The 55,832-nt window shown below is 35.9% G+C and overlaps 1 protein-coding gene across 1 annotated transcript; it reads right to left on the reverse strand.

Moving 5' to 3' along the window:
* Positions 1 to 1,419: 1,419 nt before the first annotated feature.
* HSPA4L (heat shock protein family A (Hsp70) member 4 like) lies at positions 1,420 to 51,747 on the reverse strand. Its single transcript, XM_082838499.1, has 19 exons — positions 51,417 to 51,747; positions 40,650 to 40,707; positions 38,543 to 38,683; positions 34,877 to 34,999; positions 31,988 to 32,087; positions 31,492 to 31,625; positions 29,471 to 29,715; positions 29,252 to 29,328; positions 28,464 to 28,615; positions 27,884 to 27,990; positions 26,534 to 26,667; positions 24,696 to 24,895; positions 18,837 to 18,935; positions 16,780 to 16,917; positions 12,940 to 13,065; positions 12,534 to 12,641; positions 10,012 to 10,131; positions 5,454 to 5,615; positions 1,420 to 3,272 (listed from the first exon to the last, which is right to left on the reverse strand). Exons 1-19 carry the CDS (start codon positions 51,521 to 51,523, stop codon positions 3,081 to 3,083), a joined length of 2,523 nt encoding a protein of 840 aa, XP_082694625.1. The 5' UTR covers positions 51,524 to 51,747; the 3' UTR covers positions 1,420 to 3,080.
* Positions 51,748 to 55,832: the final 4,085 nt, after the last annotated feature.

A 55,832-nucleotide genomic window follows, 5' to 3' on the forward strand; every position in this document is an offset into this window, starting at 1 on the left:
AAGATGAAGTTATATTTGTCTATCACTTCTAAATCTATGATATGTAAAGTTAATGCCAAGACTTTAATTGTTGTGGACTACCAAATACCAACTATTAAAAACAAAACAAAATCCTAATGGGAATGTTTGTAGGCTTAGTATTACAATTCAAATTTATGAAAACAGAGGGATGGTTAAATCTGTTTTGGGTCAATTGATCACTGTATTCAAATGTCTATTATCTTTAAATATAGTCTTTCAAAACAGTTGCATCTGTGCTAATTTGGATAAACTGTTTTAACATATCACTTTATTATATTGATAATTGATCCCCAAAATTCACTTTAAAGACTTCTAGCTAGGAAATATAATCATAAGTATACTAAAAATTGACCCCCCAAAGTCTAAGAAATCTTTATTTCTTCTTAAAGTCTAATTTTTACCTTTTTAAAATTGAGATTATCTGTTATTCCAATAGCCTCATTCTTTGGTGTGCTGTTTGTATTGATAGTTGTTTTAAAACTTAAGTATTCTGTATATTGCTAAGGAATTAAAACATCACAGACTTTCTTTTGTTACATTATTTAGCAATCTGTTTTTAAAATCACCATGCGATTGGCTATCAGGAGTTGATTTCTAAAACCAAATAATTTATACTTTTCCAGAGTCGTAGTGTATTAGATTAATACATTAAATTAATCATTTCCTATTAATCCTATTAATCATTTCCTACATACTTAGTTCTTATTTGTTTACTACAGGAATACATCCTATTTTGCAATGTATTTTTAAAAATAACTTCTAAAATAGTGGCTTTTTATTTTGAAAAAAGATCTTTAATTTTTCATCTAAGCACTGCATATTTCATACAGATTAAAATTAAACTGAACCCATGCCTTCTACCCAAAACTATATTGAGAACATTTTCTCTTTTATTACTGTATTCAATAAATAATTATAAGGTTAAAGGCTTTTGAAAATCATTTAAGTTGAATAAATGGGTAGGAAAAGTATACATATTATCTTTGGATATATTTAACTTATTAAATGAAGTGTTACATAACTGCAGGAATTGGAATGTTATAATTCTGACTAAAACACAGAACTATATAAACTGACTTATGGAACTGGAAAATGTCAGGATGTACTACACAATTCAGATGCAGAAAGCTTTGTTCCCATATATTCCCAATTAGTTTTGGAGGTACAGCTCCTAACAAAGTGGGTGGAGATTTTCTTCTTAAAAAGCTGTGAATGCCCTATGTGTACTGTTATATATTCCCTTTCATAACTTTTATGCTCTTACTGAAGTGAACCTATATATTCAACATACAAATGAAAAGTAACAAACATGCTTTTAAAAAAATGTATTATTTCATCATTACTAATGTATATAATTACTTCATTAGTTTGAAAACATGAAAAAATACATTGGGTCTATATGATTTTTTAATGCAAAAAAGGGACATCTCCCTCAAAAATGATGAATAAAAATCCCTGCAAAATGCACTGCTCCATACTTTCCTTTCAGTGCAGACTACACTGTAGAAACAGAATCTCTCTTAGAGAACTAGTTGTGAGAAGTAACGACTATCCCTAAAGATATTAAACTCTCAATTTTTATTACTTAAGAAAAGTCCATATTAATTTTTTTTTAATCCTTAATATAAAGATGATGTAGCTTTGGGGAAAACTGAGCCTTTCAAAATTTTAACCTATGTCAATCTAGTTGATTGGCATTAAGAACACAAGTGCCCATGCATTGTCTATGCTTCTTTTTCTTGTAGGTTGAAAAGTCATTTCATTCTGCTCCCATATCAAGCTTCTGCACAGAACTGAACAGTGTGAACAAGTCTGGTGATGAAGCACAGATTAAGTCTTTAAAATATCTTAATTTCACAGCCCTTCAACACATATAATTTATATATGAAGCACCAAAACTGGAGCCAAGGTCTGAACAGGTATTGTAACAGCAGGAACTATAATTTAATCACATCATATCATATTACACTATGTAACATTCTATATTTTGCCTGTTGATGTGTAACACAGTTAAGTTTATTACAAGCAGTATTTCCTAAGACCTATGGTATAAGTGCTTCTTTTCAAGTATTACTGCTTATTTAGTGTTTATATGTTAACATTAAGTAAATCAGTGATTAAATGTATACAATGCAATACACATTGTGCCGTTTCTCCCTGCCCTCTGTTAACATATTAACAAAATCAACTAAGAAGACCAAAACAACTATTAAAACTAAAACAAGGTTATCAACATCACAGATGCATGTCTGAGTAGGTCAACAGCATTTCCCCCTTAACATGAAGGTATTTTCATCAAAAATGCTTCATCATTTTTGGGCCAGCATCACTTTAGCAGCAACTGGTCTTCAGGACAAGTAGATCAGAAGTTTCAAGTGCTAAAGACACTGAATTACTCTAAGAAACATCAATCCACATGACTAATGAAAAGAAGCTAACTGCTGGTGTCACCTTAACATAAAATTGTGCATTTTCCTTTTCAATGTGTGATTTAGTTCATTTATATGATGAAAACAAAGTTTTGAAGTTCTCATGGCACACCAACTAGATGGACTAATTTGTCAAGGAACCTCTTATTTGTTTTAATATTTAAATTATAAGAATACCATAACTAGAAAAAGGTCAGTGACTTGGTGGCTTTAAACCACATCAGTTTCAATATTTGTTTTTCAAAATAATGATGCAATTAAATCTATGCTTCTGCAACAGTAGCACAATACAGTATCCTTTCCTGAATAAAGGAGCTGAGGTTTATCCAAGTAGAAGCTTTAAATAAGGTTGCCAGCTACTTATCAATCTTGCATGTTTGACATAAAATATATTAGGAAAGCTTAAACTGACTTGTTAATGTATATTCAGCTAAATCTTCACATTAAGCAGCAATGGAAATGAACAAGAGGTGCACTCAATATAAAACACTTTTCAAAACTACTCCAAAAAACAAATGACAAAAAGTGGTTAAGAACAACTAAATGTCTGTTGTGTGTACCAGATGTAAAAGAAGAATGGACCCTGTGGTTACTTGCACTGTTTGAATTACGTGAAGGTGAAATTAAGACTTAGTCCACTTCCATCTCTCCAGAAGATTTAGTATGCTGTGTGCTGTCTTTTGTTGTATCTGGTTTAGTTTCAGTCCCACTCTGTCCATCCACTGGTCCGTTGTGTTCACTATTAGCTTTTGCCTTGTCTTCAGCAACCTCTACTTTTGGTTTGGGCTTATAAATGATGGGGTTACAGAAATGATCCAGTTCCTAAAGACATGAAGAAAATTGATTATATTAAAAATATTATGTAACAAGTTACCATTAACATTCTAAAGTCCACATTAACTTTCTAAATTTCCACATAATTCCACATTCCTGAATAGCTGTTGGCTCAGCTAGATAACCAACTAATTCTTAAACTACCGATTTACCTTCTCAGCTAGTGTTTGTCGGGGGTGATAAGAAACTATTCAGTCTTTAATAATATATTCTGTATTTACTGTTCCTAAAATTTTTTCCTCATAATTTGAATACAGTGTATTTTGGCAGGAATCGTTTTTATTTTATTTACTTTTTTGGCTGCACTGTGCAGCATGCGACATCTTAGCTTCCCGACCAGGGATTGAAACTGGGCTCTTGGCAGTGAGAGCGCGGAGTCCTCACCACTGGTCCGCCAGGGAATTCCCAGGAATAAATTTTAATTCATTCCTTTAAATTATGCCAAGAGCTCTGTTATGAAAATTACATCATGTAATACCTATTGCATAAATTAAAATTTCTCAACATTTACAAAAAACAGTTTTAATAAATGGAATTATATAAATATACACACTGACTTCATTTACTTTCTGAAAACAGCTCAGTAGCCTTTTCTGTTGAAGGAAAAATAAGCCATGAAAGTAAATTCAACTTAATAATTTAAAAGAGATATATTTTCCATATCCTTGCTTTTTCTACACAGAAATAAAAGACCATTTCAGATAAAGCTACTGAAACACTTTAAGTTCTTTCAAGACCAGTGTCACAGATATTGGGATAGGGACGGAAACATAGAAAGTAACATCCTTGGGGAGTGTTTTAGTGCAAACTGTTCTTATCACACTCTGCATCTCATCTGATTAGGAGTAAATTACTATAGATTCTTTGCCAAACTTTCTCAGAAGGAAAATACTCTTATTTTATGATTTTAAAAAATACCCATTTTGGTACAGGAAAAGTTGCTCAACATCACTAATCATCAGAAAAATGCAAATCAAAATCACAATGACATATCTCACACATGTCAGAATGGCTATCATCAAAAAGAATACAAATAACAAATTTTGGCAAGGATATAGGGAAAAGGGAACTCTAGGTACACGTCTGGTGGAAATGTAAATTGGTACAGCCATTATAGAAAACAGTATGGGGGTTCCTCAAAAAGCTAAAAATAGAATTACCATATGATCCAGCAATTCTACTTCTGGGTAAATAGCCAGAAAAAATGAAAATACTAATTTGAAAAGATACATGCACCCTAATGTTCCTAAGCAGCATTATTTACAATAGCCAAGATAAGAAGCAACCTAAGTGTCCATCAACAGATGAATGGACAAAGAAGATGTGGCACGTATATACAATGGAATATTACTACTCAGCCATAAAAAAAGAATGACAATTTGCCGCTTGCAACAACATGGAGGGTATTATGCTTATAGAAAAAGACAAATACTGTATGTTATTACTTACATGTGGAATTTTAAAAATAAAGCAAATGAGTGAATATAACCAAGTTGCTCAGGAAGAGCGTCCATTTCTTCACACCCTTGGCAATTATGGCAAAGATTGTGAATGTAAACACACAACCAAATCAGAGAAGAGATTCGCATTTCTTAGATTAGTAATGAAGATGAACACCTTTTCATGTTTATTGGATATGTATTTCTTTCTTTGTCAGATGTTTTACCAATGTCTTTACTCATTTTTCTACTTAGATGCTGATCTTTATTATCATGTTTGTCCCCGTGTTTTTCATAGTGTTTTCTATAACCTTTGACATTTTCAGTAGTAATGTTTTTTAAACTGGAAAGTTTATCTCATAAGTAAGATTTTACCATGGAATTTTACACGTTTCAAACTACGTCAAAGACAAACATATATTGCAGTTTTACAATGGAGGCTCAGTATTATACAGCCTAGAAAAATCGGACATATTTGGAGTTGTCACATTGCTTTACTTCATTCTGTATTACACTTAAAATCTAAAAAACAGCTTTGTGTATATGACTAATTAAATCAAGGAACAGAGATGTCCCACCTAGAATGTTTTTTTCCCCCAAATTAAAGATTAGCCTCAAATTCCTGTTTTTCTATATTCTTCTGCCAAGCTGATTATTTCTCAAAGTATGGCTCCTACTAACAATGTTTAGTGACTGAACCCATGAAAAAGCGAAGTTTATAGTTTCTTACCTTTGACTTTGCGACTATTTCTGAAACTTTGACCACAGGATCTTGAGTGAGACTTAGTTTGTTCTGTGCATTCATCTTACTGTTCAGCCAACTCATGGCTTCACTGATATATTTTTCAACTTTTTCCATTTCAGCAGGATCCAAATGATCGTATCTTTCATCCTATTAGGAAAAAAAAAAACTTTACTTAATGTAACAGGTTTTTCAATAAGCACCAATTTATTGATAATTTCTGCTTAAAAGAGTTAAGACTCTTATTGAGTGTACACCTCACACATACGCATGTGAAGAAGCCATTTACAGACTACACAGAACTGAAGAAACTGGGAGAAAGAAAAATCAGTATGGGGTTTTAAAAGGAAAGGCCTTCTGAAGAAGTCAGGTTTGGAAAAGAATGGTGAAGAGTATTAGAGGAAAAAGTAGTATTTAGCCAAGAAAGAAGCTGCATGGACTTAAATTTGTCAGGGAGTAAAGAAAAATAAGTTAAGCAGGCACATAGCAAGCTAGACAGAAAATTCTGACTGTACAACAGAATATGTTTAAGTTGTTGACAAGAATAACTGGGTTGGCCAAAAAGTGCCTTTGGTTTTTAAGTAAAAATAAAAGACACATTTTCCATGTTCACCAAGAACTTCACTGAACAACGCATTCACCCTTTTGTTCCACTACCTTCTGCCATTTTTCAGGCAACGTCATAATTCCATCTTCCCAAAACTTTTTCTTTATGAGCAAAGAACCGTTCCAGGCCTTTTACAGTCTTCCAGGGAACTGAAATTTTTTCCATTAAGAGAATTTCGTAAAGACCAAAATAAGTGGAAATCCGAAGGTGCAATATCTGGTGAATATGGCAGATCAATTAGAACCTCCCAGCCAAGCTGTAACAATTTTTGCCTGGTCATCAAAGAAACACGTGGTTATCCTGATGGAAGATTATGCGTTTTCTGTAGACTAATTCCGGACGCTTTCCATCGAGTGCTGCTTTCAGTTGGTCTAACTGGGGGCAGTACTTCTTGGAATTAATCTTTTCGTTTTCCAGAAGGAGCTCATAATAGAGGACTCCCTCCCAATCCCACCATATATGCAACATCACTTTCTTTGGATGAAGCCCAGCCTTTCGTGGTGGTGGTGGTGGTTCATTTCGCTTGCCCCATGATCTCTTCCGTTCCAAATTATTGTACAGTATCCACTTTTCTTTGCCCCTCACAATTTGTTTTAAAAACGAAACGTTTTCATTACATTTAAGTAGAGAATCACGTTCGGAAATATGATCAAGGTTTTTCTCGCTTAACCTATGTGGAACCCAAACATCAAAGTGATTAACATAACCAAGCTGGTGCAAATGATTTTCAACACTTGATTTGTATATTTTGAGTATGTCGGCTATCTCCCGCGTGGTATAACATTGATTGTTCTCAATGTCTCGATTTGATCGCTATCAACTTTAACTGGTCTACCTGATTGTGGAGCATCATCCAGCGAGAAATGTCCACCATTAAACTTCACAAACCACTTTTGACACGTCTGTTCGGTCACAGCACCTTCTCCATACACTGCACAAATCTTGTTTTTCAGTTGCATTTTTACTTTGCTTGAAATAATAAAGCATAATATGCCGAAAATGTTGCTTTTTTCTTCCATCTTCATTATTAAAACGGCTACGCAAAAATTCACCAATTTTGATGTTGTTTTTAAAATGCATGCTGATATGACAGCTGTCAAAATACAATCTAATAAAATTGTTTTGAATGAAGTTTAAGACAACTAAGTGCTAGTAGAGCCATCTTACAAAAAAACCGAATGAACCTTTTGGCCAACCCAATACATAATAAAATTTTGTCTGAAAGAGACAACTGCAGCTGTCACATGTAGGCAGCGATCTAAGATGTGATGATTTAGACTGGCAGTTTCAAAACCAGAAAGAAATGACAATGCAACATATAGAAAGAGGATCTCCTCCCCATTCATCCCTCTATCTGCATGCTTTTTTAATTTATTTTTTATTTTATTTTTTTTATTTTTTGCGGTACGCAGGCCTCTCACTGTTGTGGCCTCTCCCGTTGCGGAGCACAGGCTCCGGATGCGCAGGCTCAGCGCAGGCTCACGGGCCCAGCCGCTCCGCGGCATGTGGGATCTTCCCGGACCGGAGCACGAACCCGTGTCCCCTGCATCGGCAGGCGGACTCTCAACCACTGCGCCACCAGGGAAGCCCCCTGCATGCTTTAAAAAAAATCTCTAGCCTGAACCTCTTCCCTGAACTCCCTACTCTATAGCCAACTTCCAACTTGAATTCTTATTTGTAATGTTTGAAACGACTTACCTATGTTTCAAACTCATGATTACCTCCCCACCTACTCTTCCAAGTTCTCCCCGTCTCAGTAAATGGCAACTTCACCCTTGCAGGCCAAAAATCCTTGGAGTCATTTGACTCCTCTTTCTGTTATATTTACATAAAATCTATCAGTGAATCTTATTGGCTCTGCCTTCAAAATATATGCAGCAGAAATCCAACCACTTCTTCCCCCTCCACTCTCCGGGTTCAGGGCTCCGTCACTGCTTGCTTGTGTTATTCTAATGTTTTAACTAGTCTCTCTGCTTCCGTAGCCTTTAAAAGAAAAGTCAAAATTTTAAATTCTATGCTCAAAAGCCTCCAGTGGATTCCTATCTTAGTGTAAAATCCAAACTTTTATAATGGCCCACTAGGCCCTTCATGATCTGGCAGCTGATAATCCCACCCCGCAATGTTCTGAGCCACACTGGCTTCCTTACTGTTACTCCAAAACATTCTCCCCTTTGCAACTGCTATTCCCCCTTTGTTAAGGACATTCTTTTTATAGTTATCATACATCTTGAACCCTCACGTCCTTTAATTCTCCCCTCACATGATGTCATCTTATTAGTCTACATTTCTGACAAATCTCCTCCACCTATGGCAGTCCCTTACTTTTCCCATAGCCCTTATCACCATCTGACTACTTCATAGTAACTCATTTATTGTCTATCTCTTCCCACTGAAGCATATTAGAAACAAGTTCAGTGTTTTGTTTGATGCTGTAGTTCCAGCACCTTGAAGAGAGCCTGGAACGCAGTAACTCAAAATTCTTGAGCGTATGTGAAATCTTGCCTTGCTTTGAATAATATTTTAAACCTGCATCCTCAAGAAGACTGCTACAGCCTGGCGAACACTAGGTTATAGTACTTGTATACAGATCTTCCAATACCAGATGTGAAATACTCTTGGTGTTTTTATTTGTCTGCTTGTTCCTTCTTACTTTTCCATTATCCTTACATTCTATTTGTACTTATATGGACACTGATATTGGCAGGCACATTCACAATCAGTACCTGGATTATTCTTTTAGGTAGGCTGGATTGCACTCTTTATTTTACAGAATTTACAAATCTTTATTTCTAAAATAAGTAATCACCCTCCACATTGTGTAGTGAAAAGCAGTACAGTTGTTAAGGGTCTGCATGTTTCGGATTGCTTAGGTTTTATCCTGACTGCTTCTCTTAACCTACCTGTGTAATCCTTGACAAGTTTGCTTAAGCACTGCAATTCTCTTACATAATACATTCTTGTGAGAATAAAGTGAGATAATTCATGCAAAGTGCCTAAAATTTAGTAAGTGCTTGATAAATGTAAGCTATGATAATACCTTGCCTAAATCTTTCTGGTGCTGGCCTCTGCAGCCCACTGATGCAATTTTAACATCAGTGGTAAAACCTGGGGGAATTATAGTAGATATCTGTTTAAAACAGGAGTCAGCAGACTTGTCCTGCAGGCCAAATCCAACTTGCTGAATTTTTAAATAAAGTTATTCTGGAACACAGCCATGCCCATTCATTTACACATTGTGTGCCTGCTCTTGCGCTACAATGGCAAAGTTGGGTAGTTGTATAGAGATGGTAGGCCTACAGAGCCTAAAATATTTATTGTTTGTTCATTTAAAGAAAAAGCCTACTAACCTCTGATTTAGAGGGCAAAAATCATCAGCTTAATTTTGTCAAATCTTACTGTTACATCCAAATGGAGATATTATCTATACAACTAAATATTTCAGGCTGAAAAACAGTGGAAAGGTTAAGGGTAGTAAGATAGATTCGGGCACATATATAAAACAATAAATGATACGGGAGTTACAGATGACTGAAAGACCGGAAGACAAAGTGCAACCAAAAGAAAAAGAGGCCAAGGGACAAAATGAATGCTAGCAGAGTCCAGTTTCAAAGAGGCCTGTAAATTAAAAAAGGTCCAAAAAAACCTTCTGCACTCTAATGAAACACCTAAGAAGAAAACAATGCATTTGGTCACTGGATTAAATTTATAATATAGTTTTGGGGAATTTTAAAAGATTAAAGCCACATATCTGCACTGTATTTGAAATTATCAGTATCCTTTACTGATAATTTTACAATAAAGAAAAAAAAGTTTAAGTTTGGTGCACAATGTCTCTGGAATTTGGTAGCAACAACTGCTATAGCTTTGTAGTTGAGAATTTTTAGATTTACCCCACCCTCTCTGCGTAATACACACCAGTTTACTTTATGAATTCAATACCTTGTTTCTGTATGCTTCTATAACTTTCATGACAAGTTGGATCTTTTTTCCCAAGTCGTTTAAAGCTTTTGGTCTCTCTTCATGTTCCACGTACCTCATTTGAATTGGCTGGCCATATTTCTGTTAACACAAGTTTTTAAAAAAGAAAAAGTTATTAACAGAAAACAACTTCTATTGGGCCCTTACAGAATGATGAATAGGAAAGAAAGCTGGTCAGATTAAAATATGTCCCCTCTTGTTTTCCTACGTGGAGATGAGTTCCAGTTGTTATTTGCTTACTGAATCCTACACAGGAATGCCTATCTTCTCTCATTCATTAAGATTACCTCTTGATTCCTCTCAAATCCAAAGAAAAACTTTAATTACTTTAAAGTTACGTGTTAAAAGTCTATAAAACCATTAAGAAAACCATAAGGACTATATACTGTGTGCAGGACTCACGTATTTGAAACTTGGTTTCAAATATTTATAATGCATATAACTCTCTAAAAGCAACATGATTACTGGGATTTCCTGATATTTAATACCTATTGAATATTATTTGTTATATTTATTCATTAGATTAAGATATGTATTTTAAGTATAGTGCTTAAAAACAAAAAACCCATTCAGCCCCTTGCCCCAGGTGCCTGGTAGGAGGGAGTTTCTAAATTTTAAAACAGCCTCTTAAAACTTTGAGGAGGGGAATGCATTAGAAAGACAAATATTTTCTTTCAAATCCTTTACATATTTAAATAAAAATCAGCTTATTTTAGAGCAATTTTAGGTTTTCAGAAAAGTTACAAAGGAAACAATAAAGAGCCAAGCACCTTTTCTCTAATGTTAACATCTTATACCTCGTGGTACATTTGTCAAAAATAAGAAACCAACACTGGTGTATTACTATTAACTGAACTCCAGATTATGTGGATTTCATCTTTTTCTGTTCCAGGATACCATATTGCATTTAGTCTCTTTACACATCATACTCTTTATTGTTAATGTTTTTGAAAGCATTTTAATTCCTAAAAGCCATCTCAAAAAAAACAGTAAAGCCTGTGAAAACATCTATAACATTCATTTCTATGGTTACTTATATATTTGAAGCGAAATACTCCATTCTGGGAGCTGCTGGGCTTTTCAGTTATTTCTATTAGCCTCAGCTGCCTGGTTTGCGCCTCCAGCCCCAAGTATATATATTTTAGAGAGATAGGGAGTAAAAACCACCAAGATAAAATACAGTAAAGCTAGTTTTGCATTCATAAGCTTAGGTTTTCAAGTTGCTTTTTAATTATTCCCTTTGAAAGTAATTTATTGGCATGAAGGTAATTTTTGCAAGGTATTAACTTCTTTTGCTTTTAAGTTAAGTAACTTCTTTTGCACACACCACCCCCGCCAATCCCTAAAGGGCTTCCTTTTCCCATACGCTAGAAGTCCTTATTAATGTCATCACCTAGCATCTGTGTATTCACTTGCTACTCGAAGAATGGTTCAGGGACCAGCAGCATCAGAATCTCCCAGAAGCTTATTAAAAAGTGCAGAATCGGGCTTCCCTGGTGGCGCAGTGGTTGAGAGTCTGCCTGCCGATGCAGAGGACACGGGTTCGTGCCCTGGTCCGGGAAGATCCCACATGCCGCGGAGCGGCTGGGCCCATGAGCCATGGCCACTGAGCCTGCGCGTCCGGAGCCTGTGCTCCGCAACGGGACAGGCCACAACAGCGTGAGGCCCGTGTACCGCAAAAAAAAAAAAAAAAAAAAGAGTGCAGAATCATGGGCCCAACTCGGATATACTGAACCATAATTTGCTTTTCAGTAAGGGCCCCTGGTAATTCATGTGCACATTAAAGGACTGCTATGATTCACACTAAGAAGGAAAATTTCCTGTCATCCTTCCAATCTGAACTTCTAATCTTTTAAAGCATTTTTTTTTCTGTGTGGGGGGAGCGCTGGGTAGCAAGCAGGAGGAAAAGAGTAATAGTGGTCTTTTCTTGAAGTCAGACCACTGACCTAGTAGAAGAAGGGCAGCTGGTGGACACATCTCCTTATTTCTTTGTAAAAGGACACTGAAGAGCAGGGGTACTATTTCTGAAGTTCTTTGCTGGCCTGGTGTCCCACTAATTTCACATTAGTTATAATGTGAAAATAGGAAAGGGCAGTGTATTACTCCTCAAACTCAGAGCAGTCAAGGGGGAAAGAAGCAGAGCAAGGGTAACTCCTTTAATGGATAAGGGGTCAGGCTGACAAATCACTTATTAATGACATCTCAGAAACATATGGCTTGTATGAGAGTAATATTAACACTCTGGTCATCTGCTAAATTTTTATATCTGAGTATCATGATAGACAAATATGATTATACATTATTTAATTTCAGTTATCATGTAGCATTACTCACCTCAAATTCAGAGAACACTTCCTCTTACACATACCTGCCTTAGTAATTTCTTATATATTTATTAAACACATACACTGTGCTCTTACACCATAATTTTTAGGACAACTTAATGTTCTGTTCAACACTAACATGGACTTTAAAAAGTTTACCTTTAGTTCTTGAAGCTTATCCACATAAATCTGTTTAGCTTGGTCCTCTCCTTCTTCATAAAGCCAATTTTCTGTGTCTTCCAATATTGCAGACAGTTTTCTCAAGTCCTAGTTATACATTTAAGAGATACTGATTGAAAATGCTCTCCTTAGAAATAAAAGTCATCAAGGAAGCACAAAATGTTTTTCAAGTGTAAAAAATTATTTTTTTCTGACTTTTTATTTATAAACATCTTTCTCACCAGCCTTCTGTAATTTGGAAAAATAACTAAGAACCATTCCTAAATGTGCTCAAAAAGATTGACAACAATAACACATTTGGTACATTTATTTACATAATTCGTATTAGCATTCTCAAGCAAACATTTAAATAGTTCTCATAAAAAACTACAAAATTTAGACTTACTTCTAGAGTGATGAATTTTTCATAGACAGTGCCAAGCTTGTCCCTAAAATCATATACATATTCTTCAACAGCATTCTTCGCATCATTTCTTTCTTTCTCTAATTTGTCCTGCATTATCATCTTCCCCTATTCAAAAAGTTTCAGATTAGCTGCCATGAAAACACTAGGGAAATACAAACCAAAACTGCAATGAAATACTACTTCACACCTACTAGGATGACTATAATCGAAGAAATGGAACATAATAAGTGTTGGTGATGATTTGGAGAATTTGAAACCCTTGTACATTGCTGTTGGGAATGTAAATACTGCAGCTTAGGAAAAAACAGTATGGTGGCTCCTAAAGAAGCTAAACAAAGAATTACAATATGGGGCTTCCCTGGTGGCATAGTGGTTGCAAGTCTGCCTGCCAATGCAGGGGACACGGGTTCAAGCCCTGGTCTGGGAAGATCCCACATGCCGTGGAGCAGCTGGGCCTGTGTGCCACAACTACTGGGCCTGTGCTCTAGAGCCCCCAAGCCACAACTACTGAGTCCATGTGCCACAACTGCTGAAGCCTGTGCACCTGGAGCCCGTGCTTCGCAGCAGGAGAAGACACTGCAGTGAGGGGCCCCCGCACCGTGGCAAGGAGTGGTTCCCCACTCACCGCAACTGGAGAAGGCCTGCGTGCAGCAACAAAGACCCAACACAGCCAAAAATAAATAATAAATAAATAAATTCTAAAAAAAAAAAAAAGAATGACACTATGACCCAGCAATTTCACTCCTAGGTATATAACCAAAAAATTGAAAGCAGGAACTCAAACAATTATTCGTATGCCAATGTTCACTGCAGCATTATTCACAATAGCCAAAAGGTGGAAATAACTCACTTGATCCGTAACAGATGAATGGATAAGTAAAATGTATATATACAAAATGGAATATTACTCTACTATAAAAAGAAATAAAGTTCTGATACATGTTACAAAGTGGATAAACCTTGAAAACATTATGCTAAGTGAAATAAGCCAGACACAAAAAGACAAATATTCTATGATTACATTTATATGAGTTATCTACCAAATTCATAGAGACAAAGTATCGATAGATTGGTTTACTGGGGATTGGGGGAAGGGAGGAATGAGAGTTATTACTTAATGGTTACAGTTTCGGTTTGGGGTGATGAAAAGGTTTTGGAAAAGATAGTGGCAATGGTGGGACTCCCCTGGTGGTCCAGTGGTAAAGAATCTGCCTTAGAATGCAGGGGACACGGGTTCGATCCCTGGTCAGGGAACTAAGATCCCATATGCCACCGCTATTGAGCTCACGTGCCTCACCTACAGCCTGCGTGCCGCAAACTACAGAGCCCATGCACCACAACTAGAGAAGAGAAAACCCACACACCACAACGAGAAAGAAGCCCATGCGCTGCAACGAAAGATCCTGCATGCCTCAACTAAGATCCTGTGTGCCGCAACTAAGACTCAATGCAGCCAAAAATAAATGAATAATAAATAAATCTTTAAAAAAGATAGTGGCAATGGTTATATAACTGTGAATATAATTAATGTCACTGAATTGTACGCTTAAAATGGTCAAAATGGCAAATTTCACGTTATATATATTTTACAATTTAAAAAATTAATAATACCAAAAGCCACTGAACTGTACACTTTAAATTAGTGAATTGTATGGTATGTGAATTATACCTCAATAAAAGCTTTTTTAAAAAAAAACCATAGGGCTTCCCTGGTGGCGCAGTGTTTGAGCGTCCACCTGCCGAAGCAGGGTACACGGGTTCGTGCCCTGGTCCAGGAAGATCCCACATGCCGCGAAGCCTGCGCCTCCGGAGCCTGTGCTCCGCAACGGTAGAGGCCACAACAGTGAGAGGCCCGCGTACCGCAAAAAAAACCAAAAAAAGCAAAAAAAACCCCCATAGACTATGTCATTGTACATATTGGTGTTCAAATCCCAGCTTTCCCACTTACTACCTTTGAAATTGCAGCAAAGTCACCTAACCTAAGCCTCAGTTTTCTTATTCTAGAGCGCTAACTTCTATCTGTCTCGTATGGCTGTTAATAAGATTGACGTAATTCACATAAAATATTTAGTACAGTGCCTGACACATAACTGGTACTGAATAAATGTTGGTTTTGGTAAGTGACACAGTACAGTGGCTGTGATCTTGAGCTTTGGAGACAAGACTACCTGGCTCCAAAACAAAAGGTTACTCTTTGAACTTCAGTGATTCAGTCTACCTCTGCCTGTTTCCTCATCTATTAAATGTAGATCTCTAACAGTACTTACACTTCGTAGGTTTGAGGATTAAATAAGATATCAGAGTATTTAAAGATGTTAGCAAAAATCATTATTGTCAAATCAAAAGCAAAGAAAGAATCTGAAGACTAATAAAAAACAAAATTTGTACTTTAACAAAAACATAGTATTTTAAACGTAATACTACATTATACTGATATTTGTGAATTTAAAATAGTGAGACAGGAAATCTAAGAAAGAGTGGATATATGTATAGGTATAACTGATTCACTTTGCTGTGCAGCAGAAACTAACACAACATTGTAAAGTAACTATATTCCAATTTGAAAAAAAAATAGTGAGACATGGACTTCCCTGGTGGCACAGTGGTTAAGAATCCACCTGCCAATGCAGGGGACACAGGTTCAATCCCTGTTCTGGGAAGATCTCACATGCCCCAGAGCAACTAAGCCCGTACGCCACAACTACTGAGCCTGTGCTCCAGAGCCTGCGAGCCACAACTACTGAGCCCGCATGCTGCAACTAGTGAAGCCCGTGCACCTAGAGCCCATGCTCCACAACGAGAAGCCACCGCTTTGAGAAGCCCGCGCACTGCAATGAAGAGTAGCCCCCGCTCACCACAGCAACAAAGACCCAACGCAGCCAAAAATAAATAAATAAAATAATTTTATTTTAAAATTTAAAAAATAGTGAGCCATTTAAAAATTTAAGAAAAAAATCTTATACACAAAATTTATCATTAGCTGCACTTCCCCACAATTCATTCCTTTGAGAAAATTAGTCTCAAATCATACAAATTCAGAATTATTCAGGATTATCTCAGAATTATTTCTAGAGATAGAAATGCTTCACATAAAGTGTAGCCTTTAATAACTAATGAATAGGTGATATACTTAGGTACTAGAAAGAGCAGCATTGTAAAGTCAAAAATCTCTTTAGGAAATTCCCAGAATAACATGCAGCAAGTGGAGAATATGTGGCACTTCAAAGAAAACTGACCTTCTTTAATGCCAGTCAAGCCTGTAGAAATTAGTAACTACCACTTAAGTGTAAATTTTAATATAAAAAAATTACTTTTTACACACAACTATTGGTAAAGAAACCAAACTCTTTTCCTCAAGAGACTGTAAAATGAAGCATGTAAATACGTAAAGAAAATTTCAAGAATGACAACAGATTCTAAAAAGTATTAAATGAAGTCAGAAAACATTCTGAATTGAACGTTAATCTTTAAGGACAACACATTAGAAGAGGGGAGCTGGTAATACTTTCCTATACAATGTCTGCTGGGTGTGCTACTGTTAAGACACAATAAAAGGGGGTAAGAATTACTAGTATTGGAAAGGCCTTTCTCTATAGTGGAGACAATCCATGTTTTTCATGTAACTAAGGTGAAAGTTACACTGTACATGACACAAATACAGCTCAGCATTTTGTCCAAAATAAAACAGTTCAATAATCTATTTAATAATTCCTTATGAGTTATAGCCTAGTTCCACAAATTTGACGGATAATCATTTACTTCTACAAAAATTTCAGAACACGCTACCACCTATTTCAACATCAATTCTGATTTATATACCTCATTTTCAATGTAGATGTTGAGAAGATCTTGGCCCAATTGCCTACACAGGCTACTCTGGATAGGTAGATCAATACTCTTGATTCTTCCTTTTTTAATGGTCTGGTTTAATCGCTCTTGTTTATCTGAGGGTACAGACTGCAAAAGAAATGCAAGAAAAGTATAAATTTCTAAAACTAGCTTAAAAATATATTTAAGAGACTGGTTTCTGATGAAACAAAGTAAAATCAAACAAAACTATTATCATCTACTATACTTTAATTAAAAACATTATTTTAATATTGATAGTATTTTACACCCTGTATACACTAAATATTGTGCTGGAAATGCAAATTAAAACCACAATGAGGGCTTCCCTGGTGGCACAGTGGTTAAGAATCCGCCTGCCAATGCAGGGGACATGGGTTCGAGCCCCGGTCCGAGAAGATCCCACATGCAGTGGAGCAACTAAGCCCGTGCGCCACAACTACTGAGCCTGCACTCTAGAGCCCGCATGCCACAACTACTGAAGCCCGCATGCCTAGAGCCCGTGCTCCGCAACAAGAGAAGCCACCACAATGAGAAGCCCGTGCACCGCAACGAAGACCCAACCCAGCCAAAAATAAATAAAATAAAAACCACAATGAGGTGCCATTTCATACCCACTAGGATGACTATAATAAAAAAAAAAAAAAAGAGGAAGAGTTGGTGAGGATATAGAGAAATGGAAACCCTCATACATTTTTGACAACATAGTAAAATATTGCAGCCATTTTGGAAAACAGTTGGGCAGTTCCTCAAATTGTTAAACACACAGATACCATATGACCCAGCAATTCCATTCCTAGGTACACGCCCAAGAAAAATGAAAATATCCATCCACACAAAACCTGTATATGTTCATAACAGCATTATTTGTAATAGTCAAAAGGTAGAAACAATCTAAGTGTCCATCAGCTGATGAATGAATACATGTGGTATGCATCCGTATGATACATTACTCAGCCATAAAAGGGAATGAAGTACTGATATATCCTACAACCTGGATGAACCCTGAAAACACGCTTAGTGAAAGAAGCCAGTCATTAAAGGACTACATATTGTATGACTGTTTTTATATGAAATGTCCAGAACAGGCAAGTCAATGAGACAAAAAGATTAGTGGGTGCCTAGAGCTGGCAAGGGGAGGGTTGGGAGGAAAATAAAGAGTTACTGCTAATGGGTACAGGGCTTCTTTTTGGAGTGATGAAAACGTAAAATTGTGATAATGATTGCATAACTCTGTGAGTATATTAAAAACCTTTGAATTGTACTTTTAAATGGGAGAATTGCATGGTATGTAAATTATATCTCAATAGAGCTGTTGAATAATTAAAGGCAAACATATTGAATAAAATAAAAAAATTAGAAAAATTAGTTTCAGGTTTTATATTACTTGAGCAACTAGGATTTATAACTGAATCTTTATAGCCTTTGGAAAAAATCTATACAGCTAACCATCACAGATTAAATTCTGCTCAGGTTAGAAAAATCTGTCAAAGATGATAGTTTAGAGCTGTAGCCACATTCATCGGGGTGACTGGGGCAGGGTGTTTCTCCCTTCTCTTCTATCAGCAATCATTTTCTTAATAAAATAATGACTCTTAATAAGAGAGTCATTTATCCTTTAAAATTTTACTTCCAAAATATTATTTTGCACAGAAAAACAGCTTTATGACATGCAGCAAAATGCTTAGAGTGGTTAATATTCAGATGCAGCATTATTGCTAATTTAAGTTTTCTTCATTTGTCCTATTCTGGTTTCTATTTTCTGAGATTACATGATTTTTAGTGAGGAAAAAAAAAGTAATGAAAAACATCTTTTTTCCCCGCCAAAAAAATAGTTTTACTCATATTAGAGTTCATTCTTTTAAAAATCTTCTATAGTGAGTCACTGAAGCGTATTTATTCTGGTTATATACTTTCGTAATACGAAATTTAAAACACCAGGTGTATTAAAAGCATGCATTACACAGCAAATGTATTAACTCAAAATATCAATCTCAAAAAGACACAACCACAGTAATAGTATAACAAACCTTAGTTTTGGTTCCTGTATGATCAATTTCTTCTTCTGGAGTGTGTTCAGCATGACATTTTTGATGACCCTCTTCTTCCTGGTCAACCTGCATTTTATCCTGCAAAGAAAATATGTAATTGACAATATCTGTAGTCTTTTTCTTTCTTTCTTTTTTCTATTTGTTTGGTAATGAACAGCATCTTAGAGTTCAAGCCTGTTTTCAAATATGTGAACACAGTGAAGCAGAAGCTGTTTTTGAGAGTAACTATAAATAACTAGATTAACAGGTAGTAAGTAAAATGAAAAGATCTATTTGATGCTATGTGAATAAATCTTGTTTCATTTACCTGTGGCCAAATAACTGCAAAATAAATGGAAAATTGTTCTCAAGTCAAATTCACAAACGAAGATTCACAAAAAAAGAGAACATTAAACTTGACATGAAAAATGTTTATAAAGAACTTAATGTGGGAAAATAAAGAGAAAAAGATACAAAATTTAAGTATTAACATAAATTCAATTACATTTTTTAAATGTAGGAAAATACTCAAACGAAATGTATCGAAACTATCTAAGTAGATGTCTCTGAATTATTACGATTTAAACTTTTAATATTTTTCTTAATGTCTAAAAGACAAACTTTCAACCCATAAGATTGCCAAGATGGACTCTCCGCTTCGCAAACAATCACAAGTATTAAGTTTTTCTGGTCTTTCTTAATCTTACCCACCACCATCCTCCTAAAAAGGAGAAAGCTTGGAATTCAGGAATCAGGATAATTTAGGTCTTCATATATATATATATATATATATATATATATATATATAGTTAAGTATACATATAATGTCCAGAAGGCTATCTTGAATAAATGCTTATTTGTGCCAAAGAGAAAAACAAGTTAGAAGATAATTTACACCACTGTTCTTCGTAATTAAAAGGTCAGCTACTGAAATTCCACCCCCCATCCTCCCTGCCCTACCACCTTCCAACTCTACAATTTTCCCAACCCTATGATGGAAAAGCGGTGGAAAATGTGTTATAGTGGTGAGTTGCGGTAATGCAGAAAGACACAAATACATTAATAACTCTATTTCATGTAATACTAAGAAAACAATGCTGCCAATTAAGGCCAAAATACTTTATCACTTGGCATTTTTATTTTATACTTATTGAAAAAGCTCTTCTATTGTGTATATATTCATATCTCTAAAAGAAATAAACCAAATAATATGGTTAAGGTATTTCTAAAACGACTCCACATTAAGAATCCAACTCTTCTAAATCACTTAAGTTGATGTCTGAATTTTTCTACACAATATTGTTCTCTGTGCCATCAAGAGCATTAGTGACCCAGCCATTTGTTTAAAAATTGCTCCTGTATGGTCTCTAATGTTTTTTTATAAGCCACTGACACATCTTCTACAAGTTTTTTTTTTTTTTGGCCGCGCCATGTGGCAGGCGGGACATTAGTTCCCCGACCAGGGATTGAACCCGTGCCCCCTGCAGTGGAGTCTTAACCACTGGACCGCCAAAGGAAGTCCCCTATTCTACAAGTTTTATGATGTTTTTTTCTCTGTCTTACCAGAAGGAGTCAATAGATTATTTTCGGACAACAACCAGGACTGATATTCCTTCCTTGAATGGTCCTTAAGTTGTTTAATGTCAAAGGGTTGCAATTGCCTACTCATGCCATTAGGAATAACAACCAAGTTCACACATGTACAGATGATGAGAACTTCTCATGATTACTGCCATAGGCAACAGTGAATATAAGATATTATCATTTGCATGACCCATCCCAATTTCAGATATATTGAGTGGAAAACTGTACATCTTACAATTAATATGAGAGTAATTTGTTAGTCTTTTAAAATAATTTTAAGAAGGTTCATAGGAATATTATCACTAGTGGGTAAGTTAATGGACGTGCCTCTAGGCTGGCTTCTCTAATTGATTTTAAACTCCACGAGGGCTGAGACTGTCTTTCTATTCACTGCTATATCCAAACACACAATTTAGGTACTTCTAGTTATTTGCTGAATAAATGAAAAAGCACTTAAGAATAAAATCCAGAATAATTATCTAATCTGTCCTTTGATCTACCTTCTCAATTTCTTTTTTTTGGTCACTCTCCCCTTTTCTGTATTTTATATTATCAGCTACCTTAGTATCTGTAACAATAAAAAAGGATATCCTGCCATCAGGGCCTTTGTTATTCTCTCTGTCTGGACAACTACCTACCTGATCCTTACTCTCAAACTGCCTTTTCATCTTTCAGGCTAGCGTTCCTTTTCCTTCCTCACAGGTGGCTTTCCTCATCACTTAATTTCCACTATGCATCCCCTGCTGTTAATTTCCTTTATATTTATATGGTATCTTGTTGCTTCTAGCCTATCCTCTTCCATTAGAATGTAAGTTACAGATGGGTGGGGACCTTCTTTATCTTGCTTATTACCACTGTATCCTCAGTGCCTGGAACAGTACCTGGTACATATAAGTAATCAGATGTTTTGAATTAAAAAATAGAAAGATAAACAACCCAAATTGTCAACAACTGGGGAATAAATTGTGGTACATTAGTACGATAGTGTCTTTGATCCTTCACTGTGCCATGAAGCCTAAGTTGTAATACCTTCCTAATATGTCCAGATATTAATAAATACCTAGAAGAAAAGTGTCCATTTTCTGAGATATCCTTATACTGTATTGAAGAAAAGTTGGCAATCTATGTTATGGTTTTTCAGGAAAATCAAAGCCATCTTAATTTTTAATGAAAAAATGAGGCCCATAAAATAATCTCTCATAAATTGACTCTCATGCAAAGAAAGACAAAAACAAAGAACTCCTGCTGTTGCTCACTGATATATGTCTGGGTTTCATCAACCTAAGAGCCAGCAATGTCAGCAAATAGGGAACAGTAAAAAAGAACTTATTATCTTCTTACCTTCTGCTGTAAAGCTTAAAACAATTAGCTTCCAGAGTCTACTTTGAATTTGTTCACATTTTGGGAGCGGGTAAGGGAGAGACTGCTTTATAATGGTATTTAAGCCTTAAGCTTTTTTTTTTTTTTTTTTTTTGCGGTACGCGGGCCTCTCACTGTTGTGGCCTCTCCCGTTGTGGAGCACAGGCTCCGGACGCACAGGCTCAGTGGCCATGGCTCACGGGCCCAGCCGCTCCATGGCATGTGGGATCTTCCCGGACCGGGGCACGAACCCGTGTCCCCTGCATTGGCAGGCGGACTCTCAACCACTGTGCCACCAGGGAAGCCCAAGCCTTAAGCTTTTAAACTTCTGGATACAGAATTAAAGAGAAAAGTCCTAGAGAGAACCATTAAGCAATACAGTACACAGGATGTTTTCTACACAGTAGGGTACTCAACATCACCCCTTATGTTAAAAGCAATGACAAGGAAATAATTTACGTTATTAGCAAGAATAAGGAAATAAACTACAATTTATTCAACACCTATTGTATCAGCTAAGGTAGGGATTTAAAAGGAGATTAATATATGTGAATGTGCTCACCAACAATGCTAAGTATATGATCCATAATGTTAGTTACCTTTTTTTTGGCTCTTGATTATATAAATTATAAAAGAAATAGGAACATCTCACTTAAGAAGAAGAAATACCTTATATGGGACACCAACTACCTGGGTTCTAGTAAGCCGAAAACACTCTTGTAAGCAAATCAATCTATGAATGGCCAAAGCAGATGTTATAAATTCATACATTTTATTCACAAGTGAGTTTTTTAAATCCACATTCAAGAGATCATCCTAAAGGACTGGCTAACTGGATTTCAAGCCCACAGACAAATAGAAGCAGCAAATAAGAAATGCCAGGAGAGGTAGAAAATGGGTGCCATACTCTCCTTGTTTTTAGTGCCCAGGATTCACTAACATTACACAGAGAAAACTAAAGGTCTAAGACATTACACAGAGACTTTGAAGAAAAAGAGGTGAAGAAAGTGAAACAGCTTTTAAAGAACTCACTCTAAAAGGCACTGCTGGTGGGAATGTAAATTGATACAGCCACTATGGAGAACAGTACGGAGGTTCCTTAAAAAACTACAAACAGAACTACCATACGACCCAGCAATCCCACTACTGGGCATATACCCTGAGAAAACCATAATTCAGAAAGAGTCATGTACCACAATGTTCATTGCAGCTCTATTTACAATAGCCAGGACATGGAAGTAACCTAAGTGTCCATTGACAGATGAATGGATAAAGAAGATGTGGCACATATATACAATGGAATATTACTCAGCCATAAAGAGAAATGAAATTGAGTTACCTGTAGTGAGGTGGATGGACCTAGAGTCTGCCATACAGAGTGAAGTAAGTCAGAAGGAGGAAAACAAATACCATGTGCTAAGAAATATATAAGGAATCTAAAAAAAAAAAACGGTTCTGAAGAACTGAGGGGCAGGACAGGAATAAAGATGCAGATGTAGAGAATGGACTTGAGCACAGGGGGAGGGGGAAGGGTAAGCTGGGACAAAGTGAGAGAGTGGCATGGACATATATACACTACCAAATGTAAGGTAGATAGCTAGTGGGAAGCAGCCGCATAGCACAGGGAGATCAGCTCGGTGCTTTGTGACCACCTAGAGGGGTGGGATAGGGAGATGCAAGAGGGAGGAGATGGGGGATATATGTATATGTATAGCTGATTCACTTTGTTATAAAGCAGAAACTAACACACCATTGTAAAGCAATTATACTCCAATAAAGATGTTAAAATAAAAGGCATACAGAATGCTTTCAATTTTAGCAAAAAAAAAAAATATTAAATGGATTAAATGTCTGCCATACATTGTTGTGAACTACAATTAGGAAAATTAACTTTTCACCTATTACTCTTATGTTTATTTATGAAACATTGACTGTATCTTCACTAACATATTAGGACAGTATTTCCTTCTCCTCAATTCAAGGAAGGGAGGATATAATAGGAAAATAACACACGGGAAGAAGAAAATGAAAGAAAATGCCATGGTCCTTAAATGAAGTACTTTAAGGAGTAGTGGTAGAATTCTGATCAATCTGGAAGAAAAGATTTTATAGTAGCTGTTAGTACAAACAGACAAAAAGACAACTTTCACAAAAGGGAGAAACTGTCTTGAAATTTAAAATCTTAAAATCCATTCTTAACATGCAGAAATATATGAAAAATCTAGGGCAGACCTCCAATTCTGATTTGAAAAAAATCCAACAAAAGCCATTAAAAATAACTTACAAATAGTATACATAAAAAGACGAAAACTTTATGTAATGGAATATAATAACTTTCTCCTAAGATTCCTTCATTCATAGTATGCCAAGAGTAAATACAATGTTAGAGTCATATAACTCTTTCATAAAGAAACTGTCAAAAATCTGTTTTAATGTTACTGAATGTACAGCACATTCTTCTGCTCAACTGCCACAGATATCTCCTAACTAAGCTCTGAAAATTTCTTTATTAAGCATGTATTCTCAATCTAAAAACACATATGTATACAGTTCAGAATTTATCATTCTGAATTGGATTTATGTGTAAGCTAAAAAGCTAGCTATAATAAATGTTTTTAATAGAAATAAAGAATTTAGGAACAATGACTCCAGACACACATATGCATATTTTCCATATAATGCTATGAAAAATACACAAACCTCCGAAAAGCATGTTACAATGTGAAAAGATGTAGAGCATTTAAAATAGAATTATTCTTTAATGATTTTATTTTTAAAAGTTTATATACTTATTCCTATAGCAGAACTTCAGAGCAAAACCTCAGATATTAATATTTTCAACTATTAAAAGTACCAGGTAGAATTAAGATACTGCATATATTAGAGGAACCTTTTTGAAACAGAATTTCTACATACCACATCATCTTTGCTTTCATTCTTAAAAGAAGTTTCTGTCTCCATAGGAACATCACTGTGATCCCCTTCTATATTCTGCTTCTCAATTACTGATGCACTAGCCACACTGAAGATTCCATGGATGTTAATACGAACTTTAACCTTAACTTTGGAACTATCACCATCAGACTGTGGGAAAACATTCTGAATAGTGAAGCTCCCTTAAGGAAAAAAGAGCTTTGATCAGTACATAGGCCTCAGATTAACTCATTCAATTCATTCATTCAATAGTTTTACTATCATCTTTCAGATGCTGGCAAAAGAAAATCATAAATTATCATATGCTGATTAATTTCTGTGGGACATGCATTTCCCCCAGATTACCTTTTTAATATACTAATAAACCTGGTATAAACACTCAGACAGGTTAAGCAACCTGCCCAAAATCATCAACAACAGGAAAAAGGAGAGTTGGGATCTTAACCAAGGACAATCTGACTGAAGGCAATATCACTTTTAAGTTTTACAATGTTGCTACACTAAAACCAAAATAACAAAACACAATTTCTGAGTTTGAAAACCAAACAGATATTACCTTTTTGCTATAAACTTTGCAAATCATAATCATCTTGGTAATTCATAAATAAAGCAATTTAAAATTTTTTCTGGATTTTTCCTATAGCAAAATTGCTAAGTTATCCAGTCACTACTACCTACTGAGGTCACTTTAATTTTTCACTTTAAGAAATCTGATGTTTTATTTTTCAGAAAAAAAAAATCTCAAATATATAATGTTATCCATAGTAAAGAGACACTACCAGGCAGAAAAACTGTATATAAAAAATCTGGCTGACCTATATTAGAGGTTGAATTGTGACCTCCCTCTGGCCCCAATTCATATATTGAAGCCCTACTCTCCAGTAACCTCAGAAGATGACCTTATTTGGAGATAGGGTCTTTACAGGTAATCAAGTTAAAGTGAAGTCATCAGGTGGGTTCTAATCAAATGACTTGGCGTCCTTATTTGGAGACAGATACATACATAGGAGAACGTCATGTGAACATGAAGAGAGCCATTTATGAACCAAGAACAAACACCTGGAATGGATCCTTCCCCCACAGCCCTCAGAAGGAACCAATCCTGCCAACAACTTAATTTTGAACTTCTAGACTCCAGAACTGTGAGATGATAAATTTCTATTATTGAAACCACCTAGTTTGTGGTACTTTGTTCCAGAAGCCCTTGAAAACTAATACCATTTTCAATAATGTACTTCTACTGCTTTAAATAATGTACATGAAAAATTAATATTGTCTCCTTTTTTAGTCTATCAATAAAAGTAGCACATATAGAAAATTTTTTAATTTAATATTCCTTTTCTTTTAAATGATGTAAATCATACTTTGTTTTATATCTTCTAAAAGATTACTCAGCTAAAATGGATATTACAGTCTCCTATTTCCACTTTTGTATTAATCTAATGATTAACTGGCTTCTAGTTGTTGCCAGTGAACATAAGTTTAAAATCAGAATATGTAGTCAGTCTGGCAGCACAATTTCAGTTTACCGATTAAAGAGTTCTTCCATTAAAAAATAACCCTCACCCAAACTTTTCAGGTCAATTACAGAGCATTTTAAATATACATTTCAAAATGAATTAAAAAGATTCAAACTTGCTGTTATTCCAGAAATAAACTCTGAGCACTAAAAGGTGCACATTTAGAAAAAAGTATGATTATTTTTCTTTAAAAATCCAGTGCTGGCTTAGCTGAAATGTTACTTTGTTTCCTTGATTCAAATATTAACATATTTGTAAGAGGCTAAAATTTATGAAAAAAAAGTTTTGGAGTTCTCTTACCAATTCTTGGATCTGGATAAGGCACTTCATGTAAATTAGTATAAAATGCTTCTAGTTCAAATGGTTCTTTCTTGTGGAAAGTAATGACTTTTGAGAATGGGGCAGGATGGTTCTTACAGAATACTTCACATTCCCTAAAATGGAGCGGGAAAACAGTTTAAAATAAATAGAAAGTTGCCTATGAACCTAATTACAGAATCCATCTCATTTTTAATTCATGATAAGCAGCAATTTTAAAGGCCTCTGTGCACAAATTTTAGGAAAAAGCATTACTGGTTTTGCTATAAATAAACATGCCTTTTGACAGGTTTAGGGCTCAAAGTTCTAGAACGTCTGACATAGTAACAGACAATTCTACTGAGAAAAATTATCTGAGAATAGGTATATTTTGTTTGTTTGTTTGTTTGTTTGTTTTGGCGGTACGTGGGCCTCTCACTGTTGTGGCCTGTCCCGTTGCGGAGCACAGGTTCCGGACGCGCAGGCTCATCGGCCATGGCTCACGGGCCCAGCCGCTCCGCGGTATGTGGGATCTTCCGGGACCAGGGCACGAACCCGTGTCCCCTGCATCGGCAGGCAGACTCTCAACCACTGCACCACCAGGGAAGCCCTGAGAATAGGTATATTTTAAGGCAATATAAAAGGATGTTTTTGCTCACATCTGAGGACCAAATTCTATCGATATTTTTGAAATTTGTGCAAAAATTTCAATTTCTTGGGGGTGCAGATGTATAGAACACAGAACAAAATCTTAAAAGCAACTTCAAAACCTAAATACAGGTTTATTTTATTATACCAACTACACTTCTGAAAAGCAGTCAAATATAATATTTGAAATACAGATTTTTATTTTAGTAGGAAAGTAAACAATTTATATCCTGGGCAGTTCATGGAAAAGGAAATGTTAATGTCAAAGCAAGAAAAGACTTGCAGCTCACAACAGTCAGAAATGCAAATTTAATAATAAAGTACGATTTAAAAGTGATGCTTTTATTTGGATATTCAAAGAAAATGACTGGATAGATATATACCCAGCTGTTAACAATAGTTAGTTACCTCAATAAAATGGGCTAAGGGAGTTGGGATATGGCAAATGCAAATTTTTAAGTTTTTATATTTCTATACTGTGATTTTTATTTGAAAATGAGAATGTTTTACTTTTGTAATAAAATACTAATTAAAAAATATGCCATAATGGTTTACAGATAATATATCATTTTCATATTCTCGTTTCTAAGATAGTATTCTAAAGTGTTTGACAAGTTTAAGAAGTATAAATTCCTCTAATTTAGAATAGTAGGTTCAATTGATTATTTATGACAAGCTCTAACCAAGGCTTTAGAAGTAACTTACCCAGTCCCATCTTCAAAAGAGGTCTTCCAACTTAATGTGATTGAATAGGGAACAAGGTCTGTTATGGAAAATTCACGCACTTTAAATGCTGGTGAGAGAATCGCACACTGAAAATAAGATGTATACCATATTTAAATCAACAAACACCAAACATATCCTAGGTTACCATGATTGAACTGCTTAATAAAGTTCTTATAATAAAATAGTTATATTTTAAAAATTTCTGGGTTTTTGGTAATAACTAGTTAAAATTTTAAAGTGTCAGAGCACTCTTTCTGTGACTTTACAAAAACTGATGTAAAATATGTTTAAATCTCAAAAAAAGAATTTTAAATAGGAATAATTATAAGAATTAATAAAATAAATGCTTTTTCGGTATAATTACAGACATACTGTCCTATGATAGTTTAAAAACAAATGGGACAGACACAACCCTTATATTTTAGGAATAATTTCAATTTAATTTTAGCTTATTGATAACTGGTTGGACAAGATAATATTAAAAAGTTCTTTGAGGCCTATCACCATATTTCTGGCAAAATATACATTCTAAAATTTAAAAAAAGCCTAATAATCATACCTGTAATGCACACCCTCTTGCAACAGCTTCATCAGCATTTAATGTGGTACTTATGTCTTTAAGAAAGAATTTAGTGATTTGTTCCTTCACAGCAGGAATTCGTGTTGCTCCCCCTACAATTTCTATACTACTTATGTCTTCACATTGTAAGTCTGGAAAATGAAAGGTTTAATTGAGAAAAATAAGACAGTCTTTATAAAAATGTGAACAGTAGACCCCAGAAAGTACTTTTTTAAAAAAATGTATTTTTTTATTTGCTCAAAACGAGGTAAAATGGAAAGAAGTTAAAAATAAATTTTGGAAAAAAGCAAAATTTAATAGATATTAATTATCTACTTATCAGGCACTGTACTTGGTCTAGATGATGAAGTAACCACAAGAACAGACATGCACCTCATGGACTTCAGAGTCCTTCAGTTTTAACTTCCACCTCACAAACTGCCACAGAAGGTAATTTTAATTGATTACAAAAAACTCTAACAAAAAGCAGTCATGTCCTCATTTCAACTTTCAATCAATCTTTAAAATCTTACATATAGACATCTTCAAATATAACTAGCATTAGTTTTATGATGTAAACAATATGAGTCAGAAGGAGTTCTCATAAACTTTGATTTCTAGTGGCCCTGCTCTTATGAATAAACAATGAGTTATAATCTCCTTCTCTAAAACAAGAAATATAAGTCTTCAAAAAGCACATGAATTTTTTATTGTTTTTACCATTTTCTACCCCATTCAAGTAACACCATGGTACAGTTTTGATGGTTAGTTCAGTAACTTCCACTTACTAGCTTGTTCCATTACTGCTTTTAATGGTGGGTCAACTCTGGCTAAGAGGGAAGCACATAATTGTTCAAACTGAGCCCTATGGGAAAATGAAATAAAATTCATTATTTGGGGATATAAAAATTGAGCATATCTTCTAAAATAACAGAACGAAGAAAAATAAGACATGAACTAAACATAAAATAAGGAAACACTTTTCAAACTGAAAGCATGCATGGTACCTGTTCATTTTACTAGAAACATCAAGGTCATTCATGAAACACTCAATGTTCAGTGGAAGGTCTGATGCATTTGCACTCATTAGCTTCTTTAGTTTTTCACATTCCTGATATAAGCGCAACAAGGCCCGAGAGTTTTCTTTTACATTTATCTTATATTTTGTCTTGAACTCATCACAGAAGTAGTCTACTAAAACCTCATCAAAGTTCCTGCCACCCAAATATGGATCAAAGGTAGTAGCCAAGACCTGTTTAATTGAAAAACCAGAACTGAATTTTCAGAAATATTAGATGTTTTCAGCACCCCCTCCAAAATACCTTTTAAAATTAAAACCAAAACCAAAGACCTTGACAAAAATCACAGGGGTACCAAATTTGGAACCAGTTATATTAGTTATTACTTATATTTAGCCAACATATCTAACCACTCTGAATTATCTGCTTTAAGTTATAGATCTATATACCTACGTGAAAGAATAATTCTAATTCTGAAATAACTGAGTTACAATGACTAAAACGTCATTATCTCACAACCCATGGTTCTATAACAACACTGAACAGGTGGGCCAAAAACCAAGTTTAAGAGAGCAAAGAAAGGGTCCTAAGTATGTAACCAAAAACAAAACAGCCAAGAAGAGCCAATCCAAAGATTAAATCTAAAATATTGTAATTGGTCAACTTACAAATCAGGAATTAGTGCCCCCATCCCTCATAAATACATAGAAGGAACAAAAAAGCACGCGAGGGAACAAAAAAGAAAACAAAAAAAATGAAGAGGAGAGACAAAAATTTAGTAAGCTTGTTGAGCAATAGGCCCCAGTTAGCAGTCGAGTGGAAAAGGAATAGACGAGTCACAGCACTTCAACGATATAGTTCTTGAAAACAGGACCAAGACATCTAGTCTCTCTTCCCGAGGTAGAGGGCAAAAATAACTACTTATAATAGTCATGACTAAAAAAGTAGAATCCCACTGTTGGTGTGGTTCATCAACTTCTTTTTCACAAGGATGGGTGGTGGAATAGTGGTAAACATCACAGTAGGATGTGAGCACAGACTGATTGGGATGTTATCCCAGATTGGCATGAAGAATCCATGGACAGACTTCTCATGAGGTCCAGTATTACCCAAAATTAGATGTAAAATTGTGTAGGTATGTGACTAGTGCAAATGTGCATCATTCTGAGAGAAGGGCCATAGCTTTTATCAAACTTCCAAAGGGGCCTATGATCTAAAAAATTATAGCTCTATACTCTAGGGTATTCACTAAAAAGGAAGAAAGGAAAATGTTCTTTTTTAATTAAGTTAAAATTCAACACTAAATACCAAGGATTAAATCAATTTGCAAGAAACTATTCTATATTCACTATGAGTCATTTCCCTTTAATTTTCTGATTACAAGGATGTTAACATAGTACTATAAATGGCAAGATGAAAGGCTCTAAAAGGTGCTGGATAACCCAAAGCATTTACTCTTCTGAGCTAATCTATACATGTGTGTAATGGGGGGAGAGAGAGAGTGTGTGTTAAGTCTGGGTAAGATAATCAATGTAGAAATGAATACAAAACCAAACAAAGGCTGTAAGAAGATAAGCATATAGAGGTAAATAATACCACACTGTAGAAAATTTTGATTAGGACTCCAGGATAGAAAGGTTTCTAAAGACAATGGGAATCATTTTAGAAATGTGTCCTATGTACATTTATAAATATGTAATTTATGCTCCCTGATAGGTGACTGAAAACCTCAACAATAGTAAAAATAGCTAACACATAATATCTGCTATATGGCATTCCAAGCATCTTATAATCATTAACTCATTTTATCCTCAAAAAGTCTATGAGGTACTTACTGATAATATCCTCAGGTGAGGAACCTGAGATTTGGGGAGGTTAAGTAACTTGCTCAAGGTCACAGTTTTTAAGTGGCAGAGCCAGGATTTAAACCCAAGCATTAGGGTTCTCTATATAGTCTCATATGCTCTTAGACATTAAAATTAAATATAGTAAATCATTTATTTACTTACTTTAAGTTTTCCTTTGTTAAAAGCACAAACTGAGATCTGGTAGGCAGAATGTCCCATATCAATAAATATTACATTTCTTGGTTTCTCATCTAACGGAGGAAGATCCTGTTTATAAATTCCATATGCCAGTGCAACTATGTAAGAACAAAGAATTAGGTTAATTCCAGCCTAGCAATCACTTGGAAAACAATAGGCAAGTCATGTTGATACTACATTTTAACACACAGTAGAGTAATACAAATTATTAGTTTCAAAGTAAATTCACTTTTCACAAATTGGTTAATGTTTTTTTCTCTACCCATCTATAACCCTATAATATTAATGACTCTTATAGCCAATGAAAGACATGTTTAAACTCTGCCATAATGTTGTGCTCCAAAATGACAAGCTTATATCAGTACATAATAGAGTTAAAAAATAAATGCTTTGTATTAATTAGCAAAAAGACTATAATAATATTTTTCTGACAGTAATTTTCAAATTGCAAACTGCTCACCTGCAGTAGTTTCATTCATTAGCCTTAAACAATTTAAGCCTGCAACCTGGGCTGCAGCCATCACAGATCTTCTCTCAGCATCAGTGAAAAAGCTTGGAATCTGGTGTTGCAAAAAATAATTGTTATTAGTTCAATGTAATAGATTTTACTTAAACATTTCATCAATTGAAAAATGAACTTATGTACAGCTTAAGGCAAAGACTGGTGTTCTAATAAAATAAATGAGGAAAAAATACTAGTTTCTTTTTTAAGGTTGGCAATTTCTACATCATAAAGTTTTGACCTAAAGTATGAACACAAATTTAAAGCAATTAGTAAAACAGAATTAATATTGTAGGATTTCAAAAATATGTTAAATTCTTCTCATGTTGGTCTATAAAAATACTTATTTGTTAATCTTTAATAATGAAACATTAAAAACCCAAGAGTCTATTAAAATGAGATTGGTTAAATATGTTATATCCACATAATGGAATCCTACATAGATGTTAGAATCAGATCGATCTGAATTGTCATGGAATAGTATCTTTATTACATTAAAAAAAGGGGGCATGTAGAGCATGATTTCATTTTTGTGTATGTATGTACTACTAGAAGAATATATTTCCAAATGTTTACAACGGTTGTATTTCAAAGGGAGGGGGAACTATATTGCAGGGGACTTATGATGAGCATGTGTTTCTTTATAAATCACGAAAAAACATTAAATATATTTCTATTAAAAAATAAACTCTTAATTTAAAACTAATATTAAGATTACATATACTTATTACTGTCAAACTAAGAAGCACTTTCATTTGGTCTACAGACAAATTTCTAAAAAGCTAATTAAGTATATCCATGTATAAAACTTGGGGCTCTTCCAATTTTAAGTAAGTAGTCTCCTCCAATCTTAGTGCTTTTTGAATTTAGAAATTTCATTTAATAGATAATAACACAAAAAGAACTTGAATTTTGATAAGTTTGTATATCCTGATTTTGGTATTATCCTTCAGACAAAAATCTAAATTATAAGGTATGATTCACTTAATTTTCACTAAGCACTTATGTACCAGTACTTTTCTAGCCATTAGGGATATGACAGTGCATAGAGCAGAAAATACTTCCCTTTGTACAGCTCACATGGGTCTACTGCACTGATTACAAAGTTAATAATGCCCAAGAAGTTCACAATGCCATGTTCTGATACTAATTTCTGACATTAAAGTAAAATCAAGTATGGCTAAATAAATAGGGATGGATTTGAATTTAAGATACATTTTTAAAATGTGCACCATTCTGACATATACTTTCAAGTAGCAGTATAATGGAAGAGTTATGACCACAAGTTATTTAACTCCTCTGTGTCTCAGTTTTTTCATCTGTGAAATTGAGGTTAATAATATCCTACCTACAGAGTGGTTCTGAGGATTAAATGGGTTAATACACGTTAAATGCCTTTAATAGGGCCTGGACAATGGTAAACTCTATCATTTACTATAACAAAATGACTGGAAAACAAAATACTAAGCTAACATTTTTCTCTCATTTAAAAATTCTATATACACCTGACAGGGACTTCCCTGGTGGCACAGTGGTTAAGACTCCATGTTCCCAATGCAGGAGGACCAGGTTCGATCCCTGGTCAAGGCTAGATCCCACACGCATGCCGGAACTAAGGAGCCCACCTGTCGCAACTAAGACCCAGCACAACCAAATAAATAAATATTTAAAAAATAAATAAATACACCTGACAAATTTTAATTACTAAATTCACTGAAGAGTTCATAATACGATTCTATTTTTCTGATGACATGAGACTCCTGAACTTATGTAGTCAAGTTTAACAATACTAAGAATATATTCACATTTAGGTGACAACATATAACTTAAAAACTAGTTATCAATATATAATGGGATCTCAAGAGATAAAACAGGGGGTAAAAGATTAAATGCTTTGTTAAGAATCTTTAAAAGACAGATCTTTTCTTTCTGAAAAGTACTGCATGATCTCACCTATATGTGGAATCTAAAAATGTCTAATTCATATGATAGAGTAGAATGGTGGTTAACAGGGGCAGGGAGTCAGGGAAATGGGGAGACAGTGGCCAAAGGGTACAAAATTTCAGTTATGTAGAATGAATAAGTTCTAGAAATCTAATGTACAGCATGGTGACTACACTTAACAATACTCTATTATATACTGGAAATGTGCTAAGAAAGTAGATCTCAGGTATTCTCACCACACAAACACAAAAAAAGTAACCACAGGAGATGGATATGTTAATTTGCTTGACTGTAGTGATCATTTCACTATGTATATCAAAGCATCATGTTCATCTTATATAAAAACAATTTTTATCTTAAAGGCTCAAGTGGATTTTGAGGGGTGATAAATGTGTTTATTATACTGATTGTGATGATGATGGTTTCACGGGTGTATGCGTATGTCAAAACTTCTGGAAGTATACACGTTAAATACATCTAATTTATCATTTTAAAAAAAGGATCTTTTATTTCTGATACAGAATATACAGAATCTCAAATTCCCAACTGGGCATTTTCAACCTTTGACATAAATGTTACTAAGGTCGGTCCCTAGGGATGGGACGTTAAGTGCTACCTGGAAAGATTCTTAGGGATAACTGGCAGGTACAGCAGTCACCAACTAATCAAATACATTAGTTTTTATTTTAAGATTCACTGATTATCACAGTTAACTTTATGGGAAACTCAATCCTGAACTTTATCAAATAAAATAATTTTTTAACATAAAAGTAAAAATGGATTTAGGTTATTTACTGGATAAGGGCAGAAGGAATAAAGAAAAGGGAAGAAAAATATTTCAATACAACATTAATACACTGGAAAATATGATTCAAGAGTGTTCATTACTGAGGTAAAACTTACTGAAATCACACAGTCAGCCACTGGTTTCTTCAAAGCATTTTCTGAAGTCTCTTTAAGCTTAGCCAACAGCATTCCAGTAACTTGCTCGATTGCAAAAGGTCTCTCTTCTTCTAGGTATCGCGCCTAAAGCCAAAAGAGGAGATATTTATCAAGAGTCATTTATTCATCTAGTATTTTATGAGCACCTACCTTATACATGATCGATACACAAGAGTGAAAAAGGCAAAGTCCTTGCTCAATGAAGTTATATACCAAAAGGATTGCTCTAGTACCATTATGTCTCATCTCTGAAGTTCCAGTGCCTTACACATAGTATTACAACCAAATAAATTATCAAGAGTGTCTTTACATGCTCCAGATCCCCATCTCCCAGAAGAGCAAGTTTTATCATTCACTACTCTTATAAACAAATAAGGGGAAAAAGATCAAATAATCTTTCTTTTGGAAGTTAGAACTCTTCTTGGGTTTAAAATGAAAACTTTAGTAATACAGTTTTGTGAAAAGGAAATGAGAACACAGCCAAAAAAAATTCCTTATTTAAAAAAAAAGAAATTTAATATATATTACTGTATATAGATGTATACATGGAATTTTTAAGTTATTTTTTAAAATAACTACTTCATCTCATACACAGGTTTAAGACTAGGTTGAATTTAAGCACCTAAAATGAAACTTTACAGTGCTTCTTGACCAAGGAATACTGTGCTTTATTCAAGTAATCAAACCCTTTCATAATGACAACCACAATATTTATAAGCAATACAAAGTTACCTTAGAACCCATATGATAACTACATCCAACTTACAGAAGAAAACGCTATGCCTTTTAACTTTGTACCCCAATGGAGTGAATACACTAAACTTTGGAAGAGCTTTAAAGAACTTCTCAAGCAGCACAATGCATGTTTGTATATAAGTGTATAAGTATGTATAAATAATTATATAGGGGCTTCCCTGGTGGCGCAGTGGTTGAGAGTCCGCCTGCGATGCAGGGGACGTGGGTTCGTGCCCCGGTCCGGGAAGATCCCACATGCCGCGGAGCGGCTAGGCCTGTGAGCCATGGACGCTGAGCTTGCGCGTCCGGAGCCTGTGCTCCGCAACGGGAGAGGCCACAACAGTGAGAGGCCCGAGTACCGCAAAAACAAAAACAAAAACAAAACAAAACAAATAATTATATAAAATTTACTTTGAAACAGACTTAAAATTGATAGTCATTTGTTTCCATATCAATTTACAAGTAAGTTCAAAACCAAGCATTACATGAAATTACTGTCTTTAAACATGGGAAGAAATCAAGCACATTGAAACAAGGGAAAATGAATCAAGTACCCATGTGTCTTAGTCTGATTATAGGAGGCACAACAGTACAGTATTTTTAAAAATAATATAAAAGTTAGATGAAATAAACATCAACGTTTATTCAAACAAATGTCAGAAAAAATAAGTGGATAAAATGCTTGAGAAGTTGAATGCTAAAGATCTTCAGTCTTCAAAAGATGAAGAAACTTAGTTTGACACAGGACTGATTAACGTTTTCAAAGCCTCTTCAACTAGCTTACATGCACTCACTATGACTGTATAAAAATTGTATCACTTAAAAATTAGGTTTTGGCCTAGTGGTCCGGTAGTTAGGACTTGGCGCTTTCACTGCTGTGGGCCTTGGTTCAATCCCTGATGGGGGAACTAAGATCCTGCAAGCTGCACAGCCTGGCCAAAAAAAAAAAAAAAAAAAAAAAAGACATACAAGGTGTTAAAACTTTACTTCGGACTTCTCTGGTGGCATAGTGGTTAAGAATCTGCCTGCCAATGCAGGGGACACGGGTTCGAGCCCTGGTCCGGGAAGATCCCACATGCAGTGGAGCAACTAAGCCCATGTGCCACAACTACTGAGGCTGCGTGCCACAACTACTGAAGCCCGCATGCCTAGAGTCTGTGCTCTGCAACAAGAGAAGACTTTACTTCTAGTGCATTCTTTCATAAGACATGGCCACCAAAACTAGAGGGCAAAAAAAGATAGAGAAAGTTATGGAGTAGATGGTAAAAGTTCTCATCAGAGGGGAAAATAATTGTGCAGTGATGGATGTTAACTAGACTTACTGTGATCATTCTGAATGTATACATATATTGAATCATTATGTTGTACACCTGAATTAATACAATGTTATATGTCAAAAAAATTAGGTTTTGGCTTTCTGTAAAAATAATTTATTTTGTTTTTATCAAACTACTCACAAAGCATAATTTTTAATTTTCTTTTGAAAGAATAAAAGCAAAAGAATTTAAGTAGTTTAGAATAAAACTGCTCCACAAAGAGTCATTAACCAGAAGTTATCATATCTAAAGGACATGTGAATATTATTCTTTATCTCATTTATTGCTATCATGACCCATCCAGCTTCCTAGTCAGAAACTCCTGATCCACAAATTTCACCTCCTGATCCAAAAATTTCACCATTTTTCAACTTGTCTTTAATCTGTCATGGTGTCTTTTTTGAACTATTGTAAGTCTCATGTCTCCTTACTACAACTCATCATCCATCCTGTAGTCAGAACCCTCTTCTAAACATGGAAATAAATATCAAGTTTAAAATCAGCTATTAAAATTTTTAACTTTGAGATATAATTCATATCACATAAAGTTTATCCTTCTGAAGTATATAATTCAGTGGTTTTTAGTCTATTCAAAGCTGTACACTGATTACCATTAACTGTAGTACATTTTCATCACCCTAAAAAGAGTGACCCGTTAGCAGTAGTAGTAGTAGATTCACCCATTCCCCCTTACCCTTAACTCCTAGCAACCACACATCTGTTTTCCATGTCTATTGATTTGCCTGATTCTGGATAGCCATAAAAATGGAATCATACAATATGCGGCCTTTTATATCTGCCTTATTTCCAGTTAGCATGTTTTCAAGGTTCATCCATGTTGTAGCACGTATCAGTACTTCACTCCTTTTTATGGCCAAATAATATATTCCATTGAATAGCTATACCACATTTTGTTTATCCACTCATCAGCTGATGGACGCTTGGGTTGTTTCCACTTTCTGGCTATTATAAATAATGCTATTATGAACATTAGTGTACAAACTTTTGTGTGCACATATGGTTCAATTCTCTTGTGTATATACCTAAGAGTAGAATTGCTGAGCCATATAGTAACTCTGTGGTTTGGGGTATTCTGTTAGTTTTTGTTAACCAATCTATAACTTTCTGTCTCAGGATGTAGAAGTAAAAATTCAGAATCCATCTCTTACTTGGAAGAAGAGTTTGCTTTAATACTTCTGTAATATGTTATAAGATTCTTCTAAATTAGAGAAAGCTCATTATAGAAATTAACATACTTTTGGGGTCTATTTTTCTAAATCACATCTGCCTTTATTCCTTAAAAGTGGTTCACCTCTGAAAGTTCTCCAAATAATAATCCTTTTTTCTTGACAATAAAAGTATTTGGATTAAAAAGATTATTATTCTAAATCAGATTCTTTTTTTGCATTCACTAAAGCATATTACGAAAACTGCCTGTATTTTTGGTATAAAGGTACTGCATCCAGAGGAAAGGAGTTAAATTAAAAAATTTTTAAATATTTAAAAACAGGCAATATTATCATATTTGGTTTCTTTAATTTGAACATATGTTTGCATTCTGGGAATATAAGCTTACCTTAACTCCTGCACTTCCATTAGACATCTTCTGCAGCTCATAGGGAAGCCTGATCCTTTCAGTTTGCACAACAGGATCATCAAATGATCGCCCATGAAGCTTTTTGAAACCATGAATTGTATTTCTTACATTCGTGATTATCTGTTGGCAGTAAACACTTTTATTTATCAATTACTTAATTAATGCAAAATAAACACTATGCTAATACTTGAGAATCACCAAATCTCCTTATCCTACATATCCAAGTTCAGAATCACACACAATCATTCATTCTTCTGGTTTCTAATTGATAGAAAAATTACACTATTGCCCCTCCAACTCTGCTCCTACCTTAGGAATGTTAGATTCAAAAAAGAAAACTTTAAAACTTTTCAAATAATACAATGAAAATCTATCTACAACTCATTTCTGGCTTTCTTCAACACTTTTGGGCTACTAAAGTAGTATCTTTGATTTCTTTCTTTCCACTTTCATTTGTGTTTTTATTTAAACTATGTTTTTTATTGCCATGTTCTTCTTTTACTCTCAATATCTTATTCTTTGTGGTACTATGTTGCTTCCACTGCTGAAAACTGCTCCTAGGCTGGTAAATTAAAACTCCTTCCATGTAACATGATGCTAAGTTAAAGTGTCTTAATTTGTAAATAGCTTGTATTTTGGCAAAGTAATTTTTTTCTTTAACTAGAACATGTAGTTCAAACTATAGAATATTATTGAGATCCAGTTGCTTCCCTCTCAGTGATCTTTAAAGCCAAGTAGATCTTGATCTTCAGTTATGAGATGAAAACTACTGGGATGCTGAATTACCATGTTGATCTCTTTAGCTTTTTTGGAGAAGTAACTCATAGTTTGCTTTCTTCAGAGAGTCTGAGGTCTACGATACACTTAGAACATCAGCCAGGGGACTTCCCTGGTGGTCCAGTGGTTAAAGAATCTGCCTTCCAATGCAGGGGACACGACTTCGATTCCTGGTCAAGAAACTAAGATCCCACATGCCGCGGGGCAACTAAGCCTACACGACACAACTGTTGAACTTGCGCGCCTCAACGAGAGAGCCCATGTGCCGCAAACTACAGAGCCCAGACGCTCTGGAGCCAGAGAGCCCATGCACCACAACTAGAGAGAGAAAGCTGGCATGCCACAACTAGAGAGAAGCCCGCAAGCTGCAACTAGAGAGAAGCCCGAGCACCGCAATGAAAAGATCCCGCATGCCTCATCGAAGATCCTGTGTGCCGCAACTAAGACCCAACGCAGCCCCCCAAAATAAGGAAAATTTAAAAAAAAGAAGAAGAAGAAGATCAGCCAGAATACGAGATGTAAACTTTAGTGAAGGGGTCCTTTTGGCACAAACAACATTTGTTTATATGTAATATGAAAATGGAAAAGAAAGAAAAAAACACATTCATACACAGGCCAACTGTAAGACAATCTTGATTTAAAAAAATCATAAGCAAAAATTCGTGGATAAATGAAGTCAATTGAATAATTGAGTACAAAAAGTCATGAGGAAAAATGCCCCATTAAACAGACTTATTTTGTAATAAAGAAGACTCAGGTATATATTAAAATGTAAGAAATAATTGTTAAGGGTTTTGGTTCATGGTAATAAACAAAGTCCAAGGAAGATGAACCTATAGCATGGAATGTTAAAAGTGAATGTTTTATGCAAACGGATTTCAGAAGCCTAGAAATATAAATACTTAAACAGATTCCATGTAAAGTAGTAGTAAAATAGTAGCCACAGAGGATTACTCTGGATATTAGCTTCTCCATTTTTCCCCACCTTCTTTTACAAAGACATCATTCACTTGTTGTAGAAGTATATATTCTAGATAGGAGGATATCCCTCATAGAAAGTGACCATACAAGGAAAAACTGACGCCATTTGGTAGCATACTCTGACTTCACAACTAAGATGTTTTTAAAATAAAATTCAAGAAATATTTTACAACCCAAAACAAAACATATCTAATAAGATACAAAGATATAAGGACCAGTCATCTTCTTTATTCTCTTTTTTCACTCTCAAGTACATAAAATGGGAGCTTAGTTACCAATATGAAGTTAACTCTGCCTGTAAGTCAAAACATCTACAGGAACAATTTACCTGGCTCTTAGCTGCATTTCCAATGGCTCGCGTTCTTGATCCCAAAGATATACAGGCTCTAAACAGGAAAAAAACAAAAAGTTTGTTCTCAAGGTTATTTTTATACTAATGTGCTATTACTCTGCTTCTCTCTATATAAAAATGAATTAAAGGAATGAATATAATTATGTATAACTCAAAAAAATAGGTTACTGAAATCAGAATTTTACATATTTTTAAACTTTCTTAAGTAATAGAATAGTGGTCAGAATAAAGGTTAGAATTTTTCTTAATGGGCTAATACTTGGCAACACTGTATTGGTCCCAAAATTGTTTTTCAAATTCTACTGGTCTATGACTTACTAAAAAGACTAACTGTATTTAGTAAGGCCAGGCTCCTTGGATCTAAATCCTGGCTCTGCCCATTAACAGCTGAGTAACCTTGTAGAAATTACCTAACCATTATTTGCCTCAGCTTCCCATCAAGAAGATAGTGTTGATAATAATACCTACTCATAGAGTTGTGTGAAGATTAAGTGAGTGAGTATAGGGAAATGCTTTGAACAATATGACTGTTGCTTTTATTACTGCAAATGTAATTCGGCTTATAAAAACAAGTGTAGAGTAACATTTTTATCAAAAAAAACCTTCAAAAAAAAATTTCATGTTGTGATTCGAGAAAATGTTTCCATGGTTTCAGTTGTAATTACAGGTAGTTATTCATTCAATCAAAAAATATTTACAGGCATTGTGTGTATACTAGCTACAATCACTATGCTTGGAGAATATAGTCTATCAAAAGAAAATCAACATATAAAATAAAATTATGAATGATACTAGCAAAAAAAGAGAATAATCACTTCTAGATAATAAGGCTTAGGAAAAGCAGGTGGAAGATGTGATTTCTGAATTAAGACTTGAAAGAAAAGAAAGCATTTTAATATGTATCTGTTTTGTGGAAAAGGACATTCCCAGTATCTGTCTATTTTCAATATGACAGCCTGAGTGATCCTCTTAAAGACAAACTCCTCTGCTAAAAACCCTTCAATGGTGTCCTATCTCCCCAACAGCCAATAAAGCCCTTCATGGTTTGGTTCTTAGCTGCTCTACTCTGGAACTTCAATCTAGGTACACAGGTCTCCTTGCTATTTCTGGAAGAGGGCAAGCACATTTCTGCATCAGGGGCTTTGTACACGCTGTTCTCTCTTTCTGGAACACATGCCATGAGCTCTCACTTCTTTCATGTCTCTGGCTCAAATGTCAGCTTATCCGAGATACCTTCTCTATCTTATATAAATAACATTCTTGCTCCTCCCCAATACATACATCTCCTGTTTCCCCAATTTTATTCTTCTCCATAATGTATCACCATCTGATACAATTTATTTTTTTACTATCTCCACAGTAGGATGTGAACGCCATGTAGGTAGATAATGTATGTCCCATTGCCTTGATCTGCACTATCCAATATGGTAGCCACTAGCCACATGTAGCTAGTAAAATTTAAATTGACTAAAATTAAAAATTCAGTTCCTCAGCATTAGTCACATTTCAAGGGCTCAAGAGCCAAGTGCTTAACAGCTACATATGGCTACTGGATATGCAGAGAACAGAAAATACATAGAACATACACTGTAGAATAGAAAGTTCTGGATAGCACTGGTCTAGACATCTGGTACATAACCAAGGTACTTGCTGAAAGAAAGGGAAGATGGCTCCTAAGGTTAATGCTCACTTGGAGACTAGGAAGAATACAACTTCTCTAGTTTCATAGGACATTTTGGTAGATACATCAGAGGGCCAGATTATACAGTGTCTCAAATGATATATTATAAATTTGAAATATATTTCAGTAGGTTATGAGAGTTCATTAAAGGCTTTTGAATAATAGAATGAACACTCCATGCTTACATATAATACAAAGTGGAAAAAAAAAAGATCCCAGAACAGTGCTTTTCAAGGGCTGAACAAGATATTGTTATACTGGGGACACAGGATTTTTCAGGGAAGGCAAGCAGTTAAGTTCACTCAGTCAATTTAACAGATGAATGCTGAGTAACTACTACATGCCTGGCACTCTGTTGGGTACTAAAGCTATAATAATAAGGGGAAAAAAGTCAGACATCGTTTGGCTCCCTTGGAACTTATATTGCTATAGAGTCACAAGTGAAAGTAAACTAGGTGGTACAAAAACGGGTACACATGGTGCAACAGCACGAATTGACCTAAAATAGGATCAGGAATGGCTTATCGGAGAAAGTGATGAGATTTGAAGGAAGAGTAAATGATGATGGATTCAATTAGGGGAGTGTTTGGTGGAGATCATTTTTTTGGGGCGGGGGGGGTTCGCAGGCCTCTCACTGTTGTGGCCTCTCCCGTTGCAGAGAACAGGCTCCGGACGCGCAGGCTCAGTGGCCATGGCTCATGGGCCTAGCCGCTCCGCAGCATGTGGGATCTTCCCGGACCAGGGCACGAACCCGTGTCCCCTGCATCGGCAGGCGGACTCTCAACCACTGTGCCACCAGGGAAGCCCTGGTGGAGATCATTTTGACTACAGGAATGGGAGGAGGGCTAGAAGTTATCAATAATCTCTATCAGTATAGTAGCAGCTGAGACAGAAGGAAAAGGAATTAAGAGATTTTAGGAGCTAAAACTCAAAGGACTTTGTGATGAACTAGGTCTTCGCGGTGCAATCTGGCAGCCACCAGACACACGTGGCTATCAGGCACATGAAACGCAGCTAGGCTGTATAAGTACCTCGCGCTAACCAACTGTGACACTGGAGCTCCAGTGCAGTTAATCTGAATTGGATGTATTTATTTTAAGTGTGAAATACACTCTGGATTTTGAAGATTTAAAATTTAAAAAGAAATGTTACAATATCTCATTAATTTTAAAACACTGATTACATGTTGAAATAAGATTCTAAATATAGTGATTTAATCAAGCATATTAAAACTTTGCCTGTTTCTTAGCTTTTTAATGTAACTACTAGAACATTTAAAATTATGTATGTGGCTCATATACATTATATTTATTTTTATTGAACAGTGCTGGAATACATAATAGGAAGAGGTATCAAGAATAATGTCTAGGTTTCCAGTTTGTTTAAGAGGGTAGATAGTGGTGCCATGCAATGGGACAGAAAACACTGTAAGAGAGACACGTTTGGGGATGGACTTTCACAAGTTCTATTTTGGACATGTTGAGATTGAGGTACCTTTGAGACATCCAAGCAGATATATATGTAGGACTAAAATGTTAAATGTGATGAACAGATGAACGAAATGGAAGTTACTTTTAATTGTGATCTGGCCAAAACAGGATATAGTAAGAATCAGTGGTTCAGGTGACATCTTCATTTCTCTTGCAAATAACTCCTTGATTCAACACAGTCTTTGCCAGAGTAGATATCTGCATACCTGATATAGCAATCCACGCGGATGGTTGGCATTCCACCCTAAAACTCATCAGAGAAAACATGGATTTGCTATCTCTTAGCCTGTTTATAGTTCATCTTACTCTCAACTCCATTATTTGGATACACTTCTGAATACTTTTTTCAATACGAGGCTACCAACATTTCAATGCACAGAAAATCTTATTCTTAGGTTGATTCTCAAGAGTTTAACTTGTTAGAACACTTAGTTCCAAATAAGATTGATTCAACTATCATTTATTAAGTGCTGTATTCACTGAAATATGTTTTGCACCTGTATCACTTCACAAGGAAAGCTAAACAGTTATCATTATCAGATATTCTTTTAGGTTAAAAGCAGAGAACTTTTAAAGTTTAAAAATTTAATGTTACAACTTGGAAATACTGTTTCAATACAGAGAAAATTGTCCTCACATACTAAAGTTCTTCAAATTCCTTCCTTCAATTTTTTTTTTCCAAAAAGATTCTAGAACACAGCCATTAAATAAATACCTGCCAAGGATTCTCAGAAAAATCAAAATAAGTTAAATACCTATTCTCTTTCAACACTTTTACCTGACCTTTAGTAATACCAAGGAAATTACACACATATTAGGTTGATATAAAAGTTCTTATAGAAAAGGATATTCAACAGTTTATCCAACTATGTATCACATAATCCAATTATATTATACTTTTTATATATTATTTCAACTACTATTTAGAAATTCCATTTTATACCTAAAAGAAAAAAAAAAGGAGAGTTCACAATGCAGCTTAAATATATTATATCCAGTCTGATGTTGCCACCACAGTGGTAGTCTTAGATTCTCAAAGAATGCCACAAAACTCTAAACAAATAAGCAAAGCTTCTGAATGTCCTATATCACTTTTAGTAGAGGAGGGGCATAAAAATCAAATGACAGGATATTACTTTAAGAAAGATGTACTTGTATTTTCCCTTAAAATCTAAGATTAACTTTCTGTCTCTCTTATAAAGCCTATTTTTATAAAGCCAAGGCATGGTTAGGTTGGAGAAAACACATACTGCCAATAGACTATGAAACTTCTCACCTAAGAGGGCAACACTAAATTTGTTTGCTTCTTTATAAAGCAAAGGATTCAAAACCTCCTGATCTTACCATTTACACTTTAAAAATAGCCCTATTTTTAGAAATCTCTGCTTTCCCTTGCCAGTCCCATGAGACCAGAATTACTATTTATAGCCTCTTTGGCTATCATTGAGTAGATGCTAAGAAATACAATAGCTGAATTAATGATATGAGAGGACAATCAATTAGTTTAAATCAAAAGGTCCGCTCCTTGCATGGCCAATTTGGCTCTGAATCAAATTGTCAACCGCTGATATGGTTGCCAAGATGTCTATAGAGCAGGGTTTCTCAACCTTGGTACTGCTGACATTTGGGGCTAATTTTTTTTGAGGGAGTGGGGCTATTTTGTGCACTAGAGGATTTCAGGAGCATCTCTGGCCTCTACCTGCTGGAAGCCAGTAGCACTCCTCCTTTCCCCCTCCCCGTGTGACAACCAAAATATCTTCAGATATTGTCAGATACGCCCTAGGGGACAACATCTCCTCCAGCTGAGAACTACTGCATCATTTCCCAAATAGTGTTCTGTACAAAATGATTCCTTAGTGGTTCAAATAACTTGGAGACAACATTCTTAGAGTGTTTCAATGCCTATAAACAAATTAAGGGATCTGAGAGTTTGACAGTAAAGAAAACATCTAGTTATTATTTCTCAAAATTAACTATCTGGAAAAAAGTTGCCCTAGAAGGGGTGGGGGAGGAATGTTCTCAAAAGGACTGATTGTTGCCATTTCCTTTTTAGCTTGCTACTTAAAAGTATAAAACTTCTAGGCATATATGATTTAGTAATAATATAAACTTTCAAATCTTTCAATATGGACAATGCATAAAACATTTTAACAGATAAAAATAATAAAAATTCCTTTAATAGTTTCCAAACGCTTCTAGTAAGCATAATTCACAAATTAGTTTATAACTTGAACCCATTAACAGAAATCACAGACATTTATATAGGTAGACACAATAATTAAAAAGCTGATTAGATACATTAAATGAGACATATTGTTTATTTAGATTAATTATTAGATTAGATACATTATTTTAAAAGCTGACTATCTTACTTAAAATTCATCAGTTCAAAGACAAATATCCATGCACAGTAATTTTAAGTCTTTTGATTATGACTGCCTAGAACAGAGGTTTGCAAATTACCCCTTGCCACTTATTTTTGCAAATTAAGTTTTATTAGAACATGGCTATGGTCATTAATTTGTATTTTAGTGATCACATACTAAAAAGACTACCAATGACATGAAACACCTTCAACTCGTAATAGATATTATGTAATTTGTACCTATCATTCCTTGACTTCTAGAAACTTTTCAGAATTTGTCACCCACAAATTCAAAGCAATGACTGGAGATTCATTTTGTTTCGTGCATAATATTCATACTAAAAGATTTTATAGTTCTAGCTTTGGCCGTGCTTAAGTGTGAGATACCTGCCCACCCACTCCTTTAGGCACAATTTCATTTTTTAAAAAAAGAAGGGTGTGGGAAAGCTGTTCATTGAACTTTGTTTGTCAACAGCAAAATATTTTGAAATGTACACTAATGGTAGTGTATAGATAAACTGAATGCTGTACAACCATTAAAAAGATGAGATAAATTAGAGTCATATGAGCAAGTCTGAGATGTCCACAGTATATTTTGAAAAAAGCAATTGCAAAATATGTATAATGTAATTCTACGTTAAAAAAAAAATCCCAGTTATATACATATACTTGCAAATGTATAGAAACACACTAAAGTTTAGGAGGTGTCTGGGAAGAGAAAAAGGAGATTTACTTTATGTAATTCTTCAGTATTTAAAATATTTTAAATCAAAGTTAATGTAAGCTAATAGTAAAACATACAAACAAAACCATTTCATATAGTACAAAGAATATTTAATTAAAAAAACTGCAAAAATATTCTCCTACTCCAAACTGCTATTATCATAAAAAGTCCTCCTACCCAACTAGCCACTGTTAATGTCTGTAGTTTTGTCATTTTCTGTGTACAAAAATTTTTATTTTCAATACCCCAAGGGAAGTGATTTCTACTTTTGTGCATTGAAGAGGACATCTCACATATTTGAGGTGTAGTGTATAAATAATATTTTCGCATATTTTCAGATTATACATACACTGGAAAAGAAATAGGGAAAAAGTAATGAAGACAGAAAAACAGAGAATTGAACAGTAAGTCGGATCCTACAGAATGTTGATGACAAAACAAATACGTACACCTAACAAAAATGTCTTGAAATAATAGTTTGATTAAAAGATCCATTTTCCTTACTGTAAAATAAGTTCATAAAAATTCAAAACATTACAGACTATGTATTAAAAGCACACTCTATAATTCTACTGTCAAGAAATATCCATTGTTAATAGTTTATAGTCTTTCCACACTACTTTCCTCCATAGGTTTACACTAACTTATTTTGTGTACATATTTTTTAATGAATTTCTAAATTGAAACAAGATTTTTACATGTTCTTAAAATAACTTAAAAGCATATTAAAACATTTTAAAACAAGATAATACTTCTTAAAAAATAGCCAAAAATAGATGACTTGACTGATATTAAAGATCCTTCTCTCTACAGTAACTGCCCAAACAATTTGTCCCATGACACCCCCATGAACCCAATATATAGATACCATCCATATGCCAATGGATAATGTAAGGACATTGGGGTTCAGGGGTCAAAGCAGCCTGAAACTGAATCCAGTTCACTGCTTACTAGTTCTTGGCCAAGATACTTAACTTTGCTTAAGGCTTCTTACGGAAAAAGATAGCTAGTATTATCAAACTCATAGAACTGGTGTGATATGTGTGACAGCGCAAACACAATGCTTAGCACCTAGACATCACTATTATCAATACAGGCAGGCAGCATGTTTTAGCTGACCACATGCTTTAATCTGATACTGAATGAGGATTTCTGGCTGCAGTTTTCTTTTCCCATGTGTGAAACTAATCACTTTGATATAACTGAGTCTAGCATGGAAATTCCAATCCCTACATCTATACTTAATCAAGCAATACAAACATATCTAAGGCCTTAAGAATGTACACACTCAGTAATTCTACTTCTAGGAACTTATTTGAAGGAATTAAGGGTCAAAAATTTAGTTATAAAGATAGTTATCGCAACACTGCTTATAAAAAGAAAATATAAACAACCTGAATATCCAATAAGGGATGAATTAAATTAAGGAAATGATTATACAGACACTAAAACTAATAGTATAGAAATATATTTTATATATAAAGAGGACACCAAATAGAATATAAAATATAATCTACCCTTGAAATACACACAGAGAAAACCATCTGGAAGTTTTATTTCTGGATGGAAAAATTATAATTTTCATTTTCATCTTTTAACATGCCTATATTTCTACAATAAACATGTACTATTTGCATAATAATTTTAAATAAGAAAATATTCAGAAAAAATAAGTTAATATTTTATTCAATTTATGCATGTTAATTTCTTTCTTCCTCTTCAATTTATGCACGAGATAAGAGAGGCTAGTACAAGCACTCCCAACTTTACAGAAGGTGAATCTGAAAAACAGGTTTAACTACTTGCCCTTGGTCCCTTAATTGTACACCAAACTTAAGGAATTATCTTTTTCATTAAATTGTTCTTTGTTTATACGTGGGATTCTCCCATGAATCCATAATCAAGTCTGTTAAAGAATGAAACAAATGTGAAAAAGTATGGATGTTGAAACCAACTAAATCAAACATTTCCTACCTCTTTTCCACAGGACCTTTTTATCAATATTTTATCCTATTTTAATCTATTCTATTCTATTCGCCTCAGGTCACGTGGGATATTAGTTCCCTGACCAGGGATCGAACCCGTGCCCCCAGCAGTGGAAGCTCGGAGTCTTAAACACTGGCCTACCCAGGAAGTCCTCACAGGATCTTTTTATAATGTATTTGCATCTCAGAAATACCTGTGTCATATTACCTTGATGTCAGCAACTGGAATATGGAAAAAAATTTTTTTTGAAATGCTAGTTTTTGTGTATTATTAAACACTGTGGTGTATTAGAAAAGTTACAGGTTCTCTAATAGTTATGCTTTTTGCAAGACAGGCATTTAACGAATAAATGTCTAGGGATCAGAAAGGGCTATGTTTTCACTCAAAAATGTAAGCCCTGCAAAGCAAATATACAGTATAAGAACACTGGAGTACAGTGAAGTATTAGTTCAGTAACAATAAAAGACATATTTCTGAGATAAATGACAGTACACAGCCACAGAAAGAAGGGAAGAGTTGCTGATACAAGCTAGGAATACAGTCCTTCCACCTTTAGAACTTTCGACTTTGGATTAGGCTCATTAAATCTAGATATTAGAAGTGACTCTCTTACAATCAGAAAGATCATTAACTCTCAGCCACACAGAATTTGCCAGTGTGCTTAAGAATATTAACAAAGAGACTTTTAGAAGACTTAAATAAGCAGCCTAATTTCTAAATAACTCTCTTTGAAAGTTTGGCCAGGCTCTTTAAATTTAAAGAGTCATGGACCCACTACTAAGATTTCTGAGCCTGGAAATGCAGTATCTATTTTACAATTCTCGTTTATGACCTTTTAGGATAAGGCTTTAAAGATAAGGGGAACGTCCATCCTACCTCTCACTTTTTCTCCATAGGCTAAGTCCCTGAAGCCAAAGACTGCCCCCATTAACCTTTACTCTGCTGAAAGAGCAGAGTGGAATTTCCTAGTCCTTTTCTGGCAGAAGCCCATATCTGCTGTGGCTTAAAACAAAACGTTGTAGAGATGAAGTCATAAATAGTTCACAATTACTACTTCACCTTCTCATTGTGCGTAAAAGCCAGAAAAAGATGTAAAAAGAAGAGTTCTAACAGTACTATGAAAATTAACTGACCTATGCTCACATTTGAGAATACAACGATCCAAAATTTCAGTAAAAGAAATGTAATGCATATAATCTAGAAAAACGTGGTATAAAACCTTATAGAATATTCTTGGAAAGAGACCAAAGTACAAAATGATTCAAGTAAGCTATCGTCAACATCTCCTTGACATAATTTAAATTACTCATAAAAGTGTAGTAATATAATTATTTAAAGGCTTAGCTTAACACTGACAAGATTAGTCTTATATTTAAAGTATTGTATTTTGGACCATTCAGAAGGGTCAAATTAACATGTTTAGTTGCCTCTCCATAGGAAATAAGATATGGACAGTTGGTTTCCTCATAAAATTACCGGTAACAGGAGTCTACAATAAGAAGCTAGTTTTTCATACCCTGTCTTACTTAATTCTATTCTTTGCTAACTTCCCAGATCAGAGAAACAATGGAACTATGGAAACATGTTTCCATGACATAATGCCACTCCTCCTAAGTGTTTCGTTAAGTGTTGTAATGGAATCACTTCACAGTCATGCTTATACAGGGCAGCGGCCTCTGACTCTCCAACGGTTCATTCTGTAGAAATATGCTTTTGGTAGGTTCTAACTCCCCCACTTTCCTTTAATGGATGAACATTACCAATACTTGAGGCCAACGACTCCCATCCCTGATTCTCTCCCTATTAATGTACCATTAACCTACGCCCCTGGAAACCGATCCGATTACCTCGAATTCTCAAGGACACTGAGATAAAAACGTGAATATCTCAATCTCTTCTTTAAAAACAAAAAAGGTTTTCTGGGTCAGATGAACTTGCAACTCATCTTCTGATATTTGCAGTCTAAGCTTTCATTTCCTACTTTTTTTGAGAGAAAGCTGTCACGCTGACAGATGGGGAAAGCAGGAGGGGAAAAAAGAATAAACAGTTTTTCTACTGAGCGAGCGGCGATGCCCGCCCGCGGCCAATAATCCCACACAAGCCCCACTAGGGGTAACCAAAGATCTTTCTCCAGTGTTCCGGACATCGTGGTGGTACCACTCCAATCCCTTTCCCGAAAACTAAAGCAGGGCCGCCGGCAGACAGAGGCGTGGTGGGCGGCGTGGGGCGGGGGGGGGAGGGGGGGCGTGGGTACAGAAAGGAGAGATGGGCCAGCTTTCCGAGTTAAGTCCCTTGTCCTTGAAGGAAAAGCAGCTGTGCGGAGCGAGTACGTCCGACTCCCACCTGGGCGCGCCAACCCGCGGTCCCTAGAGATCGCAGTTGATGCACTGCACCTGTCATCTCAGAGTTCCGCGCATCAGAAGAAACCAGCGGGCGGGACAAGCGTAAGGGTCGGGAGGAGACGTTTCCTAGGGTTATGACCAGACAAGGCACTTACGGGGTACACCTGTCGCTGTACTCATTGGCGATGGTTTCGATGCCGCCACTCCTCGCTACCGCGATGTAGCAGTTGAGAAAGCCGAGGTCAATGCCGACCACAGACATCCCGCCGCCTAATGGTCGGGGGGATGGTGCTGAAGCCCTCTGTGCGGGGACCGCGTCCTCTTCTAGGCTGTTGTTCCTGGAACTGCGACTCCTACGAGAAGCAAAGGAGAGATGACCCGAAGTCGCTGCGCATTAAAACGAGGGCAGCGCGTCGGGGAACCCTGGAGGAGGTGGAGGCCGCCCGCGCCGCAGCCTCCTCCAGCCAGGTCTCTCTCCACTGCGGTTCGGCCGCCTCCAACCGGCAGTTACTTGGGTCTGCGCCTGCGCGTTCGGTCGCTGGGGAGGCGCGCCGGCTCCCCCTCCGCGCCCGAGGCTGCTCCCGGCCTCGACTTCGGCCGCTTCCGTCAGCACTCGGGCAACGGCTGCCCGAGGAGCTGCGGGTTCGAGAAAGATCTGGAAAATGGAGGCGGCTGAGGCCGCCGGGAGTGGGAGGGAGGAGAAGGGGGAGCGGGGAGGATCGGGCAGGAGAGGAGGAGGGGAAGCAGAACTAGCTAGCTCGGTCGCCACCGCGCGGCAGCGGGTCGCACTGCGGCTGGTATAGGTGAGAGCGGCCGCCGGCGGTTTGCCCACGTGTTCGGAAGGACCCCTTCCGATTGTTTTGGCAACCGGGGGCGGCCGGTCGCAGGGGCAGGACACTGCCCAGGCCTGCCCGGTGTCGGGCACGCAGCGTGGCGGTTGATGACCCGGCAACCACCTCCTCGCTCTTTCCCCCGAGGGCCCGCCCGCAGCCTTGGCTCCCCCCCAACCCCCGCCGGCCTCGCCGCCCCGAGGTGCCCACGTGCCGCCGGCCGGCCCGCCCGCAGTCCTGCCGCGCCGCGCCCGCCCCTGTGAGGTGGCTCCCATTGTGCGGCCGACAGCGGCCTCGCCTCGCCCTACGGGGCACCGCCGATCCCGGGCGGGGGCGTGGGGGAAGGAGTCCTTTTCTCCTCACAAGTGAGTGTCTGGTATGAAAGCCAATGGGACTTTTTTTTTTTCCTCCGCCTCACCAGGGCTTGAAATACCAAAAAAAACTTATGTCAAGAAACAACACACTGACAACTTTCCCTTCGTTTAACTTCCCTCATATCCTAAAAGGTGCAGTCTCATCCACTAACCCTTACCTCTGAAAACCAGTTTTACAGGAAAACAACCTTACGCTTGTGTGTCACCGTGACACCAAGCAAGCCTGTGCGTGGCCTCCAGCCTCTGCCCTTTCGTCCGCAGAAAAGGAGCCTCCGCTGCCCCAGCTGTCTGCTTTCTTCATTTGATCAGCATCTGTGTCTGCCTGAAGTTTGGCTGTCCTGTTCCTTCTCATTCGTTTCTTTTTGAGTTTCTTCCTTGTTCACTTCTTCCTGGGGTTCCTGTTCCTTGTCATTCGATGCTTCGTGGTCCTGTCCGTTGTCGTTCAGTTCTTCCCGGGTTTCCTGTACACTCTCGTCCAATTCCTTGTGTGACTCCTGTTGCTTCTCGCCCGATTCCTCAGGTCTTTCCTGTTTCCCGTTGGTTGGTCTCATGAAAGAGACTTTTTTACGAGGTTTTTCCGTATGCTCATTGTCCTTATTTGTCCACTTTCTAAAAGAACGTAGACTTCTTACCACTATCAATGCTGCAACAGCCGCAGCAGCAAGGGTGGCTATAGCTCCTGCTGCTGTTGCTATGAGGAATGTGAAATCCATTTTCAAGGGCGGTACTGTGGAAACCGCAATGTAATGTTTTGGCTCTGGTCTTTCTACCTTAAAGAATCACACCGCTCTTCCGTCTCACAAGCACACCGGAGAAGTTGGTGACACCCGTCGACGCCGTCCTCTGTCCTCTCCGACGCGGCGGGTGTCGCGGCCTCGCCTCCCAGCAGGCAGTGCGTGAGCAGCGAGGGGACTGGGTGCCGCTGCTCCCAACAGACCCCGGGCCCCAGTGCTGCTGGGCGGCTCCCGGCTTCTCCCCGCTCTCTTCAGTTGCCCTTGCGGCCACCATCCTTTTAGGCCCGCCACCGTCCGGATTTTGTCCAGAATATCCTGAAATTCTCCTAGGACCATTTATTTCTCCATGTTGTGTGTACAACTTGAGGGTGTGAGAATAATTTTCCTATTAAAAAAACACAAAATATCAGAGTAAAAAGAAAGATTTGGGGTCAGGCGCGAGGGATTATTATCATTACATTCTCTACATTTACTGGGAGTAAATGAGAATACCTCCTGGCTAGGTTTGGGGTCACATAGACTTGGGTTGTAGTCCCAGCCTCACCTAAGTTACTAGCGGTAGGACCTTCGGCAAGTTACTTAACCATCCAAGTCCCATGTTCAAAACCTGTTAAAAGGAAGACGACAAATACACCTATGAGGTTGTTTTTATTATTAAATAATGTGAGCATAGCCACAATGCCTGGAACCAAAAAGCCAATACATGGTAGGTATGCCCAGCTGCTGCTACAACATAGGGATTACGTTGATTTATGTATATTGATCATTGTATCCATCAATCCTGCTGTATTCTCAAAAATTCTAATATTTGTAGAGTTTCTTGGATTTTCTGTATATAGAACCATATGGCCTGGGAAATAACCAAATTTTTTCTTCATTTTTAATACTACTTCTTTTTTCTTAATTATGTTGCCTAAGCTCTTCAGTACAATGGTGAATATAAGCTATAGCGGTGAGCATCCTTGTCTTGTGCTTAACGTTAAAGAAAATACTTCTGCGTTGATATAAAAAAGCTAAAATTATCCTCTTTTCCTTGCTAAGAGTTTTTTCTCGTAAGTGGATACTGAAACTTAACAAACGCTATTCATCATCTATTGAAATGATCTTTTTTTCTCCCTAAATCAGTTAATGCAGTGAGTAATACTAATAGATTTTTTAACATCCCTGTATTCCTCGGATAAACCTGTTAGGCCACCCATGATGGTTCTGTTTTTAGATATATTGGATTTAGCTTGTGATTATTTTATTTAGAATGTTTGTATCTATAAGGTTTAATTTTCCTTTCTTTACTCTTCTTGCTAATATCAAGATTATACTAGCTTCATAGAAGAAGTTGAGGAGGTTTCCCCTTTTTCTTTTCTCTGGCAAAGTTTTGGTAAAACAAGCCTGAAAACCATCTTGGCCTGGAGCTTACAAGTAGATTTATGATCATGGGTTAAGTTTCTTTAGGGGATACAGTCTTTGTTTTCTATTATTTCTTGTATCAATATTGATTTATATTTTTATTGAAAATTGACCATTTCATGTAAGCCTTCACGTTTGTTGGCATAAAACTGATTATTCATTTATTTAAAAAATCTTTTCTATATGTCCAATATTCTCATTCTTAATATTATTTGAATCTCTTTTCCTGGCTCCTATCACTAGTGGTTTCTTAAAGTGCTTCTGGGTTTCTTGCCTGTTTATTATGTCTTTGTTTTCTATTTCATCTGCTCTTTATTATCTCCTATATTTGTTTACTTTGTCCTTTTTCTAACACCCAGCTCATTGTCTTTCTTGTTTTCTAATACATATATTTGCAGCCATAAATTTCCTTCTACATACCATTTTAGCTGAATCTCTACCTGAATTTTCAAACAGTTGAGCTAGAAGAGTGGGCAGTGTAGAAAAAAAATCAACTTTACTGATATTACAGAAATGTGTCTATGGGCTTATAATTATTGCACTCCAGAATTAAGCAGACTTACCTGCTTAGTTATAGTAATATACCTAGTTTTACATTGGGGCCTGCCCCTGAAAAAATGCAAGAAGAGACCAAAATGTGTGTAGGCTCCCAAGAAAACTGAGAGAGAGTCTAAATTATCCCCCAATTCACCAAGTTACTTCTCCCACCAAAAAGTCTTTTACAGCCAGTGTTTATCTTGGTTTACCAATATGTTTACCAATTTGTTTACTTCATTGCTTCTTGCATACCTCTTTCCTTCTGGGTTTTCTTTCAGTAAAGGTCTCTGAATGGTGAATTTTTTGTTTCTGTCTAAAAATCTTTACCTTTTGAATAATAATTTGGTTGACAATTCTTGATTGACAGTAACTGTCCCTTATCTTTTGGCATCCATTATTATTGATGAGTCTAAATAGTGTTCCTTTGCAAGTCATGAGTTTTATTTCTTTGATATTTTGTAGTTTCATTAGGATGTGTCTAATGTGGATTTTAAAAAATATATGTATAGCTGATTCATGTTGCTGTACAGCAGAAACTAACACAACACTGTAAAGCAACTATACTCCAATAAAAATGAAAAAAAAAATGATTTCCCAAAGTTATACAGCCAATAAGAGCTGAGTAGGGATTTGATTCCAGAGCAGGTATACCCAACCTTTACCTGACCCTGTTTCCTGAAAAGAGGACTACT

The sequence above is a fragment of the Leucopleurus acutus genome, assembly GCF_964270905.1.
Source record: "Leucopleurus acutus genome assembly, chromosome: 4".
In the NCBI taxonomy this organism is placed as follows: Eukaryota; Metazoa; Chordata; class Mammalia; order Artiodactyla; family Delphinidae; genus Leucopleurus; species Leucopleurus acutus.

Coding starts and splice junctions, on each gene's coding strand:
- HSPA4L (XM_082838499.1), bottom strand. CDS start 51,523: ATGTCTGTGGTCGGCATTGACCTCGGCTTTCTCAACTGCTACATCGCG. Junction 16,918..18,836: donor ATACAGGAACCAAAACTAAG/GTTTGTTATACT, acceptor TTTCTTTTGCAG/TCTGTACCCTCAGATAAACA. Junction 10,132..12,533: donor ATAAGCTTCAAGAACTAAAG/GTAAACTTTTTA, acceptor TTGTGTTAACAG/AAATATGGCCAGCCAATTCA.